General features: G+C 39.1%; 2 protein-coding genes across 2 annotated transcripts; one reads left to right on the plus strand and one right to left on the minus strand.

The window, feature by feature from the left end:
• Positions 1-1,872: 1,872 nt before the first annotated feature.
• Positions 1,873-6,039, minus strand: LOC140564812 (required for drug-induced death protein 1). Its single transcript, XM_072690467.1, has 2 exons — positions 5,645-6,039; positions 1,873-4,055 (listed from the first exon to the last, which is right to left on the minus strand). The coding sequence occupies exons 1-2, from the start codon at positions 5,942-5,944 to the stop codon at positions 3,918-3,920; spliced, it is 438 nt and encodes a 145-aa protein (XP_072546568.1). The 5' UTR covers positions 5,945-6,039; the 3' UTR covers positions 1,873-3,917.
• Positions 6,040-12,309: 6,270 nt separating this feature from the next.
• On the plus strand, positions 12,310-35,665 carry apoba (apolipoprotein Ba). The gene is made up of 29 exons (XM_072689670.1): positions 12,310-12,410; positions 13,294-13,350; positions 13,826-13,938; positions 14,078-14,226; positions 15,035-15,182; positions 15,285-15,437; positions 15,588-15,712; positions 16,756-16,844; positions 16,948-17,395; positions 18,109-18,223; positions 18,379-18,522; positions 18,659-18,864; positions 19,025-19,229; positions 19,322-19,501; positions 19,727-19,942; positions 20,029-20,196; positions 20,659-20,864; positions 21,576-21,758; positions 22,088-22,218; positions 22,329-22,539; positions 22,723-22,895; positions 22,990-23,165; positions 23,864-23,985; positions 24,154-24,527; positions 24,967-32,541; positions 32,630-32,741; positions 32,958-32,987; positions 33,159-33,345; positions 34,258-35,665. The coding sequence occupies exons 1-29, from the start codon at positions 12,356-12,358 to the stop codon at positions 35,476-35,478; spliced, it is 13,272 nt and encodes a 4,423-aa protein (XP_072545771.1). The 5' UTR covers positions 12,310-12,355; the 3' UTR covers positions 35,479-35,665.
• Positions 35,666-53,374: the final 17,709 nt, after the last annotated feature.

A 53,374-nucleotide genomic window follows, 5' to 3' on the forward strand; every position in this document is an offset into this window, starting at 1 on the left:
AAATGACGTCAAACTACACTGGTTTGCCAGATTTAACCAGAGCAACTGCAGTCAGAGGCTTCCTATAGTTGGAGACAAGTCTTTCACATCACTGTGAAGGAACATCTTTACAGGATTGCTTTAATATACCCACATTGGAGACCATTTGAGCACAAACTGACCCTTTCTGGTCCTGCCACAGCATCTCAATGGGGTTTGAGGTAGATCTCAGAATTTTGTTTCTTTTGCTCCATGTAGAGTTGGACTTGCTCTTGTGCTCATGATCATTGTCTTGCTGCATAACCCAATTACGCTTGAGCTGACCAGACAATCTCCTGCATGATGTTCTGATAAAGAGAAAAATTAATGTTTCTGTTGATTTTGTCAACTTGTCCAGAGCCAGAAGCAGCAAAGAATCCCCAACTCACCAAACTACGAGCATCATGTTTGAGTCCTAGTGTGATGTTCTTATTGTGGAATGCTGTGTTAACTTTATGTCTGAAGTTACACTTTCAACTCATCAGTAACAGAACATTATTCCAAAAGGATTAGGGCTCATGAAAGACGATTCTGGCAAATGTGAAACCGGCCTTTATGTTCTTCTTGGCTGGCAGTGTTTTTTGCCTGGCAGCTCTCCCATCGATACCCTTATTGCATTATTGTCTCCTAATAATGGTGGAATCATTAATGCAGACTTTATCTGAAGCGTTGCTGTGCTCTTGGAGGAATTTTGGTCACATGTTTTCTTCATTTGGAGATAATGGCTCTCACTGTGGTTTGTTGGAGTCTCAGAGCCATAGAAAAGACTGTGTAACCCCTTCCAGGATGATACTTCTCTTTCAGATTCCTTTACATGCTGGAATTTGGTTTAAGTGGGTTAGAGTGAACAGAGATGGAAATAATCAATCCTCTGTGTGTATTTTAATTCAACTGATCGCTATTATTATTATTATTATTATTAATAATAATAATAATAATACATTTGATTTCTCCAGTAATAAAGGGGCAATTGCAGCCAGTTGGTGTATATATAAACTGTTTTCTTCTGTATTCTCTTCACTAGTTGCCTGTAGCTGCCTGCATCAGTTTGACTCTGATGCTGTCCTACAAAGCCAATAATGGACCAGCCCCTCCATGGCAATGATCAAAACCTGACCTGCATCAAGAGCCCCTTGACCTTTAAGTATGACTCAGCTTGAGCAACCATCCTTCAAAACATATGGAAGACAAGCATCTAGACCGTTTCTCTGTCCTGGCACCAAGGTGGGGGTGCAAACTTCCCCAGAATGTCCCTACAACTCAGTCACTCACATCTCCAAACACCGACTAAAGACCATCTCTCCACATTAAAATCTACCACTACTCTTGCACTTATTAAAGGCTAACTCTTCATTGTCCTTCTTTGATTTCTTTGTCATTCGAGCATAGTGTAGTGTATGCATGTGGCTGTTATTCTAATGAGATACTGATTTGAGAGTTATCTTTTGTATTTAAGTATCATTACTGACTGTTGTATTTGGTAGTATCCAAGCTTGGATGTATCTTTAAACTATTCACACTAGTTAAGCATACCTTCTGAGTGGACAACTAAGCACCTCTGTAAGCTCAATCTAATAAATACCATGAATATAAATGTGTTTCTCTTGACTTTGTTTGAAGATCTGAAACAATTAAATGTGAGAAATATATAATATATTACTGCACTGTACATGCCATATATGTTTTAGCCACATATTGTGTGTGTGTGTGTGTGTGTGTGTGTGTATAAAACAACAAATCATTGCGGTCATGAAAAAAATTATGTATCTAAAATGTCAAAAGTAAAAAAATAATAATAAAAAAAAACTCCTCACTTTAATGGAAATCAATATAAAAATATTTTATTTAGTCATTTTCTATTTGTTCATTTATCATGTAATGAATTGTCACAACATTAAGAACCGCTACCAGATTCAAATTATGTCAAAAAAGTAAAAAATGGCAAAAATGTTTAGCGATGACATACAGTACATTCTCATCTCTCATTCAGTTAAGTCTGTAAAAAATATATAACAGGAATAAAAATAGGGTAATAAAACAAAAAACAAGGTTTCATGGTTTTCCTCTAAGAAGGTAGGACACGTTAATGATATTTAGATCTGACAAAACAGGTACTATAAGACATGCTACTGTAAAACACTGCAGTATATTTAATATATTCACTATATCTTATTCATATTTCACACACTGCCATCAAACAGGTCCTTTCAAACAGGACCATTCCCATTTCATACCCTACTGGGGCTCTCTTCTCCTGACACAATACTGACACCTTATGGTGAATAAACATGAGAACTAATTCACGTTAAATGAGAAGTCAGACAAATTTACACTAGTATTCTACACTAGAACTATATACTGTCTGTATACATTAACATGTAAATTCATTAAACACCATTCACTTTTGGTTTGGGTGCAATCATTGAGAAAAATACAAGAGTGTCCAAACGTATACATAAAAGGTTTTGATGCCCAACAGGCATTATTCTGTATGCTTCTGCTTTTTTGGAATTAACAACTGCAATACATTAGACACTCCTGCTTTAAAGCATTACTACAGGCAAAACAATGTAGTACATACAAAGACATGAAATACTGCTTAATCAGAATGATCACAAATGATTTGTAAACAAAATATTACTTTGATTTTAAATGTATAACTTCATATATACAGGAAATATACCTCAAATGATAGCTAGAAAAAATATTTAAATACCACCCATCATTATATTTGTTGCAGACCACTTTATACATGCATCTTCTCAGCATTAACCTCCCCATATAACTTTTCTAACTTTTAACTTTCTTTTACCTCCGGTCATAAACTGCTTTTACTAAAATGTTCCTTAGCTACACACCATCCCCAGACCTTCAACACATAATTCTTTATCCATCTGGACTGTTTCCTTTTTTTAAAATAACTCCTTAAAAAGCCTGTATTCCTTAATTCATCGCAGTTATGCAATCATTAATACTACATTCTAAATAATTGATTTTTAAACTAAAACAATAACATTAAAATTAAAAATAGGTAAAAAAAAAATAAAAATACACCCATCAAGGGGTTAATGAGCGATATTCCTTACAAAATCTGAATTAACACTATGATGTGAAGTGATCACCTAAAGCAGCCTTGGACTACAAAAATATTGTCTTCTTAAAAAGCCCAGAACAAAGAAAGCACTGCCCCTAATGTTTTTATATCACTCCAATCAAACAAACAACCACACCTTGTGTTTGATTTGTTTCAACTGGAGACGACGCAAACACAATCTGTGCCAATAACTGGCTTTTGGAATTACAGCATTTTTTATCTTCTAGCACTCATCAGACATTATCAGTAGATTAAAGTACATGGACAGATTAGGCCATTAGCACACTGAAGGCCGTACACTTGAGTCATTAAGATCTGAACTGATTAGAGAGCTCAGTAGTCGGGACAATCTTTCAGATTAGGCTGCATTCAGATTGTGGTGCTTCGTCAAACAAGTAATGAAGATCTCGTCTTCTTCAGCCTCAGAAGCTTCTACACAAACCCCACACAAGGTTGCCACATAGTTTGCATATAGAAAGAAAAGTGGGGCCAGTTCTATAAAGCAGTCTATTTCACAGATAGCAGGCCTTCTCTCATTTAGATAAACATCCACAGTGGTGAAAAAGCCTTGAAGTCAAGTTAAAACCAGTCCATGTAGTTCACTTAGCTCTTGCTCAGCAGACACTATAACAGGACTATTTCGACCGCTTCAAGGCCAGCATCGACCGTACCAAAAGATATACAGACATTCCTCACATAATTGGCAGGCACTGTACCTTGGTGGAGCTTTTAAAACATGAAGCGAAGTTGGTCAACAGTCCTCAGTGTGGCGAACCCAAAAAGTTTTTTGTTTTTTTTTGTCCCATCACACACTGGACTGCGTTCTTTGAACAGTTGGCACCAGCGTAACAGCTGCGCTCAGAGGTCCGGAGTACGCGGAGCTGAAACTCTGCAGTCCAACCACCAGACACTTCCAGCTGTAGCGAAGAGCTTTTCCAATGTTCTGAGAAAAAGAGAGAGAAAGAAAGAGAGACATTGATCCCAACGCAAAAGACTATTGCAATCTTAAGTACACATGAAGTGTTTCGTTAGAAAAGTGCATAAAATGCAATAAATTATCCCCAGTGTAATAATAAAAAAGGTTGGGGAGTTGACTGTTCACTTGATATTTCAGATGGATCAGCCAATGGATCTGCAAATGGATCAGTAACACAGGGTTTCTTTCCTTGCAACAACAGCAGAACCCTTTTGGTGCTATAAAGAATCATTTTTCAAAAAAGGTTTCTATAAAAGAAAGTCAGAAAATCATCAAAAAGAGGTATTCAACTTGAGCTGTGGTTCTAGCTCATGATTCTAGACTGAACCCTTGAAGAACCTTTTTTTTTTAGTACCTTCACTTAATCTTGAACCCTAGGGTACAATCAAAATGTGCCCTCAAAATATAAAAATATACACACTGCCTGATTGCGGATGTGCATCCTAAACACTATATTCGGTTCTTCTGGAGGATGGTGCAGATTTGTACAATCATTTCCATAATTACACTGTTTAAATATAATAATACAATACAAAGCCTACAGTGAGGCTGAGTGCATGGGGGCGCTTCAACAGGAAAGGAATATCACGCTCCATAACTAAACATAGCAGAGATGTAACCTCGACCTAATGGTTCTTTTTTTAATTCTCTAAATTAAATTTAAAAGAAAAAAAATTAAAAAAATACTATTACAGTAAAATATAATAATATTAACGTAGTGCTAATAAATCTGATTTATTTGTCCATGTTGTGGGACAGGGTTAGCCGTGCTAGCTAGATCGCCATGCTACGCTTGGACCCTGTCAAAGCAACAGATGATAATATTTCTTAACAGATACATAAATACATTTTTTTTTTTTAAATAGCAAACGTTTACCAGACGTTGAGCCTGGCTCCTGATAATGCCTAAACAGTGTCACTCTTCATATCATTGAAGGTTACTGTAGCTACATTTTCATGACAAAATGAGGAGCGTGTTAGGAAGGGTTAGCTAGGCCTACTTAGCTCGCTAGCTAATTTTGTGAAGACGTAGCCTTGATGGAGCCTTGATGAGAATTAATAAGGTCATTAATAACATAAAATAGTGGATGTTGCACTGATGTTTTAGCTAGCTAGCTAGCTTTGGACATACAGCAGTCAACTGCCTTAAGTGTCCAACTGAGACCGATACATGACACACTGAGTAGCGGTCGGCTGAACCGGGGTTAGGGGGTGGCGCACTGCTCTGAGGATTAATATGGAAACTGCCGCAGAAAAAAATAGAAATGCTTATGTAATTTTTTTACACACATATCCTTAAAAATATTGTAATAATGACTAAAATAATTTCCCTAACCCTGTTTAATTTTTCACCCGTTCAATTTGATATTTTTCTAATATTGTAAAAGTAGGGAAAAGGGAAATGCAACGAGAGCGACCAACACATTATTATGAACAACTGTAGCTAAATAATAAACCACCACACAGTCTGTGAGCAGCAATGGTTACATTAAAAGAAAATGTAGTCTAATCTTACATAACCCCACAGTCCAAATGTTGGGAGAAAATCCACATACTTTCCTAAACTTTTTGTAGTTCTCCTGCTTTTTCTTTTCGCTCTTTTCTGGCGCGGTATCAGCCGGCTGGTCCTCCTCCAGAGGCTCGTATCTGTCGGGCAGCACAGCTATGTGCACTTGCTTGGCTGATTTTCTGGAGCTCTTCTCTGGAGGTCTCCTCTGCCTGTCGGAGTCCGCGCGTGACTTCTCGCTCCTCGGTCCCTCGCACTCCTCGTCAACGCAGTCGATGATTTTTGACTTGTCCTCATTTTTGTGGCTTTTAGATTTCTTTCTGGATTTGCGAAGCTGCCTTCGAGTCATTTTTCTGATGGTCAGTCGCCCTCCTGCTCCGTGTTTGTGTGGCAGGTGAGAAGTTGTCTCTTACTTGGCGCGCATGCGCAGTGCAGGGCTCGAGTTTGCCAGACGTGTGAGCTGAGAGAAGTGGTGGAAACATGGCGAGTCCTGGACAGATGAATCAAAAATGTGGGGTTAAAGACTGAAAACAGCTGAAAAATGACACGTCGAAAACGTCTAGAGTAAATTTACCACACAGACACCCCGTTCTGATGAAGACTTTATTAAAGAGCCCCTTGCTATTTTGTTGTGTCCCATGTCAGTCGATCTTAATATGGAAAATTTGCCTGTTTAAACTTTTGTAAACGGTAAACTGGATATAATTATAATATTAATAGATAAAAATCATTCATTAAACATTCACCACCTTTTAAACATTTGTGTGACCAAATTAGGGATGTAAATATTACAAATTGTATTACAATATTACAATATTACATATTGTAAATATATTACATGTGACTATTTTTGTGTTCCATTTCAGTCCATCTTAATTTGTAAAAATCATCTGTTTAAACCTTTATAAACTGTGAACCGGATATAATTCAATTTAATGGTGAAAATCTTAATATAATTTTTTTTTCAATTACCATTTTACTACAAGTTCCCTCTCCTGGTCCTGGGGAACACCCTGCCCTGTGTCTTAGGCCCTGTTCACACTAGTGTTATTATGCACCTCAGGTGATCCGATCAAAAATGATTGGCTTAACGTATAGCAGGTCACATCTGGCATTTTAAATGCATCTCCTGTGACCGCTTGTGATCCGATTTTTTACATCATTTCCGGTGGACCAGAATGCCTCAGTCCCCCGCTGCTTTTGTTTTGACACTGAAATGGCTAGCAAGTCTTTGCTCGTGCTCCAGTAGGAGCTGTTTGAGATTTAAGATCGTGTGGCCTATTAGCCCAAATTCACACCTTTTTTCAGCTGGGGCAGTGGCATGGGTGTGTTGCTGTCTGGGTTGTATCAAGACACTTTGTTGTTCACACTACAAAAATAATGCAGTCATTTGCATCTCTGACCACTTCCGGATTGTGTCCCATTCACACTTGTACTGGCCACTTATGATTGTATCACCCAGTCATGCTAATACCAGGTGTGAGTCTGAAATTGAAAGTAGAAGGCTTTTTTTTTTTTTTACTAAACTTCGATTCAGACATGACTGGGTGTCTTCCTGCCACAGAATCCTGAGATTTGGCCATTCTTGGAAAACAGCATGGATTGATCCTTTACTGTCTTAGATTTCCCAAAATCTTGTCGTCAACATCTTAAGAAAAAAGGCAGTGCATCTTTCTCTAAGGCAAATATTAATGAAAACTAACACATTTTGATATAATAACTCTGCTGGGGGAAAAACAGCCTGAACAGCTCAAGCTTAAGTGTGATGGATTAGCTGGTCTGCATGCATGATCAACCGTACCAGTATGACCAAGCTTGACAATGCTGGGTGACCATGCATGGCCTATTAAAAATGTTAATGATGACTTTTCAATTCTGGTTGTGGCAGTGGTGGCTCAGCGGTTAGAGCACAGGGATATCAATAACAGGGTTGTGGGTTCGATAACAGGGTGTGTGTACTCACTGCCCCTAGTGCACTAGTGTGTGTGTGTGTTCACTACCACAGATGGGTTAAATGCGGAGGACACATTTTGCTGTGCAGTGTACACTGTACAGTGACAAATACGTGAAAAAAAGAAAAAAAAGAAAGAAAGCAACTGATTTTTGAGACACCCCCCCCCCCCCCAATAGGAATAAATGATGTACATCCTTTTTATGTCACAATGATATCAATACACTAGTAGTACCCAATCAGTCACATCAGAAACTATGGTAAACTCTTCACAAACACCCTAGCAACCACCTGAGACGCTATAACAACCACCTGAGACACCATAACAATCACCTAAAATTGAACAGCAATTACCTAGCAACCACATTTATAAACACATTTGCAATTATTTTGCAACATTTTAGTAACTGCCTGAAACACCATAGTAACTGCTATAGCAACCACATAGCAACAGCTGTTGGAACTGCCTGGAAGTGGGAACCGATGTTATGTAGTGTAAACTGTATAGTGATTTCATTGAAGTCATGTCATTAGACTAATATTATATATAATATCATTATTATTATATATGTGTGATCACATATATAATAATTGATGCACAATGCATGCCATGCCAGTCAATCAAAATTCTGTATGAATGGGCAGAATACATGATACATATATAATACAATACTAATGTATTCTTGTTTTACAATTCACACCTTACCATTCTCATTCATTTATAAAATGTAAGGGAAATGTGTTTTCCCATGATAGAGGCCTGTTACACATTCCACTGGAGCCCAGTTTTTTGTCCAACTGCAGGTACCTGAATGTAGGGTTAAGCCTGGAACTGATCAAATCATTAACAAGATGTTTTTCATTCTCAGAGTGCTGTCAGCCGGCCAAAAGGGACGGGGTAAATACATCCATCCGTAATATTTGCTCAAGGTCTCTACACAGAAAAGGCCTGAAGGGTTTTTCTGGCAACTGCACAGAACACAAACTGTGGTCCACAATGTTGACTTCGAAATGTGCAATCAATAAAAAACTAGAAGTCTAATGTAAATAAGACACTTTTGTGGCTACCTATATGGTAAATGCTGCACTGGACATCATTGTATATAGCTTGAAAGAGGATATATTTGTTTGTGTATCATACTGGCTAACGTCAGTACGGATGTCATAAGGAAATAAAATGATATGAGAATGAGAATAGTTTACTAAAAGATTTTGTATAAAGGGCCGAAGTTGTTCTACTAAGCTACGGGCTTATAGGCTTTTACATCAGGTTATATTAAGTCCACTGAGATTACAGGAGATAACAATACAGAACTGCACGTAATGTTAATGCTAGCATGCTTAATCATCTTTTATGACTGAACAAAGTTTGCATCCAGTCAGAGTCAACTTGGGCAAAGTTCAGCATGTTGTGCAGAACAGCCACATTCTCAATGTGTGTGAGTCCTAGGTGGGGTTTGGGAAAATCCGGTGTTAGCAAGATCCATCAAGAACGATACTAGATACTTGACTTTTGTAAAACCCTCTTTTTACCAAGTCAAGTACAAACCCCTATCGGGTGCATCAATAAGAAGTACACTGGAAGTATTAAGGCTAAAGCAGCATGCAGGCTATGCTCAAAACACTGAGTCACTGTGCTACTTTTAAACCAATGGTGGTTCAAGTCGTCTAAACACTGGCTCTGGAATCCCTTAAGCATATTTGATTATGAGGATCATGCTGTGAAGGCCTGTTTACTGAGCTAACATCCACTTTTTAGAATGGCCATGACAGTGAGCATTACTCATAGGCCTGTGTTCCACAAACCTAAGCACTGTGCCTTGTTTTGAAAGGGGGCATTGTTTTCTAGCAGCAATTCTGTTGGTACTGATGTCCAGTCAGAGGAACAGACACTTTAAAGAATGTATTAGCTTTATGATATAATTAGCTACGCTTGTGCATTAGCAAAATATCACCATCTCATGCTAGTTTTGGTGAGAAGCTGAGTGGCCCAGTTGGGTTAGTGCAGGCCTATCCAAAGTGTGGGCTTTGGGCAAAAGTTGGCCTGTGGTAACGTTTGATTTAACTCCACCCCTTTACCCAGTTAGAGAACTAGTTGTGCTGCTTTTCACTTTTTGACATGATTTCAGTGTGGACATTGTCCTTTTCATCAGAATTGTTATTAGAATGTCATAATGGATGGACCAATAAAAATGGCCCAAATTAACTTGGAACAACTTAAATCTTATTATGTCGACTTCCATTAAGACTTTTCCCTTCTTTCATTGCTAATTAGGACAAGATTTCTGCACAACAGCGATGATATGCTGTATACTAAATTGAATTGAATTTCATTTTAAATTGTATTTTTAAGGTATTTAGTAGGAACATAGAGTGTAATGTTATAAAATCCATTTTTAAAAAACTTGATTTCAAACCTACCTTCCTTCTTTATTTATATATTGTTTTGTTTTTTTATCCCTCAGCCCAACACAAACATTGTATTTTGGCCCCACAAAAGACATTGGGCCCTATTTTAGCGAGCCTTCAACCGTGCATCGGGTAGCTTGGTTTAGGGGGAGCACTCTGTCTTTGCTATTGTAACAACATGAAAACAACATGACCATTCCCCCACGTTCATTGCCGTAGATATATTTGCAAGCATTGTTGCTATTTAAAAGACACAGGCAGAAAGCATGTAAATAGACTGTCTGCGGAGTGTAAGATAGCAATGAGCATTGCGACACGCCTTGCGCAGGGTGTAAGGTGGGGCCCAATAAGTTTGAGTACTCCTGGTTTAGTAGATTCTAGTGCTGTAATGGACCACTGATAATCTGTGATCCATACAAATCGCCCACCACGGTTCGGGATGCACGCGAGCTGTGGATTAATCACCAAAGTTTAACCATAACAGTGTGGCAGCTGATTTTACCGTTTACACTAATAACCCCCTCAATCTGGACTCAGAGCTGCAGTGGGGGCATGCAGGATAAGCAGCTGACTGTCATGTGAACAGAGCATGTAGATACAACTGTTACAGTTTGTGCCAGAAGAGCCATAAAAGAGCCATATGAAATCGAGCAGCGCCATCACTCTGGTGTGTGAGTGGAGAGCAGAGTTACATTAGTGTGAGGAGTGGGAGTCTCAAATAGACACAGACTGTCTAAAAAGCAAGATCTTCAATTAAGTCAACCTCAGAACATCGGACTCCACTATCAACCTTAATAGGAAAGAAAATTAACCTGGAAAGAAATGAAAGAAAAATAAGTGCATGAGAGAGGCAATCGCTCCACTCAAACGCTACATCACAGCTGTGTAAAAACAAACAGACCACATCAAAATATAAGTCACAAATAAAAACGATGCAGCAACACAAAATGCTAACAGATAGGCATGTCATAATAAAAGTCACTAATACACACTAATAGGCTGTTTCAAAATAAAAGTCACTAATACACACTAATAGGCCGTGTCAAAATAAAAGTCACTAATACACACTAACAGACAAAATAAGTGACATAAAAAAACAGCAAGTAAAAAAAGCAGTAACACAAAATGCTGTCAAACTAAAAGCTAAAATAATTGTCTCAAATTGTCTTTCTGTCTTTTATTTTGTTGATCTGATCCATCCAAAAAAGTTTCGTGATCTGTTACACCACTAATAGATTATTCGCCTTGTTGCTTACAAACATGAATTAAAGCGCGAACGTAAATATAGATATTTTGAATTTAGAATGTGTTATATATTGTGGCACCGTGTTATAGTAAAGGTATTGGCTCACGTTCTTATTTTAAGAATCTGATTAACTGTATCTGTCACTGACAAGTTTCACTGTCAGTTCTACTCTTATTTTAAAGATTGTTGATTAAACAAAACAACTAACAAGAAATGTGGACACCAGACAAGCCTTGGTGGATCTGTTAAGTTCAGGAAATTGTGTACAGTAGATTTTTCAATTAACATTATCTGAAACAAGCTGGCATTTCTCCAACAGACCTTGGCCACAGGGGCAGCTTGGATATAGGTTATGTGTATTATCTTATAGAACTGAAGCAGACTTATCATTTGAGATAGACCATGGCGTACATTATACGTCATGTACTGTACCTGGGCTGATTTCGATTTTTCCGAAAAAATGAGGCTGTGTTCTGTCTTTTGCTTAGTGTCCATTTGTACTGGACAAGGATTAACCCCAGCCTTGGACAACTGAGCCTTTTGAATTAAGATTTTCCATGTAGGGAAAATATAGTCCATGATTCGGCTGAAACTTTTTAGTTTTAGTATCCCTCAACCAGGAAGTGGCGGCACAAAGCTTTAGAGACCATCAATATCATCAATCAAATTCATGCAAATGTTCTTTGCAGAAAAGTGAGTGTCCAGATTGAATTTGACCATCCAAATATATCTAAAACCTACTGACCCTCTTGTAAACAATATAACCTCACTCTTCACCCAAAATCCATGAATCTATTTTAAGTGGAATTATCTTTGATACCACTTTCAATACTAAAATAACCTAGAGAGAGAACCCAATCAGGTCTGCCCCTTTTCATAGCGTATGCTGCTTTAGAATCATGAATTAAACAGTATAATAGTACACATTTAATGATGAAAATAGCCATCAATCCTGGGTCCTCTGAACTTTGGATGTTAAAGGACTTTGGAAAGCTGGAGATAACATTCTGCTGCCTGTGATGTGATTGGAGGAGGATGAGAAGGGTGGGGAAGGTTTATAAAAAGCTTAGGTAATGCTGTGAGACACAGTTAAGTGAGGATTTGTTACAAAATAAAGGAGAAGAGGAACAATCTGAGCTTTGTTTGTGTCCATCATGGGGGACACTAAGCTCTATCTGTTTCTGCTTTTCAGCGCTTATGCTCTGGCTGGTAAGATTTTCTTTTGACTTTTCAATTCTGGATTTTAACATAGCCTTGAATAGCATTTAACTTTCCTTGGATTACTGATTTAAATGCTAATAATAAACAGTGTATATGTTTTGCATTACTTACATACACTCTTAAAAGGGTGGTACTTCAAAGGGTTCTCTGAGAACGGTGTTTGTAATAGAGATGTCTAGAGAACCGTTTCAAGTTCTTTACTAATTTACCAAAGGTTCTTTATACTCACACATCTCTACTACAAGCATGGTTCTTCTGTGGCATCACTCAAGGAACAATTTGAAGCATGCTTGAAGCATATTAAATAATTTGAATGTATATATATATATATATATATATATATATATATATATATATATATATATAATATCACTTGTGCAAAAACATGCATTTTCAAAACATTAACCTGGGAAAGGAAAAAATGTCTTAACTTTCATTGGAAGTCAGTTTAAATTTTATTAGGCTGTAATCCAAGTCATTTTGGTCCATTTCTAATGTTTTTTGCATGAAAATGAAATCTTGACACAATATATATATATATATATATATATTAATAACTACTTTATATATTCACTTTATATACTTTATATACATTCATATATATACACAAATATTTCACCTAAGTAAATTTAAACATCGGAACCATTGCGAACCCTTGAAGAACCCTTGAAGAACCCTCTTTCACAGTGTACTGTCTGTAAAGATGAAATCTACATTCTGCAGTTATTATTGGTGTGTTGGGCTTGATGTAACCAGTGTGCAGTGATGAATGTAATCTAAGGCAGTAATTCTGATTCAAATACCACTATGAATTGGGATATTTTGAACATTAAGTGTTTGATAAGTTGATTTTTCCTCATTGATTCTATAGAGACAAGCACAGAAGTAACTGACGAAGGAGCAGAAGCACAGCCATCAGTATGCCCATGTAAGTTACTAACTCCAATCCATAGTTATTACGTATCTAAGTGTTCCTAAAAAAACAGCCAGGGAGTTGTTTGTGTTAATGCTGTCCTATCTGTAGCCAATCACACATAGGTAATTAGCCTTAATCGATTTCTTGGTATCAGTCTTAAAAGATAGTCTCACTGAACCCTGGTACTGTGCTGTTTATGAGGCAAGAGTATTGATGAAGCTGTTGACTCATAGAAGTGCCACTCTGTCAGCGAGCGGTCCAAAGGTCTCTGGCTCCAGTGATGATTTGGAATCATTTAGGAAATGAGGTCAAAAACAACTCATAAACCTGAGACAATCTGAGAAATGACAGAATGTACAGTAAAATGTTATTTGTTTTGGTATTTGCATTGGTATATAAAATGCTTTTAATAGAGCTCTTATTTCTATCATGTGATTCATTTGCCATGGTTTGTCTTGTCATTTGTCATGTTTTTCTTGATGTCTAGTGGAGGCACGATACAAGACCTTCAGAAAATATACTTACCAGTACACAGCCGAGAGCACCAATGGAGTGGCCGGCACAGCTAACATCAAGAACGGGCCAAGAATATCCTGCAAGGTATGAGAGGGTTTACAGAATTTAACTGCTTAAAGCTTTCTAGCAACAGACTTGCATGTCTTTAATAATAGGATTCTCTATAAGTACACTATTCTATTTAGTTCTCACTTCTCCATCTTCCATCTCTGCCTTTATCCAGGTGGAGCTCGAGGTTCCTCAGACATGCAGCTTTGTCCTGCATACCACTGAGTGCACACTGAGCGAAGTGACAGCCATCGATGCTGAGGGTCAGACTGTCTACAAAGCAGCAGCTCCTGAAACTGACTTCTTCCAGGCAGCCATGGAGAAGTGAGTGCAGTTGGTGAAACATTTAGAGCTTCATTAGAAGATCTGCTTGTTGTTGTTTTTTTTAAGCTAGCACAAACACTTTCTTCACACATCAGAGAATGGGCTTCACTGATGTAGATACAGTAAAAATCTGAAAATCTCCCTTACATAAATATATTACTACTTCCATTTTCACTTTATTAGAACATTGGGCGTTATGCAAGGTCAGGTTGTGAAAAACACTGTGCTGTACAGTGTGCCAATCTAATAATCCGGCCCTACTGGCTACTATTCTAGCACCATGCTAACACACTAGCTTCGGGCTAACATGCTAGTCATGATAAAACTATAAAACGAGATATTGTGATGCAGTTTAATAAAATATGATATGCTGCATTGCAGTGCTACTGAAATGTAGGCCATTAGGCAGTGCAATATCTAGGGGTCCAAGCACCGTCATAGTGCTTATGGATTTGGAGTGCCCGCTTTCCATGAACTTTTTTTTTGTCATACTGTTTCTATTAAAAATAAAAAGGACAAAGTGCACTGATTACATTAAAGTACTGGGCTTATGTCTAGTGCCAATGGTGAATGACCGTTTAAATGTTCTTCGGCGTAATCTAGACCATGTCTGGGAGGATAGAGTTATGTCTTTTTCTACTCGTGCTTGGCAACAGATATATCCATCCATAAATCCATTGACCACTTTCACTGCTGCGAAAGTTACTGTGTTTGGCTCAATCTGAGGGACTGTCAAGAGAATAGTTTTTGTAAGTATTGAAAGTGAGCTTACTTGGCGAGTAATACAAAAACTCTGATTTCTATCCAGGAACCCCTTGAATTTCATGGTGGAGCAGGTGACCAAGGTTTCCATCTACCCTAAAATGGACGAGCCTGAGAACATACTGAACATCAAGAGAGGAATCATCTCTGCTCTCCTAGCGCCCGTTTTAGAAGAGGAGCACAATAAGAAAATGGTAAGTTTGTTTAGTCCTGTTCATTTGATATTCTGGTATGTGCTGCTGCCATGTTTGTTTACTATTATTTCACAAGTGTCTCACTTTTTCTTTGTGTTAAAGACCACCATACATGGCTTGTGCAGTACTGACCTCACTGTAAACTTAAGGAAAGACACTGATGTTGATGTCACTGTGGTCCGAGATCTGTCCGAGTGCAGCCACTTTACTCCTCAAAATCTCCCGACCAGTCCTCTGTCCCTCATGCCAGGCCTGGTAAGACATGTAATTTATATATTTTTTGTAGATAGATGGGTGGATGTAAGTCCAAAAGGGTCAGTCATCTCAAACCTGACTTTTGGGTTAGGTCATAGAAACCCCTAAAGGAAAGAACAAGTAAATAATAAATGAGGACTTTCTTCACAGAACGGACTTGTTTCCAAGCTCATCAGCAGCAGCCAGGCCTGCAACTACCAGTTTGATAACAGAAAGAGGCACATGACCGAGGCCCAGTGCAGAGAGAAACATGTCTTCATTCCATTCTCTCACGAGTGAGTAATGTGTTCTAATGGTTTTATGTGACATTGTGTTTCTACCCGTATCATTCTGTATTCTAACAAAATACCCTGCAAATGGACCATCACAGCTTCTGAGATTAAACGTAATAGCATTACTAACTTTTTAGTGGAACTATGTTCCAAACATTTTATTTTAAGTAATTTTTGGTGCATTTTAATTGGTCCGTCCATCCCTGACACAATGTAAAGAACAAGCCAGTTTCATGTCAATAATGTCAGAAAGTGAAAAATGGCAGAAATAGAGATGTTAGGGTTTTCCGCGACACCGACAAGTTGTATCTAAGTACTAAGTAGTGCAACAGCAGACGACTTATACATCATATGTTTATTATACACTGGTAGTCATAAAGAATTACTGAGATGTACATAAGTCGAAATGTCATACACTGGTGTTTTAAGGAATGTAACCTTCTTTTTTTGATGGATCCCTTAAAAATGTCATGATCATTATATCCAAATAGACAATGCATAAATCACTGCCACACTATTTCTCAAGCTTGAGGAGTGAGGACATTCAGGTGCTGGCATAGCAAGCAGTTATCAGATTTCAATAGCAATAAGAACTTGTGTTGTGGAAATGTGGGAAATGTGACTGAAAAGAAACTCCACACACTTTTGTGGAGCTTTTTGGACAACAATAAATCATTTGTGGGAAGCAATTCATAACCGGGCAGAAACACTCTTGCTTCAAGAATTTCCCCACTGTGGGACTAATAAAGGATTATCTTATCTTATCTTAAATCACTGAAAATCTGACAGAAGTTGAACCACTCAGTACTGACACGCTCTTAGATTTTTAGTTTTTTAGGTTAGTTTTTTGGTGTGTATCATTTGTTTGTGATTATTACAAATCTGATCAGTTATTTGATTAGATTAAGATAAATTAATTTGATAAATTAATAACATAATTCTAATGATTCTACTAAGTTAGAAAGCTGTACAGAGACTGATTAGCAGAATGAACTGTCTGGTTTAGAAGGAAAACTCCAGTCTGACTCTAGTATGCTCACTTCTAGGGACCAGTATGGCATTGTCTCAGAGGTAAAACAGAGTCTCACCCTTCAAGAATCAGCAAAGATCAACAACAGATATTTCAGCAATGATGGTGCGTATGTTTAAATAAAAAAAATGTAAAAAGGGCTTAGTATAAATACCACACAATACAGAATATCTGCTATTTCTGATTGTATAAATCTTTCTGTAAACAGGCACAATCGAGAGAAAGCTTTTCCCAGAAGAGGTGGAAGACAAATTGTTTACCCAGACCAAAGGGGATGTCATTACTTCCATGAAAACCCTTAACGATCTGACCCGCTTGGGAAGGAACCAGGAGAGAGCTCGTTTATTCCAAAAGCTGGTCTCTCAGATCCGTGGCATGAAGAATGAGACGTTGTCAATAGCTGTGGAGGAGATGACCGAGATTTCGAGCTGGTTGACCTGGCAGGCCCTTTTCCAGTGTGGAACCAATGAGTGCACCAGTGCTGCTCTGCAGATTCTCAGAGGCTTCAAGGAGCCAGCCAGAGAGGTGGATGCCATAGTGTATGCTTTGGGTCTCCTACCACAGGCCAGCCCACAACGCCTCAGAGACATGCTCAGCATGGCCCAAAACAGGCCAACCAAGGCCACCATGTATGCCCTTGCTAACACGGTGAAAAAGTGAGTAATTGTTGTCTTCATTTTTTCCCATGTTTTTTAAAATAGTTTATTTAAAGATCCAAGCTAGATCAATATAAAAATAATAATGAAAAAATATACTCTAATCTAAATATATTATTTATACTTATACGTATTTATACTATTCTTAAATATAAGTTGAGTTGTTTCAGAGAAATGCCCTGTTACTCTGCTAGGATTGTTTGTTGTTATACAGACCATTTAAATAAATTACAAAGAAAAGAAATGAAATAAGTAAATGATAGAAATAAAATCACATAAATTTACTTGATTTCCTAACAATGAAAGACGTAGTAACATTACATAATATTTCAGCTATGCAAAGTGATAAAAAAAATAAATTATACTTATTTTGTAATAGTAAGCTACTACAAATACACAGTTGTAACATTCCCTTGCTGTACATTTTCATTATTTATATTCCAGTTGTATGTGCATATATTGGAGTAACCTACATTGATATAATTATTTAAGTGAAATATATGTATTGGACTAGTAATATAAATGTATGTATATACAGTTTAAAAATAAATAATAAATACATTGATACTATATATATATATATATATATATATATATATATATATATATATAGGATATAGGATAATATATATTCATATGGGGAGAATATGGTTTGTGAAACTCTTCAGCTACTATATCAGAGTAAATGTGTGTTTATTTTTTTCTTTCTGCAGGCTCCCACAGAAAGATGCTAAGACAATCCCTGAGGTGAGGGAAGTTGCAGCATTCATGGAGTTTATGCTGGGTGACTGCTCAGGCGACGAGGACAAAACCTTCCTCACACTGAGGGTATTGCACCTAAATCTTATATATATTTAATATTTAAGTCATATCATCACAGGCATCATTGATGTTTTATTGATTTCATAAATCACATATTTCCAAGCTGTGTTTTATAGGCTATATAACCTTTTCATATAGAATATAATTAATTTGTTTTGCAGGTTATTGGTGTCATGGGAAAATACATGGAAGGCTTTCCATCTCTAAAATCCTCCCTCCTGACCTGCATGCGTCAGCGTGATGCCTCTTTGTCAGTCCAGAAATCTGCCATCCAGGCTTTCAGGCTGATGGAAATTGAACCAGATGTGAGCCAAGTCCTATTACATTATTATATTGTTTTAAATGGCAGACCATTTTAGTGCAATTTAGTATAATACTCCAGTTCTGTTTATGATTTCCATATTTTGTCTCATCGTTTACATTGTTTGTCATTGATTCCAGGTGTCCAGCGCTCTCATGGAGCAGTACCAGGACACGCAAGCACCTGCTGAGAAACGGATTGCTGCTTATTTGATGTTAATGAGGAACCCTGAGCTAGTAGAGGAGGTGGTGAAGACACTGAGGGATGAGCCAAACCTGCAGCTCAAGAGCTTTGTAATATCTCACATCAGTAACCTCATGGACATCACAGACCCAAATCTCCAGACGTAAGTTCCACAGTCTTCCTATTTTGAGAATTGCATTGCATTTACAAATGATCATAGCTTGTTTATAGGCTATAAGAAGCTTTTTATTAGCAGTCTTCCAGGTTTTAGCAAAACATGTGGCACTGTTTTAGAAGGACGTTCTCCTTTTAATCTCATACAGCACAAAGGACTACATCACAAGTGCCTTGGAGAACGATGAGAATCTCTCTGCCATGGACTTCACCAAGTTCTCCCGCAATTACAAGGTTGAGGTGCCACAGGCTGGCTCTGTAGAGAGCAATGTCATTTTTGACTCTGTCAATTACATGCCCAGAGAAGTCATGTTGGCGGCCACTCTTGATGCTTTCAACGCAGAGATACTGGAGGTATTGCATTTTACAAACCAAAAACAACTGCAGAGGCCCAGTACTTGCTCTTAAATGTTCTTCATTTGGTGACTTACCAATTGCTTTTGCAGATTGGTCTGGAGGGTGAAGGTTTTGAGCCAACCATTGAGGCCCTGTTTGGCGAAAATGGTTTCTTCCCTGATGCCATCTCAAGGGCTTTGTACTGGGCCAATGACAAAGTGCCACACCAAGCAAGGCAGGTTCTGGAAAAATGGACTGGCCCCCTAAGAGACAACAGGATGAAGAGAGAGGTACCATCATTGCTGTCACATAAAAGCCAAATTCTTTTGTTGTTCATGGTGACTTTATGGTGAACAAAACTATAGAAATTGTCCAAAATTACTTAAAACATTAATTTCCATTACATGAAATAGCACCCTTTCTTACAATTTTAAAAATATGAAGTTAAATGATAATAACAATATAGTGTAGAAATAAAAATATTATTATTTTAAAATTACTCTCTGTCTCTGCAGATCTCCCAGAACATACTTAACCAGATTAAGGAGAACTTTGGCAAGTTTGGCGAAGGCCTCAAGTACCTTGAAGAGGGCAAAGATGCACCCAAAGCCATGGCCTACCTCCGCTTCATGGGAACAGAACTGGGATACATGAAGACCAGTGAACTCAATGGCATAATTGAAAATATCATCAAATACTCTGAGCTTTTCTTCAGCACCATGCCCAAAGAGGTCAGTATTCGTGGACAATGTCATACATACATTATATTATTACCATTTGTAAATGTCATTACAATATAACTTCTTTTTTCTTACAGTTTATCAAGAAAGTATCATCTGGAATAGATAATGAGCTTTTTGCTCACTACATGTTCTTGGACAAAGCCTTCACGCTGCCCACAGGTGCTGGCCTTCCTCTGAAGCTCTCTATGGTTGGAGTCTTTGCCCCTGGCGCTACAGGAGGACTGTCATTTGATCGTAGCATGGTAACATCAATTACTGTATCTCTACAAACATGTGAACTTAACCTAAAGCCTGAAGTCATTTGTTTTTAACAACTTTAACATTCAACTGCTGTGGTTATTTTGCAGCATATTACAATAAGCCTAATTACATTACATTCTGTACATTTAAAGGAGCTATACCTATATTTATTTCACTTTAAAACATTAGTAAAATTACCTTATGTTCATCAGCAAATCAGTGGGACAGTTTGATGGACTACACAGTCCAAATTTACTGCGTTGTTGTAGAACAGGACAGGGTTTAATTTTCAATAAAAAAACAATGTAAGGCCACTTTAAGAGAGTAAATGATTTGGCAACTGCACCAAAATAGGAAGATATTGCTGTGTTGTTAATTTCCTTTCGGGAATCTGATGTTGCATCTGATGCTATAGTGTATTACAACTCTCCTCAGTTTTAAAGGCTTTCTCTCTTCTTCTGCAGCAACAGCTCTCATTCAGGCCCTCGGCAGGAGTGGAGTTTTTGACCCACATGGGCGTCTACATTCCTGAGTTTGTTGATGCTGGGATTCAGATGCACACGAACCTGTACCACGAGAGTGGCCTGAACGCTAAAGTCACAATTAGAGGCAGCCAAGTCAAGCTTTCCATCCCCGCACCAAAAGAAAACACTCAGCTGATCAGCGTCAGGTAGGCTAGTCTTGGTACAAGACTTGGGAAGGTTTAAAAGGGGAAAATTTCATTGCTATTGGAACAAAACCCTGTGTCTCCAAAACTGTACTTTTACAGGAGAAGGAAGAAGCATTCTTAACTTGTGATGGAAGTTAGTGTAACAAGATTTTGTACTGTTTCTATTGGTCAGTCGATCATTAATTTTTAAGACAGTGTAAAGGGTAACTGGAGATCACAAATTATACTACAAAGATAAAAATACAGACACAAGGTTTGCCTTTATAGACAGAACAGAACTTTGAATGTCAGAAAGAATAATGATAATATGTTATTTTACTCATATTCATAATTAACTTGGTTGTTTGGTGGAAGGTCAACACTCACCATTTTATGAAATTTAGATACATAAATACATTTCAGTTAAAACACTTAAAATAAAGGTGCCAAAATGATTCTTGGGAAATATATTTAAACAAAAATTGCTAAAGAACCCTATAAAGAATTGTTTATATAAATGACGTTTGAATGTGCAGACCTGTTTTCAAAAAATATTAAAATAAGGCAGAAGTTCAATACAAATGAAAGATTTCACCTATAATTTTTTCACTGAGTAGAATAGACTTTAACACAATAATAAAACAACACTGTACAATAATATAGAACAGCTGATGTCAATCTCATTGTGTTTATCCTCTCTTCTTTGAAACAAAAAAAAAAAACAACACACAGCAATGAGCTGCTTTCCCTGACGTCCACTATGACTAGAAAAGTGTCCCCTATTGTGGAGGACAGGATTGACTCCACAGAGTGCAATCCCATCTTCCCTGGACTGAAGTACTGCACCATAGTCCGCTATTCCAACGCCAGCTCAACCAACAGCGCCCCCTACTACCCCCTAACTGGAGAAACTAGGTAAGAAACACTAGAACAAGTGGGTTCTAGTATATTGATAGCCATTCTGTCAGCATGTCTATTTAAAGAGAAACATATAATGAGTAGAAATACGTTTACATTGTAAATATTGGTCTAAACAAAACCTCTAAATTTTTAATGAATTATTAATTTAAAAATTTTAAATGAGTGTATGATCTGATATTGATACTAAAATGTTGTTCCTACTTGTAGGTGTTAATTGATATCAGGGTAATACAATCAAACCCTTGCTTTGTGATAATGTCCTGTCATTTCTGTGTAAATGTATTTCTAATTCCATGCATTTCTATTCATTAATTTTCTGCCAGGTTTGCTGTGGAGCTTCAGCCCACTGGAGACGTAACGGATTACACAGCAACCATTGGCTACGAACTCCTGAGAGAGGGCAAGGAGGGCCGCCATAAGGTCGATTCCCTGGTGCTTTCACTAAAGGCAGAGGGTAATTATCTTTTTATTGTCTCTCACTGTTAGCCAGTCTTTTAGGTCTTTAACATGAATAAACAATTCCTGCACACCGAAGACATCAATGTGGCCTTGCTCTTCCTTTAGGTGCCACACCTACCATGGCTACTGCAACTCTGAAATACAACCGTAACAAGAACATTTTCACCAGCGAGCTTCAGATACCAGACTATGATGTAGAGGCTGGTATTAAGATGGAAGTCACAGATGCCACTAGAAAGGGGACGAAGATACGTGGCATTACCATCGATGTAACCAACAAAAAGAACCTCTATCTGTCTCTGAATGGACACGCCAGGTACAGTATGGGCTGCTGTCATTTCTATGTGTACACAGCTAATGACTTCTTCAGATGTATACATTTTACCTGGTCACATGACTCTGATTCTAGAATGGTAAACAGATGTTACTTAAAAAGATGTTACATAATACATATTGTATGATTTAATAAAATGAATGTTTTGCACTCTGTGATTTGCAGACTGGAGTCCATGACCGATGGTGAATTGGAACTGGAGATGGCCATCCCTGCTCTACAGATGGATGCTTCAGCAATTGCCAGTCTGAAGAATGCTAATGGCCTTGTTTTGGAACTTGACACTCGCTTTAACTGCCCTGACACTTTATCTCTGCAGAAAGTTGTCCTTAGATATGGTAGTAATATTATATATGTCATTCCTTTGCGATGCTGATGTTGTTAAATCAAGCCTTGATCTTTTATCGCTTGATCTCCTGTCATTTTTTGCAGATGAGAACAAGATTGAGCTGGAAGTTAAGTCAGATATGAACTCAGAAATAACAAAACACATCCCAAATATGGACCAGTACCAAAGCCAGCTACAGACATATATTGATGACATCCTCGACCAGAAGGTAGCCAAAACTGACATGAAACTCCGCCATATTGTTTCGAAAGGCATTGAGGTAAGTGTTTTAAAATGAATGTTATCCCATTTGTTTGAATATTTTACTTTAGCTCTCAGCTAGAAACCTCTGGTTAGTAGAACATTAGGTTGGATGTACCTAGAATATTTTATTCAACCTTTTGTTTTTATGTTTTACATATGTTTTTTTTTTTTTTTACATTTTTTTTACATTTGGTAGGTATATTTTAAAAAGTAGGGCAAGTTCAATTTAAACCTTTTTATTATCAGTGTAAATTCAAATATATTGAATTCTTTGTTTAAATAAATGTTCTGTTTTTTCGTTTTTAGTAGTAAATGTTTTATGACACATTTATAAAATATGATTTATCAGTGTGAATATGTATCAGAGTTATCAATGTTTGTATTGTATTGTATTTTATTAATTGCCTTTTTAGTTTTGAGAACATGACTTTAGATGATTTTACTAACTGGCAATGTGAGAAACGTACTAATAACGTTGTTATGCAAACCATTACCACATCACACGTTTTCAGAATATGCCTGGAACATTACTTCCTTAGCGCTACAGGCTAACCTTACTGGAGCCATTTAAAAACCTTGCTGTGCCTTCCAATAATGTTCTCTACTAGCTGGGCATGCATTTAAATGTTAATTACTTCTGCCAATTAGCATTTTGCTAATGCTAATTACCAACTTTGTTGATGTTTGTTAAATAATCTTTTTTTCCATCTCCAGGCTGGTAACATTTGGTTTAACAAATTTGGAGGAGACATTCCATATCTGAATAATCTGAGGAACAAGAGACACATTCCAGAGCTCCAGATGCCCAGTATACCAGAACAGTTGTATTTCAAATAGTGAGTCATTTGTTTCATTAAGTAATGGTGTTTCATTACGACAAACTACCTATCTTTACAAAGCAAGAAGAGGGAAAGCTGTGTATACGTATTGTACATATCTTATATTGGGCTAGCTATTCTTTCTTTACATTTTGCATATTTATGTTTCATTTTTTTCTCCCTCAGCGATGCCCTGTTCAGGTACGAATTCAACAAGGACAGATTATTCTACTCACTGCCTCTTCCCTTCGGTGGCAAATCATCTGAAGAACTAAACGTCCCCTCTGAGATAACCCTTCCAAATGTCCATGTGCCTTACCTTGGGCTACTGAAGTCTCAATCTAGGCACAATGTACCCTCATTCACAATCCCCCACAGCCTGGACTTCTCCGTGCCTCAGCTTGGGGTAGCAGAGCTGTCTGCTAAGGTGAACAGCAACTTCTATGACTGGGAAGGCTCAGTCTCAGGGGGCAACTACACAGCTGACGTTCCCAGCTACATCGCTAAATACAAAGTTATGGCCAGCTCTCCTGTGACGCCCCTTTCATATAAAGTTGAAGGTATGTTAGCTTCACTCAAGTATTCCAACATTTTCAAAACATATTAAATATTGATTTATAATAATTGTATAATCTTAGTTAAGTATTTATCACTTCTTTGAGATCATTCTAAAGAAACAATGAATAATGGAATGAGTTGTGTATATTGAAAAGCATGTATCTCCAAAATGGTGACTTTATAAGAGAAGGCTAAAATGTTAAACTGAATGGAAGTCAATGTAAAATAATAGTTTATTCCAAGCAATTTAGAGCATTTCTAATAGTCTATTCATCCAGAATTATTTACACAGTGTACAGAGCAGCTACAGGGCTCAAACCATGGAGAACTAACTAAATTAAAAACGGACAAAATGAGAGATACATGTTTTTTATTGGATAGCAGCAATATATCAATACTGGATACTTTATGTTTTGAATGTCTTGTTTTGTCTTCATATAGGTACAGCCCTGGTCTATGGCACTGTGGATGACAGCTTCAAGTACCTTGTGAATGGGTCCTTTAATCACAAGTTCATTGATGCTAGTTTTAGTGCCTCTGAAAGTGTGACTGTTACTGAAAGCTTGACTAGGAGAAATGGAATGAACAGCAAAGGCTCCTCAATTTACAAGTATGAAGCAACCAGCCCATTTGGTCTACATACGTCTCTCTATTATTCTATTCAGTCCACTTTGACAGACTTTGATCTTGTGGGAGATGTGAATATGGATGGAGCCTTAAAAATAGGTCCTTTCTATGCAAACTCTGCATATACCCAATCCTACACCATGAATCTCCAAGAACACAAAGGAAAAGGGGAATCCATTCTGACGTTTGACACCTCAATCCTCAAGGGAAAGAATGTGATCAAGGGTGAATATCTCAACGATGAGCTGTTAATTGTGTCCAAAACAAGTGCTGAAGATGAGACTCTAAAGCATACAGGTCAACTGAGCTACAAGGACGGCCAGTTGTCTTTGAAGTCAGATGGCAGTGCTGTAGCACTGGGAAAAACCCTCCGCTGTCAAACTGAACTTGGTTTGACGAAGGAAGAAGTCAGCTTCAGAATTGAGACCCAGGCAGATGATGCAACAAATCGAGCATATTCCCTGCTTACTGGAGCTCTGAATGCCAATGGACTTGAAGTCAACACGGATGGTTCCCTAAACTTTGAGGAGAGCCGTGGAATGCACAAAGGTACCCTTACCCTGGGCATGAATGGCTTGGCCACAAGTTGTACAACAACCCTTCAGTGTAGCTCCATGACATTTGAGAATATCTTCAATGCTGGAATTGATGGAACAGGAGCTTCCATGTCCCTGGTTTCTAAAGGATTAGCCCAGGACAACACAGCAGAGCTCAATGTGGAGGGCAAGATCTCAGATACTGAAGCTTATCTAAACAGCGTTTTTAAAGGCAATGCTTTTGATGGTGATGCAAGGAACACAATGAATTTGGGTCTGAACAAGCAGGGGCTGACGCTCTCCAACACCATGACAGGCACGTTGAAAAAGATGAGGACTGAGAGTACCCATACCCTAACTGTAACTCTGTGGACACTGGCATTCCGCTCCAAGACAGACAGTTTCATCTGTGATGGTGCATCATATAACCATGATATCAAGTTTAACATGAGGCCTTTTGCTGCATCCGTTGTCTCAGTCAATAAGCTTGAAATGTTTGACCTCAGTGTCAGCAATGAGGGCCACATTAAGATGGAACCACTTAAGTTAGATGCAACTGGAAGCATTACTTGCAAATACAGAGAAGAGGACACCATCAAGAGTACTTGTGGAATCAGCTTTGCTGACATGACTGGTTCCATAAAATGTGATTCGACTGCCGATGTCTTGGATTCTCAGGTCCGCCACAACTTTGAACTGGATGTTGCTGGACTGTCCTCTATTATTAACAGTGAGATCCGATTGAACTCTAGGGCGCTACGCATTGAGAATGTCATCCGTGCAATGGCCATGCCATTTAGCTTCACTGTTGATGCTCTTCTAAATGGTGATGGTTCAGTGACATTCTATGGAAAGCACACTGGTCAGCTCTACAGCAAGTTCCTCCTGAAAGCAGAACCTTTTGCGATTGCTGAGTCCCATGACTGGAGAGCCTCTGCCACACACATGTTGACAAATGGAGATTCAGCTGAAACTCACTTTGAAAACAAGTTTGATGGCTTGTTGATACCCAATGAGCAGTCTGTGCTGTGGAGATTCAAGTCTAAGCTCAATAACCATGCCTACAACCAAGATGTCAGCATTTACAACAAAGAAGCGGAAATGGGTGTTGAGATGTCTGGAGTGCTCCTGACAAATCTGTTCAACAAGGCTGCAGGATCAAGTGACATTTCATTGGACAACCAGGAGTTCAGTGTCTCCAGCTTCTTGAAGTATGACAAAAACAGTGACTGTCACATCATTTATTTACCCTTCATTGAGAGCCTTCCAGTTACCTTCGAGAAAATGAAAACTACAATTCTGAATGTCCTTGAGTCCCTCCAGCAGTATCTCAATGGTTTGGATGTCAACGATTTGGTCAAGCAGTTCAGGGAGAACCTGGATAAAGTCCCACAAAAGGTTAGTGACTTCATTGTGGAATCTGATCTAGAGAACAAATTCAACATGGTCAAGGATAAGGTGGTCTCTTTGGCACAAGACTATGCTATCACACTGGATGATCTGGAAGCATGTATGGAGAGCCTTAAGGTAACCCTGGAAAAAACCTTCATTGATTTGGCGACCAAAGTGAGCCACTTAAAGAATCAAATCAAAACATTCATTGAAAGTGGATCCTGGTCCAAAATTCTGACAAATATTGGAGATGCACTCATGGCCTTTGATGAAAGATATGATATTACCAGAACAATCGTAAGAGTCATCTCTGCCATTGAAGATGTAATCAGACAGATTGATCTCCAAAAATTACAGGATGGCAGCATGAAGTGGCTGAAAGAACTTGATGCCAAGTATGGAATCAAAGCCAAAATTCAGGACAAAGTGACTGAACTGAAACAAGTGATAGAGACCTTCGACATGAAAATGTTAGTTCAAGATGTGACTGACTATATAAGCTCCTTTGACTTGGCTCAGTATGCAGAACAGCTGTCTGATTACATTCCCTCTGAAGACATCGAAAAGGTGCTTGATTCCATGAAGGATATTTTTGTCAACTGGATTGAGGAATATGAGGTTGTGGAAAAAATCAATTACATTTATTCAAAACTAGGTGAACTGTTTCAGAGATATGAAATCAAGAAGAAGATGGAGGTTTTCCTGGAGCAAGCAAAGATTCTTATCAAGCAATACAAAATCCAAGAGACAGTTAGGGCAATGGTAGATACTTTAAAGTCCATTCCATTTGAATACTTTTCAGACAAGGTCTTGCATCTCTTAGATACTATTGTTAGTCACTTACAATTAATTGACATCAAACAATACATTGATGATCTAAATGAGCACATTCTAATGGCAGCTAGGTATCTAAAGAACTTCGATTACAACAAATTTGTTGATGATGCTAATGCACAAATCAGCAAAGTAATAAATTATGTTAACGAACAAATAAAGGTCTATGAAATCCCAGAGAAAATCGAGGCATCCAGGATGTTCCTAAGAGAGCTGCAAGCCTCTATCATTAATTATGTGGAGCAATTGAAAAACACCAAAGTAGCAGAGCTTTACAGGATGATCATGGGTGTATTGGACACCACAGCTCTTAAGGATATTAAACTGAAGATCCAGGACACCATTGAAGATATGAGGCAGAGGATTAATGACATGGACATCAGAGATGAAATTTCTGTTTACTTACAAAGAGCAAGTGAATCCTACAGTAATATGATTGACTACATCTCATCACATTTAAAAAACTTGATTGAGGAAATTCGCAAGATATCCCAGGATCAGAAAGTACTTGATCAAATCCATCAAGCTGTGGAAGAAGTTCTAAGTTTTCTCAGGACTGCGCAAATCGAAGTGCCGGCTTTTACTCTTCCCTTCACTACACTTGAGGTTCCTGCTTTTCAGATAAACCTGGCTAGGCTTCAAGACCTTTCGGTTCCATCAAAGATAACAGTACCAGCATTCGCAATTCACTTTTCACAATTATATTGGGCCCAAGTTTCATCTTTCACTATTGATTTTGAGATAATTAAAAACAAGATAATTGAATTCATTGAGTACATTCAGGAGTTAGAAATGCCAAAGCTGGATCCGGAGGCCACTTTTGGTGATTTGAGAGCCCTTTATTTGTTCGACCTGCCCGACTTTACTGTCCCAGAGGTCAGACTCGTAGAGCTCAAGTTTCCCGAAATCAATATACCAACGCTAAATTTGCAGAATTTTGATATCACCATGTTGCCAATTCCTGAAGTCAAGCTGCCTCAGATTCAATTTGAACCATGCATCCCTGCCTTTGGCAAGCTTCATGGAGAATTCAAAATCAGTTCTCCTCACTACACGATTACAACAGCTGCAGCAATCCAAAATACAACAACAAAAAGCTTAGAGCCACAGTTCAAGGCGACCTTCACCTCACAAGCACAATCTACTCTCAAAGTTCTTGGCTACACATTGGATGCAATGCTTCAATTTGAAGCCCCTAAAATGAAGAAAATGGTCATCAGTGAGACGATAAAAGCTAATCACATGGCTTTTACTATTGACCATGAGGGTTCCCTTGTTTTCAGTAGTCCATCCGTTGAAGCATCAGCAAAGACAACTGCTAAGGCCACGACTGAAATGTATAAAGCTGATTTACTAAACAGTATCGGAGTTGCTCTAAAGAATGGAATATCTCTGACTATGGATACAACCTATAACCACAACCTGGACATCCCCTCTAAGGACATCTCAAGTCAGGTCATGATTTCCAAAAAAGCCAAGGCTCAGTTTGAGTCTGGAACTATTTCTGTCACCATTGGAAATAAGGCAAATGGGAAATGGTCTATCAAGAACTACAACGATGAAGGCACACACAAAAGCGATCTGGAATTCAGTGTCAACACTGGCACAGCAAAGCTCACATTTGATGGTGAGACAAACAGCCAAAGCCTCAAAATGAAACAGTCAGTCAGTGCTGAATCAGTCATCCTGAGTTACATCACCATTGATGCCAGTGCTGAGACGGAGACTCCTTTCATGAAGACGAGTGTGATAAAGGTGACAGGGAAGGCTCAGTTGGAAGGTCTCAAAATTGAACTAACAGCTTCACACAATGCAGAACTGATTGGAAGAGTCAGTGGAACCGTGTCCAATACTTGTGACTTTCTGGCACAACCATTTGAGATTAGCCTTGACTGCAAAAATAAAGGAAACTCCAAAATTCTCCTCCCCCTAAAACTAACTGGAAAGATTGATCTCCAGAACGATTATAAGATGGCTCTGAGCTGTGGAAAACAACATGCCTCTTGGGTGGCTCTGGCTCGATTCAACCAGTACAAATACAATCACATCTTCTCATTGGATAACAATGAAAAAGATGCTACAGTCTTTGTATCTGTTGATGGTGAGGCTAATCTTGACTTTTTGACGGTGCCTCTAACCGTTCCAGAGATGACTGTGCCATACTTTGATGCAAAAACACCAATGATCACAGAATTTTCTTTGTGGGAAGATCTGGGTTTGAAAGCCCTCTTGGCCAGTCCTCGTCAGTCCCTTGACATTGATTTCAAACTTCAGTATCAAAAGAACCCTGACAAGCATACGTTTGATCTAGATCTTGAGCCTGTCTACACTGCCATTAATGAAAATGCTGAGCTCTTAGGACTACAGTTTGAATTTGGAAGAGACAAAGTCCTTGATGCTCTGACCAGTTCTTATGACCAAGCTAGGGCTCAGTTTGAAAAATTTAAAATCGACACATCCAACCTCCCCCCAAGATATTTCACTGTCCCTGGATACACCGTACCAGTTCTGAATATTGAAGTATCAGCCTTCCGAGCTGAGTTACCTGCATTCGGCTATTTCATTCCCAAAGAGGTCAGCACACCAAGTTTTAAAGTTCCAATGATGGGTTTCTCAGTGCCCTCCTATACTCTTGTTCTTCCATCTCTGGAGTTGCCTGTCTTGCACGTACCCGAGACACTCAGGGAGTTGACGCTGCCTACAGTCACAATACCAGATATCCGGAACAATATCATGATACCTGCTCTAGGAAACATGACCTATGATTTCTCCTTCAAGTCCCCAGTCATCAGTCTGAGCTCTAATGGTGGTCTTTACAATCAATCTGACATCGTACTCAAAGTAGGAGCATCTTCCACCTCTGTGTTTGAATTCCTCAAAGGCAAGCTTGATGGGACAACCAGCGTCACTAAGAAAAGAGGTCTGAAAGTGGCCACATCTCTGTCACTGGAACACAGCAATGCAGCATATACTCATGAAAGCACCATCAGCCTCACCAGGAGGAACATGGAGGCTTCAGCAACAAATGACGTGAAAATCAACTTGCCCATTTTTACAGTGGAGTTCAATCAGGTACTCGCTGGAAATCCCAAGACCAAGCCTAACCTTTCCTCCAAAACAAAACTTCTGTATACGTACAACCTGCCATCATTGAAAAGTGAAGGAAATGGAAATCTACATCACAATTTTGCACTTGAAACACTGTCATCCTACTTTTCTCTGGAGAATTCCTTGAAGGCAAAGGCAGACGGAAAAATACTGGAGACGGGACGTTTTTCAAAAACCTTTGACAATGAAGCAACTGTATACCTAAATGCCAATGGTCTACGTTCCACAGTAAAAACGGACATGAAATGTGAGGCTGAGTGCAAGACGACTAAAATCTGGAATGTCGACATGACTAAGAACTTCGCTCTGGATGCTTCTCTTAGACGTGTTTATGCCACAATTAGTTACACAAGCAAAAATGAGGCGAATGTTGCGTCTTACTCAACCAATGGAGAGCACTCCGCACAGGGTACCATTGAGTTTGTTCCTCTGACAACGCTGTCTGGTAATCTGAATCTTGATTTGTCACAGTCATCTAACCTCGGCCTTGCACGCATTGTTGAGAAGGTCGACATTGCTCTCACTTTAGACAAACAGAAATTCACCTGGAGTGGCATGGAACAAATACCATTAATTAAACATGCTAGTGATCTGATGCTGTCTAACGATGCATCTGAGGTGCGCATGGAGATAACAGAGTCTGTTGAAGGTCGTCTCGCTTTCTTGAAGTCCATCAGATTGCCCATCTACCAGAAAACACTATGGGACGTGCTGAAGTTTGATGAGGCCACCAGCACTGATCAGCTACAGTTCCTCAACGTGTCGACACATTTGGTGTACACCAAGAGTATAGGCGGAACCCTGTTTGCACTGCCTGCCACAGTGTTTGAAAATGGGGTTACTTTTGAAATTCCAGAAATCACACTAGCCGTGCCAGACTGGGTGAAGCAGATCCCCCAGATGATAAGGGAAATGGATCAGCGACTTGAAAACATCGATGTGCCTGATTATGTTTCCATCCCATCCGTCATCACCATTCCCACTTTTGACGTACCTCTCACGACTCTTCGTGTGCCGTCCTTTACATTAGATCTACAAAATCTGAAAATCCCAAAATTGATTAGCTCACCTGCTTTCGACGTAACCTTGCCAGGTCTACCAGTGATCAGAATCCCAAACTTTAACATTGACATGAAATATGTGAGGGATAAAATGGCTCTCCTGCTTCTGAAGCTACCTCAATACGAAATCACCATCTCACATTTCACACTACCCAAAACTTTTACCATTGGCGAGCACACCATCAGGCTGGACGACATCACGAAAGCAATCTATCATTTTGAGATGCCAACTATAACCATCCCTGAACAGAAAATTGAGATCCCTGAGATAGCACTGCACCTGCCCGTCAGTGTCTTCATTCCATCATTTGGTGCGCTCTCTACTACTGTCAAAGTTGCCTCCCCAATTTACAACAATACGTGGACTGCAAAAATGGAGAACACAGACCCAGGGTTTGACTACACACTGAAGTCCTCATGCACCTCCACATTGACCTTCCTGGCATACGACTTGGATGGTAAGATCCACTGTAATTATAAGTGTTTTTTTTATCTGCAAATAAGTAAAAACCTTGTTAATTACTCTTATGCTTGTACCTTTCTCAGCTGTTGCCAAAGTCTTACTTGAAAATGGAGCCATGAGCCTGGATGGAAAGTGCACCTTCCTCCACAATGATGTAAAAGTCAACTGGAAGCATGACCTCAGACAGAACTTGAGGTAATATTTAGCGTTAATTTGTGTCCCAAACACAGCATGCTCTTTTGTTAAGGGAACTTGGCTGTCACTTTTGCATTAGGCATTATTTACACTTAAGTTAATAAAAAAAGTTAAATATTGTGCATTTGTCCATAAAATTGAAATAAATAAGTTAATTAAATACGTTTTTGCCCTGAAACATTTAAAAAATCATAATTTTTCATTTTTCTTACACAGAATTAAACGAGAGGAGCCTTCAGACTCAAGGTAAATGTTGCCAATTCACACAGGTTTTATGTTAAATATCCACATTTTAACACTTGATGTGCCTAACTTTATACTTACACTTGCTTCTGTGTTATGCCTTAGCTCCATCAAAATATCTTATTTGACATAAAAATAGGGTAAAATAGAGTGTTTTTTTTATTTATTTCACAGGCCATCAAGCCACACTCTGGATATTGATATTAACAGCCAGACCTTTGCTGACATGAGCTTCCGCTATGCCTCCCACAACATTGGTATCACATCTTCAGTATCCTCACCTTCAGCTGGCTTTGTAGGACTGCAGTTCACAAGGAGGTCCCCTTCTCAATATTATGGCAAACTTTTCAGCAGATACTTAGTGAGTAATGATGTCATGCACATACACTACATGTCCAAATGTTTGTGGACACCATGAATGCATTCAGCTACTTTAAGTTGTACCCCATTGCTGACACAGATGTGCAAATGCACACACACACACACACACACACACACACACACACAACTTGCCTAGCCCCTGTAGATAAATAGATAGATAAATAGATAGATAGATAGATAGATAGATAGATACTTTATTGATCCCGAAGGAAATTAAGCTACTTTCTACTATTTTGCTAGTAGAGTAGGACTCTCCGGAGCAGGTAACCATGAACTTTGCTGGCACCATGCCTAATGCCAGACGTGGGGTACAGGGGTATAACCCCCCCCAGTATTGAGCTGTGGAGCAGTGTGGAGCAGTGTTCTCTGGAATGATGGTGCTCCATCCAATATTTTTGAGTCCAATATTTTTAAGCTTTTAAACATCCTGACCTCATCAACGCTCTTGTTGCTGAAAATCCTGACAGCAATGCTTCAAAATCTAGTAGATCCCTGGTCACGAGACAGTTACTCCAACAAAAGCAGCATTTAAAAATATATATATTTCCACTACACAGTCACATCGTTCATTTTATATTTTCATCTAGCAGAGGGAAGTTTTGCGGGTATCACAGCTATTGGCTCATTATCTGCTAAATGCTTTCTTCTTTTGGCTGAGTATAGAAACACATATGTGAAACAGGACATGCATGCATTTGAGGGCAAATTATATATGATAGTGAGGAACTGGTGAGCTAATTCATCAACTCATTCCAACTGAAATCTCCACATGCTCCAATATGCTTTTGAATTTTAATGAATGAAAGCTACTGCAAGTTAAGGTGGAGAAGTCCACCATACTAGTACACTATTCTAAACACAGAATCAATGTGTTGTTTCTTTGGTCTCGCAGGCAACTCCAGAAAAGGACAATGATCTACTGAGTGTCAAGGTTACTCTGAAAAACGCTAAAAAGCTGAGCCTTCAGACTGGCTGGCAACTGAATGGGTTCCTTGACATACTCAGTGGCTTTAAAGTTAAACTGCCTGCTGTCACAGCCGCTCTTCATGACTTCGTCAACAAATACCACAAAGCTCATTTTGGCATGGACCTTAATCGTGCTGTCTCAAAGCTGAAGAACGCAATATCGAACAGCATCGACAGAGCTTATAACGAGCTCCCCAAGACGCTTGATGCCATGCAGAACTCAATTGAGTACCTGAGTCAGCAAAGTACAGAGATGGTGAAGAGGACTGTAGAGAATATGCCAAAGATGGACTTCCAGGAGATGAGCAGCAGGGTCTCTACCAACGTAAAGGAACTGCTTAAAAGTTATGAGAAAAACGTCAGGGTTCTACTGGATGCCATCATGAAGTTTCTGAGTGAGACCAAGTTCCACCTGCCAGGGTTGGAGGAGAAGCTGACTGGTCAGGAGTTGTACAACAAGATGAGACGCTCCATTTCGATGGCAGTCAAGCGGGCTGCCAGTAGATTCACCAGCCTCATGGAGACTATAGTCGACACCATTTTCAGCTACATCAGTGGAATGAATTTCAGCCTTCCAGGTACAGATGTAGTCATCAACGGTGGGGAGTTTTTGAAGGACCTGAAGGCTGCTGTGAGATCTGCACAGGATCAAATCATTCAAGCAATGAAGAAGTGGGAAGGTGTGAAGCTAGAGAAGCTCCTTCAAAACCTGAGTAACTTTGTAAAACTCTGCATCCAGAGGACAGGGGAGTTCATCGCTTCTTTGAAGATGGAGAAGCTAGAGGAGCTGTCCGCTCACGTCAGTGGTGTTTACACAGAGGCCAGAAACTGCCCAGTGATGCAAGAAATTACTAAACAGATTGAAGCGGCCAAAGTAAATGCAGCTGAATACAAAAACAAAGCAAAACTGAGGGTCCAAGAGGTCTACAGTGAGATATCTATGGAGCGCCTCAATTCAGAGATGAGTGAAGTTATTTCAGTGTTAGAGAATCGTCTTCGCACTAGCGCTGAAGAAGCCATTGAATATGCAAAGAAAGCTTCACAGCATACCCAGCCTTACATACGGGTAACCAGCAAAAAGGTAGATGTGGATATTCCTCTGCCTTTCTACTGGAACTCTTTCAGTGAATGGCCCAGCATGACTTAAAATATTTGAAATGTAATATTTGAACTTTTTTGTTGGTTTGTTTTAAAAATACCTGTAACTGTTATGCTTACTTAAGAATAATGTGTGATATTGTGTGTATAATTTTGTATTGTGTTCATAATTGTTAATATGTGGTGAAGAAATGTTTAAGCCACTCCTACGACATAAATAAAGTCTTTGTTTGCATTAAAAATGTTGATGAAGGGCATTTTCTTTACTGTTTTACTAGGAGTTCATAGACATTTAGTGCAATGGATTTCTGTGTGGCAGCTTTTAGAAGCAGTGGACTCTGAGAACTGAGTTTCACCACCACCAGTGATCAATTCTGACTAGATAAGTTTCTCCAGAAGTCAGAGTTTCACACCAAATCACCCTGAATATATATATATATTTTGTTTACATCAGAATTCCACAAAACTATAATTTTTTTAACAGTGCGGCTAATGGTTTTAAATAGAAATTCATCAAAGACATACAAAACAAGCTGTAGCATTTGGTCAAGCTGTAGGGAACTTGGGTAGTGGGTATGCTTATGTTCTGGGGAGTATTTCTGCTGCTCTAACACACACTTTGAATCAGTTCAGAGGGGCTGGATGATTTTTTGATTGTTTACTTGGCTTAGGTAAAATCCCCAAATCCTTCAAGGCAGGGATTCCAAAGGACCCAAACTAGGAATCACTGTTCTGAATAATTTCTTAGGGGCACTAGTGAGCAAGAAAATACTGATTAATACAAATAAAACAAGGGAAATTGGTAAAAGTTTAACAGCGGCCTTGTAGCACAGGGTGGACAAATGTGTCGGTGAATTAGAGAACCAAAAAATTCTCACATGATTCTCCAAGAGTGTGACAGTACTGCTGGTACCATGGTACTTCATTGTTATGTGAATAGCTAATGATAATAATGAAGATAACTAACGCTTCTATGTATTTGTAACTGTAAAATATTGGCATAAAGTCCTGCATGCTGTGCAACAATAAAGGAGCATTACTGCCTAACCGTTCCCTAGATAGATTATTGGAATGGAATTCTTCCAGATCTCATCAGGGGGTCTTTTGTGGGCCACGCTTGTAGTTTAAGACAATGCAGACTTGCTGAATCACATACAACTAAACTCTTACAAGTAAATGCAGCACTCTCTCTGAGGCTAAGTGCATGCAAATGTCCTGGCAATTACAGCATCAGTGCTGAACAGCAGCAAAAACATGGCAAGAAATAGGTATTAAGGAGAATGGGGCCTAGTTTTTAACATGCATGTATATATTTTGGCCATTAGAGGGCAGTGCCATCAAACGCAAGTCAAGACCCCTAACTGCATGACTCCAGATTCCTTCAGACTGTTCTGAAATATTTCCCCCTCCGAGCTGTTTCGCTTCAGTCCACTCAATGCCCGGTGCCCACTGCTCTAATATTGCAGGTCACATTCCCACCCCATACTACCCCTGGTTACCTGATGGGGAACTGTTACCTCCTGTGGTTCTTTCATATAGCCCTCATCACAACAGGCCCCAGACAAATGTTGCTAAGCAGAGCGGCTGCCACCTGTTTGGAATCCGGAGCTGTGCTGCGGGCAGGAGCGTGCTGCTTTTCCCACAGTGTTCTTTCTGAGGCAGGTTAGAGATCAGCACTGCCAAAAAGAAGCATGAAGGAGAGGCTGCAGGCCTTGTCTGACCCTTACTTCTATATTAACCCCTTAAACTGCAAGGGCCCACACTTTCAATGACTCACTCTCAGAACTACATAACTTACATATTAGTTTCAGAGTAGTCACGTTTAAGACGAATAAGCCTGCAGTTTATGGGGGGTTAAACTTTTAATGTATAGCGTCTGTGGCAGCTGATATCGCTGATGTGCTCCTCTGAGCTCTCCAGGTTTTGACATTTGCTCCCAGAGATGAACTCTAGATTTAGTAAATCACAAAATAGCAATATAAAAAACTTTAAGGTGGGTATGCACCAATGTGACAGTTCTGGGCTGATACTGATAATCAACATTTTTCATAAACAATTTTTTACAAATTTGTTAAAAAAAAACACCACCTGGATCAATGTTACCGAGAAATGTATTTCAAATCAAGTGAATGCAGATACTTTAGTATAGTAACCCAGCATCATGTAAAAATTCTGCCTTTCTGGAGTTCAATAAATATATCATGAAATATGTATTTGATACAATACAGTTGAAATATCAGTCAAATCTACACAGCTGCCTGATGCAGATATTTTTAAGCACACATCTGTCATTCCAACATCCTTGTACAATCCATGTACCATACACCCCTGATGGGCTTCCTCAAGGGTTCCTTAGTAAAGAACTACTTGAATGCTTCAGAAATGGTTCTATATAGCACCTATAAGAGTTCTGTTATTATTACAACTCTAATAACATTTGTCAGTACTACACCACACACATCAAATCACAATGGTTTATTTATTTATTTGCTGCCCAAAACCATCTTTAAATATCAGCCATAATATTACAACTACTGACAGGTGAAGTGAAAATGGCTCCTACTAAAAGTGCTCCAAGGAATGACAAACGAACCAGCAACAGGGTCATGGGAACCCAAGGCTCACTGATGCAATCTGTTGAGGCTTCACCTCCCAACATACAGGACTTAAATGATCTGTTTACAAATACTTTACAAACTTTACAAAATGATCTTGGTAAAACACATAGTTCTGAAAACATGTCGAATTCAGCTTGTAACGATGAGAAGCTGCTGCGAGAAGAGTCGAGTGTATCTGATATTCCTTTGTAAGGAGCTTCCGTGAGTGATCAGCCACAATCCGTGTTAGCTAGTTAGCATTGTTAGCTGGTGGAGTAATGTGCTTTTGAGAGGATGGGGGTGAAGTAATGCAGAGATGAGGAGAAGGGGTGGAGTAATATGGTGCTGAGGAGATAGGGTAGAGCAACAAGGAGTTGAGGAGATGGGATGGAGCAACACAGAGTTAAGGAGATCAGCCACAATGTGTTCGCTAGTTAGCATTGTTAGCTGGTGGAGTAATGAGGTTGCTGAGGAGATGGGGTGGAGTAATGCAGAGTTGAAGAGATGGGGTGGAGTGGTGCTGAGGTGATGGGGTGAAGTAATGCAGAGTTGAAGAGATGGGGTGGAGTGGTGCTGAGGAGATGGGGTGGAGCAACATGGAGTTGAGGAGGTAGGCTGGAGGAACACAGAGTTGAGGAGATGGGGTGGAATAATGTGGTGCTGAGGAGATGGGGTGGAGTAATGGGGTGTTAAGAAGATGGGAATGAGTAATAGGGTATTGAGGAGATAGGATGGAGTAATGGGGTGTTGAGGAGTAACGAGGCGCTGAAGAGTATCTCATAAAGACTGACAGGAGGTCAGTGTAAGCAACTACATGGTTCTACATGGAAACAGGTTTTTTCAGGCACCTCATCCACATGTTCTGATGCCCTACTGAGTACTGAGCCACTGAAAAAAGCAATGCACTGAACGTGCTTGTTTCAATGCAGGTGTAGTAATATCTTCATCTAATCTCATGGAAGGTACCTATGAACAGAAGGAGATTCAACCTTCCATTTCCTTTCCATGAGGTTTGAGGAATAGGAGAAATTGCAGTGCTCTCAGGTTGTCATGCAAAAACCTTGTAAATTTATTGTGTCCAAATGTCCTGATGAATGGACCAATAGAAACGCTCCAGAATCTTTTTCGATTGACAGCCATTTAAAATAAATAAGGTTTTTACTTGTCCTGTAAAGTTCCCATTTTGGAACATTTATGTTGGTCCAATCATCATAACATTTGGATACAATATAAAGAACAGCTGCCAGATTCAAATTACGTCAAACATAGATATGCTGTTTTTGCATGGCAGTGATGATATGCTCTGTTTCTCTCTCGCTTATATTCATAGTTAAACAAGTTGAGGTACAAAATTTAATGTGCATAGTTACCAAGCTGAAGCGCATGCTACACATCGCACTACCTGATCCAACAACCTGTAATGTGACACTGAGTAACCTAATTCAGAAATTGTCCCAGTTTGGAAAGATTAGTTCAACAGTGCTGTTTCTCCTGGCCTCTGGAGTCAAGCAGTAGCTTGCTACCTTTTTCATAATGGGGTGTTTGTCTTGAAAAGACGTTTTCCATCTGTCTTGGCCTTTGCTCATTCACCTGTCAGAGGCTTAACGTAACACTTCAAGGAGTATGCCAGTTATTATTTAGCCATGGATACTTGGCAAAACAATGGAGTTGATGTTTTATGAAGAGCAGACAAGCTGTCTGTTTCGTTCCAAAGGGAAATGTAAAAGTACAATAAATAATACTTCCGCATTTCACTCGAAAACTCCTGTATCACCAGTTCATTGCTGGTGAAACGCTTGGCCACATGGAGGGTCACTACCCCGAAATGTCCAAGTGTAGCTGAATGCAATCAAAGCCTCACAGCAATGCTCCAAAATCTAGTGGAAAGTGAAAACTTACTCCAACACAAGCAGGATAAACTTGAATTCTGATGTCTCAATACTTTTGTCCATATTGTGTATGTAATATGACCTTAAAAAAAAAAAAAAGATGCCATTCCGAATTATACAATTTTCCAATGGATCCTGGAGATCACCATAAACTATCACCATAAAATCCGTAGAAGAATGTGGTAATCCATTTTGAAAGATTTTTTGAAAGACAGGGAGCAGATGAGTGACACATAGTGCCTGCTTGCTGAATAGTGCAGTTTATATAGTGGGGTTTAAAAAACAAAAGAGGACAATGGGGTCGCATGGTGGACACCCTGGTTATGATGTCGACACATTCGATTATTTAAACTGAACATCAATGCGCTTGGACGTTTCAGATTATTGGGTCTACTTGGTTCTAAAGCTTTTTGGGGTTATATACTTGACTTGTGTTTCTCTTTGATATTTAGACATGTTTAGACTGCAGTCAATCACTATCTATCTCTTTCTTACTGTCTCTCTGGAAAGCAGCACTAGCAAAGCTCCACCATCAGGCAGATGGTGGCTCAGCGGTTAGAGCGCCTGGATATCGATAACAGGGTTGTGGGTTCGATTCCCGGGCTCGGCAAGCTGCCACTGTTGGGCCCTTGAGCAAGGCCCTTTACCCTCTCTGCTCCCCGGGCGCTGGAGTTGGCTGCTCACTGCTCTGGGTGTGTGTGTGTACTCACTGCCCCTAACACGTGTGAGTGTGTGTTCACTACCAGATGGGTTAAATGCGGAGGACACATTTCGCTGTACGGTCCACACTGTACAGTGACGAATACGTGCACCTTTACCTTTAGATCTGTTCAGCAGTCTGGGGGAAGAAACTGTTTATGAGTCTGGACGACTTAGCCCGAATTATCTATATGAAAAGGGTTTTTCACAGTCCACATGAAGGGTGAGAGAGATCCCTGCTGATGCTGCAGGCCTTTCTTATACAACTATCAGGGTAGATATCCTTGATGGCAGGAAAACTTGACCCAGAAATACCCTGAGCATTTTTTCTTCAGCACCCGTTGCAGTGCTGTCCTGTCAGAGGAGGTCAGGATGCTGTCTGAGGATAGGTACAAGTATCACAAGTATGCCAGTCCTCTCATCAGGAAGTAGGAAGCTGCTGATGAGCTATTTTTCACTAAGGAGGAGGACCTGGAGAGGCTGTCAGTGATGTGCACTCCTAGGAACTTATCCGTTTCCACTGTTATCCTGTTATATGCAGAGGAGTGTGAGGTCCTTGCATCTTTCTCAAATCTCATTCGTCTTGCTGACAATCACAGAGAGATTCTAGCCCTTGCACTAGAATTCAAGCTGCCTCACCTCCTGTCTGTCTCATACCTGTTGCAGATGAGCCCCAAAACTTCATGATGTGATGTCTAGTGGTACAGTCATGGCTGAGCAGGGTGTACAGCAGAAAGGCTCAGTACACAGCACAGGGGGGCTTTGGGGTTTACAGTGATGGATTGGGATGTCATGTCATGTTTTACATCCTGACTAAAGCATTCCTCATTCTGACATAAGTGTCCTTGTTGTCCAGTTGGTCAGGTGAATGCACAGATAACAAAAGGTTGTGCTTTTCTCTACCTGAGGGAGTGGTATGTCAGTTTTAGGAGCCTTTGTGGATTTCCTTTGACACCAGCTGACACTAGATAAAAGATTTTCTCTTGTGGTGTTCGGTCAAGAGGTTCATATATCCTGGATCGTTCTGTGTTTACTTCTCTATTTAAAGTTTGTTATCTGTGTGCTGCTCTTCAGAAGAGCTGGGAGATGACACAGGGAAAGCATTTTTGGCCTGGGGTTCACTCTGTTTGTTGGCCTTTACATAATTTGTGTCTTGCAGGAGGCCTCCAGTCATAAATATCAGACAGACTCACTGTAGGTGGAGAGACGTTCGGATGAAGAAAGCAGAGAGATGCTTGCTGTAACCCAAGCCAGAGTGCAGATGTTAGCAGGCCGTCCTTCGTAATAAATAACATCTCCCATTGTCGACTAACCCCTGAGCTGGAGCCGTGCCAGCCGTGAGTAATCTCATTGCTACAAAAGAGTAACAAGACTGCGAGTGAAAACAAAATGTCAATGATTTACAGGGTGTGTAAAAGGCAATAAAGCATGGGCCGGTCCGCTCCCCTCCAGCTCGGGTCCGTCCCGGCCCGCTGCAGCTGTACGAGAGCTAAAACTCTGATAAAAATCACATTCGCGCTAAAGGATGATTTCATGCTCCGTACCTCTTCTGCTTTTTACGTGACCTTCTTACAGATCAAGTGCAGGCCGGCTTTCTGCTAGCCCCCCCTGGCATTTGGGTAGCATCAGCACCTTCCACCAGGAGCACATTAATCAAAAGGTCATTTGTCTTTTTTTCGCCTCCCCAGAGCACTTTTAATATAGAATGAAGACACACTTCTTATTGAAGACCAGTGCACAGAAGCAGTAATGTCTCAATGTCTTTGTCTCCTCTGAACAGGTCAGCTATTAAGAAGAACTCAGGAACATGATAAAAAAATCAACTGTGGGCAGAACCAAAATCTCATTGTTTACGTTCATAGAACAACATGTCGACTGGACCAAAAAGTTCTGTGTGTGAAATCTGAGATAAACTTTTACATATAATAAATTGCAGTAAATTTAACTTTTCACATTTTTAACAATTTTTCATATATACAGGATAATATATATGGTCACTATCATGCAAACCTTGAATATGCATTTTTACTGTATTTCTGTATTTCAGTTTTTGAAATAATGTGAATATGGCAGTTGTTTTTTACACTGTGTCAAAAAATCATACTGAATGGGCCAATGAAAATGCTCCAAAATGATTTAAGTATTTTTACATAGCTTCTGTTGAAAGTTAAGAAGGTTTTTCTCAAGTAAAGGTGCCATTTTGGAAATGCAAGTGTTTTTGCACGACATCAACATGATTTAATTTTGTTTGGGTGGTTTTTGGATCATTGGACTCCAGTACCTCTTGGTCCTGGGCTTTTCTTCTTTGTTTGCTTTTCTTTTGTTTTTCCATCTGGTTTTATGATATCTTCAGTAGGCCTGCACAATATGTTGTTTCGGCATTGTCAGTGCATTGTATATCCATGCAATTAGATCATACACAGGCTACAACTTGCTTGATACGAAAGGAAAATTATAAGTATATGATATTTTCTTAATGATATTTTATTAATATTACTTATGTTACTCCAATCTTAGATACACAGAGGACATTATTAAAATCACAACACAATGAATCATTAACTTCTGGTGAAATCTGGTGAAATTCTTGTATTTTTAAATATCACAATATGTAGACAACAACAAAATATTGTAATGTCAGTTTTTTCCCCCAATACAGTGCATCCCTACTCCCTAATCCCTAACAGATGTTCCTACACTTCCACTACTCAGTTGAACTCCATTAAACAGAACTCAAATAAATGAAACTCACATTTGCATCCGTCCTCCATTATTACAGGACTCTCCACACACCTATTTTAAAGGACAAAAAGAAACAAAAATACCTGGATGGAAAAGCCAGACAATCTAAATATCACAAAAAAGGGTTATGCTTGATATATCTACAATGAAGAAAGGTAAAAATCCAGCAATGGAAAGATCGCTATAGCTCTGTGCAAGAAAGAGCTGTTAAGACCTATTAAAAAGGTAAGAATCCCTCCAGTGTATACACCATGCATGATGAGCTTGTTTTGCCATGTATGGTGCAAGTGTAAGATCCTCTTCAAGAATTGTCTTTTCTTTTTCTTTTTTTTCCCATTTTCTTTCCCTGGCTTTTTGGAATTTTGCTCACAATTTGCAGAGCATCTGAATGGAATGAATAGTAAAAACATGAAACGGCCCAAAAAAAAGGTTCACAGCCTGCGCAGAGTGAGTTGAACTGAAGAGGAAACACTCAGGATGAGAGAGAGGAAATTAAAGTGTGGATAGATTGTCCCCAATCGTATTCTGTAGAGGGTTAGTCTTGGCATCATTGATAGCATTAGCTCAGTCTCACTACAAAGCTGAGAAAGCTGAAAGGCAAAAATAAAGATGCTTCCAATACATTCCAATATAGTCCGTTCCAATACAGTCACTGACTGCTCACTTTGGTAAGGTAAGGATTGCTCTGTTATTTGATTTTACAGTTCACATTCATATGTCTATAATAAATGTCATCTTTAAAGGGCCTGTATCATAGAAAACTGAATTTTCCTCACATTTTGAAATTAAATAGTGTGATTAGTAGTATGCAAGCATTTTTACTGCGTATTAAGACTAAGAATATAAACTAAGTCTATATTCGCAAGCTATAGTTATTACTGTGTTTGTGAAGTCACAAAAACCCCACAGTTTTTACAATACGGACCAAGTCATTTACACATGCTAAACAGAAATGGTGAAATTGGGCTTGGAAACTGGTCATGCATAGATGACTTTTTCTGGTCCATAAATCCACACAAACTCACATGTGTATCTCACGGAGAAACAATAAACTGCATTATATAAGCCATGCATTTGGAGAGCTACTAAAGTAAAGTAACAGTGTGTGTAACTGTGCATGAAAATGAGCAGTGGTGTGTTCTCTGTAGAGTTGGTCACTTATTTTCACTTAGAAAATCAACATGCAATTTGATCAAGGGTGTCCAGACTTTTGAATAAAAAATTAGTTAAACATAACTTATTTGGTTTCCTCATAACAATGGGTTTATTACTATTGTAAGTGAGCCATTAAGTAATCGGGGTTGGGTTCCCCAGAAGCCTCTTGCTACAAAGATCTGGGCTCTGAACATTACTGTAAAGAATAACTTTAATAAAAGCTGTAGAACACCTATGGATTTTCAAATTCCTGTTTCCATGCCTTTTAATGCATTTCTCTCTTATTCTGTCATACTTATCCTGCAAAGAAATACCAGAATTTTCCCCTAGAAACAGATTTTTATCTGTAAGAGTATTACTCATATGACAACACTAAGCTCTTTCTTAAATCATCGTTCGTACTAAAAAAAGAAACAGCTGAAATAATATCAAATACTTATTCTGTGTCATGGCTTTTCCTTCCTTTGGAGCACAAGTAAATGGGATGTAGCAGCAGAATTTGTAGAAGTAGAGGTAGCAGTAGTAGTACTAGTAGAGGTAAAAGCAGTAGTAGTACTAATAGTACTCATAGTAGTAGTACTAGTAGTACTAGTATTATTAGCGGTAGTAGTAGTGGTAGCAGCCGTACTAGACAAAGTACTTAATAGTAGTAGTAACAGACATAATCATGTAAGTAGTAGCAGTAGTAGTAGGAGTAGAAGTATTATTAGCAGTAGGAAAAATTGTAGTAGTAGATGTAGTACTACAAGTAGTAATAGTAGCAGTAAAAGTAGTAGTATTAGTGGTAGTAGATGTAGAAGTAGTACTAAAAGTAGTAGTAGTAGTAGCAGCAGAAGTAGTAGTACAAGCAATTCTACTACAACTTCTACTTCGTAACAGAAAAAGTAGTTGTAAAATTAGTAGTAGAAGTGGTAGTAAATATATAGTAGCAGTAGTAGGAGTAGTAGTAGAAGTACTGGTGGTTATAAAAGTAGTACTTAATATGAACTATGTAGCAAAGTAAGTAGTAAATAAGTAGTAGTAGCAGTAGTAGAAGTAGAAGTAGTCATAGAAGAAGAAGTATTAAAAGTAAAGGTTACAAAAGTAAAAGCAGTAGTAGTAAAAGTAGCAGTAGTAAAAATAGTAAACATATTACTAGTAAAATTGAAAAAAAGTAGAGAGAATAGAAGTTACAGTATTAGAAGTAGTAAAAGCTAAAGAAGAAGAAAGTAGCAAAAATGGTAGATGCAAAAGTAGTCACAGAAGTATCGTAAAAGTTGAAGTAATAGAAGCAGAAGTAGTAGAGGTAGTAGAAGTTGAAGTAGTAGTAGTAAAAGTAGTAGTAAAAGTATTATTATTAGTAGTAGTAAAGTAGTAGTAATAGTAAGAGTATTAGAAGCAGAAGTTAAAGTAATAGTAGTAAAAGAAGTAAGTACTAGAAGTTGATATAATAGTAGTAAAAGTGGCAAAAATGGTAGTAGTAGAAGTAGTAGTACTTAACCTCACAGTAAAAGTATTAGAGGTAGTAGAAGTAGCAGAATTAAAAGTAAAAGTATTAGAAGTAGAAGTTGAAGTAATAGTAGTAAAATGAGTAAACATAGTAGTAGAAGTTGAAGTAGCAGTAGTAGTAAGAGTGGCAGAAATGGTAGTAGTAAAAGTAGTAGAAGAGTAGAGTAGTAGAAGTAGTAGTATATATCATAGAACTAGTAGTAGTAGTAGAAGTTGTAGTAAATATAGTAGAAGGAGTAGTAGTAGACATGATGGTAGTAGTAATAGTAGTAGTAAGAGAACACTGACTTAAGACTATTACTATTAAATTATTGACAATGGAATAGTAGTATTATAACTATTGAAATACCTTTAACATATAAATTATTTATTTACAATAAAACATTAATTGACAAAGAGACAAAATGTCTCTAGTAGCTCACCATTCATATGGCTGAGTATTAATGAGTGTTTAATTGTGGTAAATTGTTCATTCATGTTGCACCACTGTATTTACATACATAAAAACAGAAAATACTCTGCAGTAATTAATCACAGTTAATAATGTGTAAATGTGAGTTTTACAATCTTAAACTAGAAACTGAAAATATTGGTATAGTTTCATAGACGGGTGAATGGAACATCTACATCACGCTACATCAGATAAGAGTGAGGGACTTGGAGCCTGTGATTGTGATGAATGCTTGTGACCTGGAATTTGAGAGCAGAGAAGCTGATATGATCAGATACTGGCTGCTTTATTGATTGCTGACTATCTTTCACCTCCTGACCCAGCAGTATAAATCTTATCCCACACAACCAGACTCACAGACACACACACACACACACACACACACACACACACACACAGACACACACACTCTCCAGCGTTTCTCGGGATGCACCTGATAGCTTGGGTTACAGCAACCACTAGCTTTTACAGTAGGCTGTATTTGTGTGGATGCGTGCAGGTGCTTGGCAGGGTCTACAAGAGGGTTTCCTGTTACTCTGATGGACAGTGCCGTTCACCACGGGAGTAGAGATCATGAACTCTGACCTGCTTGGTCTGTCCTGCTCTTAAATCACTTCAGCAAATTTTAAAGTGTCTCACTGCGTTGTGGGCTGATTTACAACAGTGCTGGTCCATAAAACAACAGCTGGACGTGGCAATGTTACTTCCCTGGCACACTTACGATCACTCCTGCGCTGTGGCAAATTGTTTCCTCTAGACTAAATTAGAAACATTTGCTGGAGCACAAAAGTCAAAAGAGAAAACTGCCTGGAAATTGTGCCACGCTTTTAAAACAAAACGGCTGTTTTATTGTAATAAATAAGACATTAAAACAATACAGATCACAATATTTCTTTTTTCTGAGGTTTGGGAATATGTTGGAAGAAACGGAATAGATAAGGGATGCAGTAGTGCTCCAGTTTTGTAAAATACATAAATCTATACTCAAAGATCTATTATTTCTATTGATTTGATCTATTTTATATCAAATCATATAATACATAAGACAAGACATCCATGTTTACCAACCATTTGTGTTGGACAAGTTGGAATTTGGCCTCAGCCTTTAACCTATCCATGCAGTGAACACACACGTACACACCAGTGATGAAACACACACAGTCACAGTGAGCACACGTGCCCAGAGTGGTGGGCAGCCATTACTGCTACGCCCAATAAAAAAGGGAGGGTGAAGGACCTTGCTCAAGGGCCCTACAATGGCAGCTTGTAGCCTGGGTATTGATCCCAAAACCCTGTCATCAATAGCCCGGTTCTCTAACCGCTGAGCAAGAGACATGTCAAGAGACTGAAGATCCAAGTCATTTTTGAGCCATTCCATTGGTCCATTCATCATGAAATTTGTGTTTAAATGAAAACTGAGATAGGTGGGTTATTTTTGCTACATAATAATACATAAAGGCATAATGGACTAATATCCAAACAGCTTGTTGCTACTATGTAGTTTTAGCCTTTTGGGATCAAAGGAAATTTCTTTTTCAGCCGCACTAAAAGGTCAAATAAACAGTAAAAATAAATAAATAATCATAAAAAGAAAAAAAGAAACTTTCTACACCTTTCTTAGCCCTTCTGTTGCTTAGACTAATACATTTTATTGTTAAACCCCTTTAAATTAAAGATGGAAGTCTGCACTTTAATTTACACAACATTCATCGCATCTGAATTACTTCATTTCAGATTCATTAAGGTGGTGTCCACAGGCAAAATGATAAAACATTGTGTCATTGTCCAAATACTTATAAACCTCGGAAAGTTCAAAGAGTGAATTTGACAGTCTGGCATCACAGGTTGTTATTTACAGTCTCTGTTTACAGAAATGTGTGTAAGATTTGATATGCATGATAATGTCAAGATCATCCTGGTATCAGCAGATATTTGCTTAAACAATAGCAGAATCAAACAGGTTCGACAGATTTAGATTTGACCAATCTTTTAAAGTCATGTTTTAGGATATATTTATTGAACTCAGTTGATCCGGGCCAAGAACCTCCCTTTTTGGTCAGACTGAATTTTGGTCCTTTAAGGTTAGGGTTAGGACCAGGGTTAGGGTTAGGATTAGGACCAGGGTAAGTGTTAGGATTAGGGTTTCAGGAGAACGGTTTTCAGGATTAGGTTTTTATTTGAGGTTAAAGACAGGATAAGGACCAGGTTTAGGGTTAAGATTAGGATCAAGATTAGGGTTAGGACCAGGGTAAAGGTTAGGTTTAAGTTTTTGAATGATCTTAAAGTTAGGTTTAGGACCAGGGTAAGGGTTAGGATTAGGGTTTCAGGTTAACACTTAGTTAGGGACAGGGTTAGGACCAGGTTTAGGGTCAAGATTAGAGTTAGAGCCAGGGTAAAAGTTAGGTTTATGTTTTTGGTTAAGTTTAGGGTTAGGACCAGGGTAAAGAGAATTAAGGGTTCAGGTTAACAGTTAGGATTAGGTTTTGGGTTAAGGATAAGGATAGGGTTAGGACCACGTTTAGTGTTACGATTAGGACCAAGATTATGGTTAGGACCAGAGTAAAAGTTAGGATTAAGTTTTTGGTTAAATTTAAGGTTAGGACCAAGGTAAGGGTTAGAATTAAGGGTTCAGGTTAACAGTTAGGATTAGGTTTTGGGTTAAGGTTAAGGATAAGGTTAGGACCAGGTTTAGGGTTAAGATTAGGACCAAGATTAGGGTTATGACCAGGGTAAAAGTTAAGTTTTTGGTTGATCTTAAGATTAGGTTAATTACATAGTTGAATCTAAAATAAAGGTAATTTAGGTTAAATCATCTACATCTTACAATTGGGAATGTTTTAACAGAATTCCCATATAAGTGCATCCTTGGTCTACATCCATTTCAATGGGTCAATTAGCCATGGTTCTCTAAATAATACCCAAATACCTGCAATGGCTTGTGACTGTCTACTGTATCAGCATATCACCCACCCCTGCTTTGTGGTCTGTTTGGGCTATACTGCTGTGCTCAGAAATATTACAGCTGTTTTGGCTTGGTCTCAACTGGTCCTCACTTACACACTCACACACACCCTACCGCTGTGACAAAGTGAATACTCTGTTAATCAACACCAAGATCCTTCTCTAGACACGCACAAGCGGCTCTTAATGACGGGTGGGGTCCAAGCACTGTTGGACAAATCAAGTACGTAACACCACACACAACTCACACTCCTAGGACCCAAGACCACCTCGGCAAGAAAAACAATGACCATATCGTCCGTGTATCAAACGCACGCGGCCTGCGAATTAGGCGTGGTAATGGAGAAAGATGTTGAAAAGAGGAAAAGTGCACACCCCTGATGTGGGGCTTTGAAGAACGGCTGTGAGAAATGGATAATGACGGCTTTCTGTGTTGTGCCGTGGCTTGCTGACAGGCATGTGGGAATAAGTCTCTATTCTGCATCCAGATCCAGTTGCAGGGGGAGGCTGAGGCTACGAGAAACAGTTTCACAAAAAATTTAATCGGGAGGAAACAAACTGTTAGCTCGGGCCTTGTCCTGAGTGCTTTTGATGCATATTAGTTGACCCGGCACCTGTTTAAGGGTTCTAAAGACCTCTAGAAGAAGTCTCCCCGGGCGCTGGAGTTGGCTGCCCACCGCTCTGGGTGTGTGTGTACTCACTGCCCCTAGTTCACTAGTGTGTGTTCACTACCACAGATGGGTTAAATGCAGAGGACACATTTCGCTGTACAGTGACAAATATGTGCCCCTTTTTAGATTTGATATCAAATTATTTTCTGCATTTTCTGGCAAAATACACCCTCTCAAATATCCCTAAGGCTACACAGTACCACATACCAGATCAGTTGTCACCTTAGTTAACGTTACTAGCTAAATACACCTTCCCCAAAACTTCTAAGGCTACAGGCTACCACACACCTGATCAGTTGTCACCTCAGTGTGGGCAGTGGTGGCTCAGCAGTTAGAGCACCAGGCTGCTGATGATGATTGTAAGTTCAATTTACGGACCCACTGTTGGGCCATTGAGCAAGGCCCTTAACCCTCTTCGTTCATTGGACGCCGCAGCAATGGTGCCCACCGCTTCGGACATGTGTGTTCACTGTCACTGTCACTGTGTGTGTGTGTGTGCTCAATAGTGTGTGTAAAGGCAAAGGCCAAATTCCATCGGTGTTCAACACAAATGGTCCATATGGCTGTCTTTGTCTTTAACCTAGTGATATCATATTTTACATCGAACTACTAATTTTCACACACTTGCTGTTACCAAACGATAAATTCAGTAAATGATGCTAAAAGTTTTATTCCATTTAGTGTAATCTATTTGCATGCAAGACTTATATGCTTTATATGCTATATGCTATATGCTTCCTTTTTTTTAACCAGATAAAAACTAACCAGACCAACAAACAGGACACAGATGTATAGAGTTCAGACACATGTCTCTTTACCTACAATGATGCATTTTGAGATATTTTTTGGATCTCCATTCTACCCTCCACCCACAAAAGCCGCTGACATAACTTCAGAGATCCACCCTTGTGTGTCACAGTTGGCAAGGTGTTCTTTTCATAAAAATGCAGCCCCCGTTTTCTCTATTGCTGATTGTGGTCAAAGAGCTTTATTTTGACGTCTATCAATCCAGAGCACCTGTTTCCAAACTTATCTGGCTTGTCTAGATGTTCTGCAGCACACTTCCAATCTTGTGTTTTGTGATGAGGTCACAGTTACGGTTTCCTTCTTATAACTTTTCCACAATTATGTTTGTGCAAGCAAAGCTGCACAGTGGACCAGTGCATCACTTTTTTGACTCAGCTAAATTTCATACAGGTTTTTGGCAGTCGTATGGGGTCAACGATCCAAAAACTACTCTCAAAACCCATCACGGACTATCTCAAGAGACACAAACTGAAGTTTTTGGAATGGTCCTCACAGGCCCCTGACCTAAACATCATAGAAAATTTGTGAATAGACCCTAAACACGCTGTGCATGTAAGATGACTAGATAACTAGAGGGCTTTTGCAAATTACAGTGGGAAAAATTCCAACTACAAGAACTGAAAGACTCACTCCAAAACATGCTGGCCAGCTGTGCTTTCTGATTTCTACCAAAGAGGGTGTTACTAAGGCCTGACTCTGTAAGGTGCCCAAACATTTGCATAGGCCACATTGATTACTATTTAATGTGTTTACTGCTTCAGTGGCTTGAGGCTGTGGATTTGATCCCCATTCTGGTCACTGTCTGTGAGGAGTTTGGTGCATTCCCCCTTCGTCTAGGCCGGTTTCCTCCTGCCTCCCACAAAATAATACACATAGTAGGTGAATTTTTTATGCTAAATTGCCCATAGGTGTGAGTGTGCAAGTGAATGCTTGTGTGTGATACCCTGTGATGTCCAAGGGGTATTCCTGACTTGCGACCCTGATCAGGATAAAGCTGGATGGATGGACGGACATTAGCATTGGCATATATTGAGAAACTAATAAATGTTACAGCTGTTGCTGGTTACAAAGGTGCTTTGTTGAGTGCATATTAAATATCACACAATATACATGTGTACTGGGTGCAACATGCATACACAGATCTGAGAACTGTGTTATCTCTAAGCTAACATTTTTAAATATATGATCTGAAATTAAATGAAAAACTGGTACAGAATTTTAAAAAAGCATGACGTACTCAGAATCCAATGATGCACATTGTTTTCTAGGATAAACCACCACAGAATGGACCCTTAACTAAATAGTGTGTTCATTTTTAATGGTTTGTACCCCATTCATATCAATAAACCTCATATTATGAAAGAAGTTTTCAGAGCGTGCCTAAAAGCCATAAAGGAACATTCATTGAAAGTCTCCTCAGTGAACCAGAAGGTTGTCTTAATTGGCGTCTCTCCATAAACCCCCTCTTTGGGTCCAACCTTTACTTTGTTAGAGTGTAAAACATCAACCCGGCCACTTTCTATGAAGCTACATTTGAGATACCACTTTGATTCAAAATGCTGAAGGTAGTTATTAGGAAGTCTTTACATTCATACGTCTTATCACATCTATGAAGTCACTACACATCGGCTGATTTGCTCTGCATTTTTTATCTCAATGGATCTCATTGGGTTTAATGGCAGGTCAGAGCAGAGGCTTTTTTTGCACTGTTCTCACTTAACACATAAGTTCTTGCTTATGTGCAAATGAACAAAATTGCGCTTGTGATATCTTGATGTAACCTAAGCCAAACGTAAATGCCTATCCAATACCATAGTGAGATGTTTTACATATGAAACTCATAAACTCTTGGAATCTTGACATATGCCTTTATTTCTTCCAAAGCGGGGGGGAAGGCTGGATGGGGGGGGCGTTTTGAAGAACTTGATTAATGCACTGATCAAAAAAAATCAAGCGGGAAAATACCAGGGAAAAACATCTGCGCATTAGATCTGTTTATTAATGAATGAGAGATATTCGCACTGTCATCCATCATGATGTGTTCAGGAAATACTTAGTGTTATAGCCTCTTTTTTCATGTTTGAACGCTGCGTTCAGACCTCTCCACCGAAGATTGCTCTCAATATTTTGATATTGTGTTTTCACAGGTGCACTAAGTATTCTCCAGCGTCCTCAGACAGGTTAGCCAAAACGGGTTTGACTGCGTGTGGTTGGACTTTACACATGTTTCCAGTAAAATATCATTATTATTGATGAGACAGGGACTCCTGGACGTCAGGCTGAAGGCATGAAATTCTTGGAATACTCGGTCCAAGTGAGCATACAGTGAGCTTTCATTCCTTTCCTTCTGACTTTAATTGTCCACGTCAACTTGCATGCTGTTACTTATGGCGTTGTCTTCCTCGTAAATACTGCCAGTGCTCTTGATATTTGTCAGACGGTACCGTTAACCTCTAAAGGTAACCGGTCACAGTACATGGTGCGC

Source organism: Salminus brasiliensis, chromosome 10 (genome assembly GCF_030463535.1).
Source record: "Salminus brasiliensis chromosome 10, fSalBra1.hap2, whole genome shotgun sequence".
Classification (NCBI taxonomy): domain Eukaryota; kingdom Metazoa; phylum Chordata; class Actinopteri; order Characiformes; family Bryconidae; genus Salminus; species Salminus brasiliensis.

Bases quoted from the DNA above. Each gene is read 5' to 3' on its own strand.
- LOC140564812 (XM_072690467.1), bottom strand. From the start codon at position 5,944: ATGACTCGAAGGCAGCTTCGCAAATCCAGAAAGAAATCTAAAAGCCAC. The intron at 4,056-5,644 runs GTATGTGGATTT...TCTTTTTCTCAG, and splicing joins ACTACAAAAAGTTTAGGAAA to AACATTGGAAAAGCTCTTCG.
- apoba (XM_072689670.1), top strand. From the start codon at position 12,356: ATGGGGGACACTAAGCTCTATCTGTTTCTGCTTTTCAGCGCTTATGCT. The intron at 18,224-18,378 runs GTATTGCACCTA...TTTGTTTTGCAG, and splicing joins AAACCTTCCTCACACTGAGG to GTTATTGGTGTCATGGGAAA. The intron at 20,865-21,575 runs GTAGGCTAGTCT...AACAACACACAG, and splicing joins ACTCAGCTGATCAGCGTCAG to CAATGAGCTGCTTTCCCTGA.